The 72,089-nt window shown below is 41.7% G+C and overlaps 3 protein-coding genes and 1 long non-coding RNA gene across 4 annotated transcripts in view; 2 read left to right on the top strand and 2 right to left on the bottom strand.

Moving 5' to 3' along the window:
* Window positions 1-371, bottom strand: part of LOC110502898 (rho GTPase-activating protein 17) — a 52,261-nt gene extending 51,890 nt beyond the window's left edge. Inside the window, exon 1 of the mRNA XM_036960659.1 lies at window positions 202-371. The gene's annotated coding sequence lies outside the window, so the exon portion shown is untranslated. The remainder of the gene's footprint in view (window positions 1-201) is intronic.
* Window positions 372-2,688: 2,317 nt separating this feature from the next.
* Window positions 2,689-7,777, top strand: LOC110502900. Its single transcript, XR_005039226.1, has 4 exons — window positions 2,689-2,818; window positions 2,921-3,465; window positions 7,500-7,597; window positions 7,727-7,777. It is a non-coding gene; the product is annotated as an uncharacterized LOC110502900 (long non-coding RNA).
* Window positions 7,778-15,650: 7,873 nt separating this feature from the next.
* On the top strand, window positions 15,651-26,965 carry LOC110502897 (aquaporin-8-like). Its single transcript, XM_036960657.1, has 5 exons — window positions 15,651-16,061; window positions 16,646-16,772; window positions 25,889-26,103; window positions 26,374-26,508; window positions 26,731-26,965. Exons 1-5 carry the CDS (start codon window positions 15,784-15,786, stop codon window positions 26,771-26,773), a joined length of 798 nt encoding a protein of 265 aa, XP_036816552.1. The 5' UTR covers window positions 15,651-15,783; the 3' UTR covers window positions 26,774-26,965.
* Window positions 26,966-45,184: 18,219 nt separating this feature from the next.
* Window positions 45,185-45,964, bottom strand: LOC100135792 (embryonic beta-type globin2). Its single transcript, NM_001124188.1, is given in 3 exon segments — window positions 45,185-45,386; window positions 45,515-45,737; window positions 45,854-45,964. Coding segments are annotated over 3 exon segments (444 nt in total). The 5' UTR covers window positions 45,946-45,964; the 3' UTR covers window positions 45,185-45,257.
* Window positions 45,965-72,089: the final 26,125 nt, after the last annotated feature.

Below are 72,089 nucleotides of genomic sequence, written 5' to 3'. Positions count from 1 at the left end.
GAAGTAAAAGTAAAAGTTGTCAAAAATATAAATAGTAAAGTACAGATACCCTAAAAAACTACTTAAGTAGTACTTTAAAGTATTTTTACATAAGTACTTTACACTACTGCACTTAGTATTACTTTCTTAGCTACAGTATACATATCTTCCTGGCATATTACATAATTTATGCAGCAGCATTCAAGACATGTTTGGGCTCACCGTTGTGCTGTGCTCAGTTGAACAGGAAGGTGGCGCGGTGGACCTTAGTGGGCAAAAATCATCAAACTTTGTCATCAAAGTTTGGCATTCTCTAGACTTATTGTGCTTTCAAGACAACCGGGAACTGGGGAAAAAAAGATCAAATCATGATGACGTCAGTGATCTTCAGTTCGTAGCTCTAGAAAGAGGCCAGAGTTCTCGATTTACAATTCCGAGTTGGATGAAAGTTCAAAACGTATTTTCCCAGTCGTAGCTCGTTTTTCCAGTTGTCTTGAACTCACTTTGCAGTTCTGAGTTAACAGTTGTTATGAGCGCGGCACAAATCATGCTTCATTGACAGCATGGCCAATGTTAAATGTTTATAACTTGAAACTAGGAAAATATAACCTTAATCTTAGACTTGGGACCTCACAGCCACTCCACTGAATAGCAGACTAATGATTGATTTGCAATGCTTGCCGTTAGCCACTGATTCCTTCCAAACCACTCATTGTTGAATTTACGATTTCAAACTTGTTGTGTAATATTTAGGTCCAATGAGCATCCAACGCATGAGATACGTTTCATCTATAATTTCTCTTCGTTATTTCTCTTCATATGACAAGGATTAAAAAGGATTTTCCAGTAGATTGTCAACTTCATTCATGATGATGACTGCTAGCTAAGATTTTGAAAGTATGATGTTGATATTATCATTCCAATCAAAGCTACTGTAGATATAACGTGATTTGATGTAATTTTATCTAGAGCCAATGACCTTGAGCATACTTGGATGGGCACGTCTAATGTAACTCTATGGCAGCACTCAAGGAGCTTGAATTTTTTTCGAGCTCTACCCTTTGGCAGTGACGTAGTGTCCTTATGAGTGACAGAACACTGAGCCAATCATTGCGCAAAGCTCCGTATTTTCTGCTGGCTTGCCCAAACTATACCACAGAAAGCACTGTTCTAGGCTGAAACACCTGCATTTTGGAGCTCCCTTACTCAAGAAAACAAAAAAGAGACCATGTTTGCATGCGGCTTTATTAACTTAATGATATTTATTTATTTTTTTAAAAAAAATTGAAAACTGATGTGACATGCCAAAATAATATGTGATAAGTGATATACCAAAATAACATGCAAAACATACAAGCCTAAAAATAAATGAATGACGGGTCGCCGCTGGACATAGAATATGCTTGATAGTGTAGCGACCCGCACAGACAGCTGTGTGTTATGTGTTATGCTATTAGTTGGTTGTGTTGTACCTACCAGCACCCAGTGTTCGCGGGGTCGGACATGCCAATCAACCTGCTATCTGCCAATCATGAGAATGCCTGGAATGTTCTGAAGCCGGGCATCCTTGTGGTTGGTGGAGTGGCGTGGGGGCTTGGCAGGGGGATGGAGCATGTTAAGACCATGTTTAGCCATTGTTCTCTCTCTTACGTCTGGTCTTCGCAAGAGAAGGTCACGGTTGTTTTATAGGGTATCTTTAATTTATTTGGCGTGGGCTACGGCCAAACTGTAGCCTGTGTAGAATTTGGTTAATAAACCGTAAATTCGTAAACTAAATTTTATGTCTGGACAATTGTTCCTTTATGAGCTAGCCAGGTCATTACAATACATTATAACAATCCCAAGTACATTTGATACGTCTCTAATATTACACATTGTAACAATCCCAGATCTGTTGAGATGTAACCTAACGTAGCAGACGTAAAATACATATCTAATATCGTTCTAATGCATTTCGTGTATTGGTTGTGGCGGATAGAGACTAGGCCAATGAAAACGTAGGAAAATGAATTGAGCGTTAAATTATGGGTCAATATACTGTAGGTGCCGGAAGTTGAAAACAGGCTACTTCAGCTTAGCTCAGAATTTCTTGCATAAATTGTGACAGACAGTACATTATTTAACTGTTGCTAATTATATCAACCTCGTCCATCTACTTGAGTTTGACCACCTGCCCTGTAAAGATTTTTGCTCGGCTGCAAAGCCACATTGGAACAACTGATGCATGTGGTGTTGCAGAAGTTGTTTTTCAAATGTACAAGCTGCTGCTTAGCTAGGTGATCCGAATTGCAACATTGTATGCGAATGCAACAAGTCAATTGCCTCCCTCGGGAGAAGCAACCAGCCTGCCTTTAGTATTTATTCAGATTGTACACAGTAAATGACACGCCCATATTTAATCATTCAATATTACTTTTCTCTTATCCCGTCATAAATGGGAGCATATTATTTTTTATACTGCATTTGGGCATGTTATACTTACCATTTGTTTGATTTTCAGATATGCAACCAGTAAAGGCTACTGGACAGACCCCTATGTCCAGTATTTTGTGAGGCCAGTAGGAGAACGAAGGGCTCCAGAAATCAACTGAGGCAAGTCCATGTAAAAATCGGTCAGAACCAAAAACACATTTGTAATTTTTTTTTTTTAAACTAGCTTGAAGAAGGTCTGCTTCATACTATGTTACTAAATCTCTGTTGTCTTCTGTTAGGTTACTATGGTTACTATGCCTGTTTGCGGGGAATGAACCACCTGGATGCCTTCCTCAGGAAGACGGTGTGTAACTGTCAGATAGTGAACCTGGGGGCAGGGCTGGACACCACTTTCTGGAGGTTAAAGGTACTGGTCTAATAATCCCATTAAACAAATGCATTTATTTTACAGTACAATCCATGCTTGTCCTTGGTTTGTACTTTCATTGTCATTTGTTTGTGTTTTTAGGATGAACACCTCGAAACCAAGTCGACTTTCCGATGATGGCTGGCAGGAAAATACACAACAAAAAATAAGCCGTTTTATTTTTCCCTCTTTAGAAAACTTCATATAGATCACAGTTTTATTTGTTTTGACATAATTGTGGTCTCAGTAATGTCAGAAATTGACCCGTAGAGGGAGGCAGAGCCTGTCCAGCTAAACTTGTAGCGAGATCATCTCTTAATAAGAAACACACCTTAATGTGTAGTTATAATGTTGTGCACCACTTCAGGACAAAACCACTGCTGTCAAAACCTCTCATTGAGACCTATTCCACAGATTCATTATTACTAAGTAATGATGTTAAAGACATTGTCTGATACAAATCAACAGGATAACTGAATGGGATTGTCTCTTATGGTGACATTTGATTTTAACTTAGTCTTCATTTGTATTGTCTGTGTTTCATATGGCCACAGCCTAGACTCAGACGGGCACTGGATCATCGGTGCTGACCAGAGGGACATCCCAGGCCTAGATGACAAACTAAAGAAGTTCCACCTCAACCCAGAGTCAGTGAAAATAACATATTGAATATGTTTTAATATTTTGTTGGACAGCTTTGCAAGAGTCTAGCCAATTGAAGTAGCAGTATACGGCTGTATCAGTGGATCAGCAGTTGTACTGTAGCAATACAATACAATATGTTTGGTATGGGATTGATGTTTTGGGCTGGTAGTGTTCTTTCACTGTACCTAACTCGTATTTATGGTCTTGGCCAACAAGGCTGAGTGTTCCGCAGTCAGTTCCTGATCACCACAATCATATACAGTTCAGTCAGAAGTAGAGGTCGACCGATTATGATTTTTCAATGTCGATACCGATTATTGGAGAACCAAAAAAAAAGACGATACCGATTAATCGGCCAATTTATTTAATTGTAATGACAATTACAACAATACCGAATGAACACTTTTTTTTATTTTAACTTAATATAATACATAAATAAAAACAATTTAGCCTCAAATAAATAATGGAACATGTTCAATTTGTTTTAAATAATGCAAAAACAAAAGTGTTAGGAAAAAAAGTTAAAGTGCAATATGTGGCATGTAAGAAAGCTAACATTTAAGTTCCTTGCTCAGAACATGAGAACATATGAAAACTGGTGGTTCCTTTTAACATGAGTCTTCAATATTTCCATGTAAGAAGTTTCAGGTTGTAGTTATTATTGCAATATATCTCTATACTATTTGAATTTCATACACCTTTGACTATTGGATGTTCTTATAGGCACTATAGTATTGCCATTGTAAGCTTCCGTCCCTCTCCTCGCCCCTACCTAGGCTCGAACCAGGGACACATCGACAACAGCCACCCTCGAAGCATCGTTACCCATCGCTCCATAAAAGCCACGGCCCTTGCACAGCAAGGGGAACAACTACTTCAAGGTCTCAGAGCGAGTGACGTCACCGATTGAAACGCTACTAGCTAGCCATTTCATATCAGTTACACCAGCCTAATCTTGGGAGTTGATAGGCTTGAAGTCATAGACGGCTCAATGCTTGAAGCACACCGAAGAGCTGCTGGCAAATGCACAAAAGTCCTGTTTGAATGAATGCTTACGAGCCTGCTGCTGCCTACCACCGCTCAGTCAGACTGCTCTATCAAATATCAAATTATAGACTTAATTATAACATAATAACACAGAAATACGAGCCTTAGGTCATTAAACTCAGTTTTTCACAATTCCTGACATTTAATTAAAGTAAAAATTCCCTGTTTTAGGTCAGTTAGGATCACCACTTTATGTTAAGAATGTGAAATGTCAGAATAATAGTAGATAATTATTTATTTCAGCTTTTATTTCATTCAGTACATTCCCAGTGGGTCAGAAGTTTACATACACTCAATTGGTATTTGGTAGCATTGCCTTTTAAATTGTTTAACTTGGGTCAAACATTTTGGGTAGCCCTCCACAAGCTTCCCACAATAAGTTGGGTGAATTTTGGCCCATTCATCCTGACAGAGCTGGTGTAACTGAGTCAGGTTTGTAGGCCTCTTTGCTCACGCACACTTTTTAAGTTCTGCCCACAAATGTTCTATTGGATTGAGGTCAGGGCTTTGTGATGGCCACTCCAATACCTTGACTTTGTTGTCCTTAAGCCATTTTGCCACAACTGTGGAAGTATGCATGGTGTCATTGTCCATTTGGAAGGCCCATTTGTGACCAGGCTTTAACTGATGTCTTGAGATGTTGCTTCAATATATCCACATAATTTTCTTCCTTCATGATGTCATCTGTTTTGTGAAGTGCACCAGTCCTTCCTGCAGCAAAGCACCCCCACAACATGATGCTGCCACCCCCGTGCTTCACGGTTGGGATGTTGGTCTTTGGCTTGCAAGCCTACCCCTTTTTCCTCCAAACGTAACAAGGATCATTATGGCCAAACAGTTCTATTTTTGTTTCATCAGACTGGAGGACATTTCTCCAAAAAGTCCCCATGTGCAGTTGCAAGCCGTAGTCTGGCTTTTTTATGGCGGTTTTGGAGCAGTGGCTTCTTCCTTGCTGAGCTGCCTTTCAGGTTATGTCGATATAGGACTCGTTTTACTGTTGATATAGATACTTTTGTACCCGTTTACTCCAGCATCTTCACAAGGTCCTTTGCTGTTGTTCTGGGATTGTTTTGCACTATTCGCACCAAAGTGCGTTTATCTCTAGGAGACAGAACGCGCCTCCTTCCTGAGTGGTATGACGGCTGCGTGGTCCCATGGTGTTTATACTTGCGTACTATTGTTTGTACAGATGAGCGTGGTACCTTCAGGCGTTTGGAAATTGCTCCCAAGGATGAACCAGACTTGTGGAAGTCGACCATTCTTTTTCTGAGGTCTTTATTTAGATTTTCCCATGATGTCAAGCAAAGAGGCATTGAGTTTGAAGGTAGGCCTTGAAATACATCCACAGGTACACTTCCAATTGACTCAAATTATTCAATTAGCCTATCAGAATTTTCTAAAGCCATGACATTTTCTGGAATCTTCCAAGCTGTTTAAAGGCACAGTCAACTTAGTGTATGTAAACTTCTGACACACTGGAATTGTGATACAGTGAATTATATGTGAAATATGTCTGTAAACAATTGTTGGAAAAATTACTTGTGTCATGCGCAAAGTAGATGTCCTAACCGACTTGCCAAAACTATAGTTTGTTAACAAGAATTTTGTGGAGTGGTTGAAAAACAAGTTTTAATTGCTCCAACCTAAGTGTATGTAAACTTCCAACTTCAACTGTACTTGGGTGCTCTTTGATTTTCCATTGTTTTTCATCTATGTGTCAAAGAACCCCATCTCCTTTGATCTCAGCCTATGAGACTTGGAAAGCCCTGTTCCGTTTACAAGAATTGTATTCATACTGTTTAAGTGCATATATTCACGGCTTCCTGTGAGGTCTGGTCCACCACCCAAGCCTCGACTATGTTAGAATGAGTTCTCTGGATTCAAGTGTCTTCTGAAATGGCCTCCACTTGTGCCGAAGGCTCTATGGATGTGGTATTATGTCAGAGATTCTGACGAAATTAAGATGAAAATGAATGTCAGTCATTGGATGTCAGTCATCCCAAGTACAGTACCCTCAACCCTCTAGCAATTATACAACAACCTTACAACAACACATCAAAACACCTTTTTGATAGATCTGAAGGGACGTTACAGATAAATATAAAGGAAGCGCTGATAATGGGGCATGGTTAGATAAGGTACACATTGTGACGCAAATGCTCTCTATACGTGCTGAGTGGGTGCCTTCAAGGCCTGTCTAGAGGAACACTGTTGTGATTAGGAGATCCCAAATCTGTGTTTACAACAGCTGCGTCAGTCTCCTGATTTCTCACAGTCTGAAACCAAACCACGTTCCAGGGCCGAAGACTTATGAAGTCACTTAGTCAAGAGGTTTGCTTGCTTTAGAAAGTTTACATTGTAGTCATTTATCAGATGTTCTTATCCAGAACAACTTTAGGGTTAAGTGCCTTGTTCAAGGGCACATCAACAGATTTTTCACCTAGTCGGCTCAGCAATTCGAACCAGCGACCTTTCGTTTACTGGCCCAATGCTCTTAACCACTAGGCTACCTGCCTCTCTAGTTTTTCACTCATTATGATCCTTTGCTTAGAAATATTAAATATTGGAACTTGATCAAATGTCACCCCAAACACTGAACCAGAATCTGGGCCTTACCGGAGACGTTGATATGGCGACTCTCCTTTAAGCCCAGGAAGCAGCCATTGAACCTGCCATTCACCAGCTTTTCAAGCTAAATAATGTGAAAACATTTTCATTGACAATTAAACGACAAATCCCAAGTGTTGATTTTGTGCAAGACATTCCCTGAAGTGGAACATGTTTGCATTAGTAGAAAGTGCACTTCCTAAAGACGGGCTGGGAGAATAGATGCTCTGGATTTGATGACTGTGTACAGTGTTATACCTCAGGATGACGTGGCAAGATAAAACAAAGTCTGTTACATACAGTAGGCAAATGGTACATCTCATGTTATTCCTCTGTTTTCACGTTGTTTAGCTCTAATAAGTTTCTCCACCTTTGTTTATAGAGAATAGAGCATCTGGAGTTTCTGGATGAAAAGGAACTTCTGCAGCAGCTCCTCCAACACTCAGTATCTGCTGGGCCACCAAGGACAAGTTCAAGCAGGTACTTATGGGTTAGATTAGTCACATACACATTATTTGTAAGTCTGTACATTTGGATACAGAACATTGTTTTATTTCTATCGCTGTTCATGACAAGGTGACCAATGACACTATTGTCTGCTTGTTCCAGGAGTCTCACAAGTTGCTTTCTGAACCTGGACTGTCTTGTCTTAAGCCTCTTTCTCTGTGCCATGACCAACACTATCAAGAGAGGAGAGAAAAAACCCATCAACACCTTCACATCAGACTCAAGTCTTGTCTGCTCGGTGTCTGTCTGTCTGCTCTGTGGGAAATGCATGGCATCAACAGAATTTTACTGAATGTGTTTCCGTTGCATCCCATAAGAGCAACCACTGTCTCCCAACATGCTTTTGTGAAGAGAAGGGATGTTTCCGCTGGAAGTGTGATACAGTGCATTCGGAAAGTATTCAGACCCCTTGACATTTTCCACATTTTGTTATGTTACAGCCTTATTCTAAAATTGATTACATATTTTTTTTTCCTTATCAATCTACGCACAATACCCCATAATGACAAAGCAAAAACATGTTTTTAGAAATGTTTTCAAATGTATAAAAAACAGAAATACCTTATTGACATAAGTATTCAGACCCTTCGTTATGGACTTGAAATTGAGCTCAGGTGCATCCCATTGATCATCCTTGAGATGTTTTACAACTTGGGAGTCCACCTGTGGTATATTCAATTGATTGGACATTATTTGGAAAGGCACACACCTGTCTATATAAGGTCCCACAGTTGACACTGCATGTCAGAGCAAAAACCAAGTCATGAGGTCGAAGGAATTGTCTGTAGGACTCTGAGACAGGATTGTGTCGAGGCACAGATCTGGGGAAGGGTACCCAAAAAATTATTCCGCATTGAAAGTCCCCAAGAACAGTGACCTCCGTCATTCTTAAATGTAAGTTTGGAACCACCAAGACTCTTCCTAGAGCCAAACTGAGCAATCAGGAGAGAAGGTTAGGGAGGTGACCAAGAACATGATGGTCACTGACAGAGCTCCAGAGTTCATTTGTGGAGATGGGAGAACCTTCCAGAAGGACATCCATCTCTGCAGCACTCCACCAATCAGGCCTTTATGGTAGAGTGGCCAGACTGAAGCACATGACAGCCCTCTTGGAGTTTGTCAAAAGTTACCTAAGAGAAACAAGATTCTCTCATCTGATGAAACCAAGATTGAACTCTGGCCAGAATGCCAAGCGTCACGTCTGGAGGAAACCGGGCACCGTCCCTATGGTGAAGCATGGTGGAAGCGGCATCATGCTGTGGGGATGTTTTTCAACGGCAGGGACTGGGAGACTAGTCAGGATCGAGGGAAAGATAAACATAGCAAAGTACAGAGAGATCATTGATGAAAACCTGCTCAAGACCTCAGACTGGGGCGGAGGTTCATCTTCCAACAAGACAACACGCTAGTGGCTTCGGGACATGTCTTTGAATATCCTTGAGTGGCCCGGACTTGAACCCGATCGAACATCTCTGGAGAGACCTGAAAATAGCTGTGCCTAACCTAACAGGGCTTGAGAGGATCTGCAGAGAAGAATGGGAGAAACTCCCCAAATACAGGTGTGCCAAGCGTGTAGCGTCATACCCAAGAAGACTCAAGGCTGTAATCGCTGCCAAAGGTACTTCAACATAGTACTGAGTAAATGGTCTGGATACTTATGTAAATGTGATATTTCAGTTTTTGGGGGGGAATAAATTAGCATATTTCAAATAAAAACTGTTTTTGCTTTGTCATTATGCGGTATTGTGTGTAGATTGATGGGGGGGGGGGGGGGGGGGGGGATTATTTGATTTTAGAATAAGGGTGTAATGTAACAAAATGTGGAAAATGTCCAAGGGGTGTGAATACTTTCCGAATGCACTGTATGAATGACAAGACACTGGTAGCTTAAGGACATAAGCCCTAGCCTTCATTTAATTTTATCCATCTGTCTGCTCTGCACTGTGATTCTAATGTTCATTCAGACAACATAAAGCAGGTTTGCTGGTTTTTAGCGAAAAGTAAAAGGAAGATTTATTTTTATTTGTCAAGTATTCAATGTGCCATTGTGTTGTGAACTGAAATATTTTGTTTATTTAGAAATGTATTGCCAAGACAGATATTTTCTTATGTATAGAAATTAGGAGTTAATACTTTGGATGCACTTTAACAGATCTGTTTGATTCAATTGCTGGATTTACAGTAGCAATAGATACATTTGCATTTAACTAGGATTCTTGTCTGAAAGAAATAAACAGGGCATTTTCACTCAGCAGAGCAATTTCAAGTCCTTGCGAGTGATACCACAGTACTAATGAAATGACAATGCAGGTCTATGGTGGTTGAATAAAGGTGTTTCATATTTGTGTATGAAAACCTGACCACCATCATGTGGTCTACAAACAGTACATTTGATACCATGAAAGTCCCATGTCATTTCCACATGGATGACACATTATAGTTACAGGGTACAGAAAGGAAATGTTTGAGTTTCGTCTGTCGCCCTCTGTGAACTGTGTCCTGATGGTCAGACCTGTGTTTTTACAGAGAAACATTAACCCAATATGACCTTGTGTACACTGAGATAGAGATAGCAGCACTAGAGCACCGAAGACATGGTAGGGCTAACACTGAATTATAGTGCCTAGTAAAAATACACACCACTTGCACAGTCTTTGCATTATTTTGCTTATTTGAACTGTTCTTGCCATAATATGGACTTGGTCTTTTACCAAAAAAGGCTATCTTCTGTATACCACCCCTACCTTGTCACAACTGATTGGCTCAAACTCATTAAGAAGGAAAGAAATTCCACAAATTAACTTTTACCAAGGCACACCTGATAATAGAATTCCAGGTGACTTCATGAAGCTGATTGAGATAATGCCAAGAGTGCAAAGCTGTCATCAAGGCTACTTTGAATTATGTAAAAATAGATTTTGATTTCTTTAACACTTTTTTGGTTTCTACATGATTCCATGTGTTATTTCATAGTTGTGATGTCTTCACTTGTCACACCCTGGTCTTAGTATTTTGTGTTTTCTTTATTAATTTGGTCAGGCCAGGGTGTGACATGGGTTTATTATATGGTGTGTTTTGTCTTGGGGTTTTGGTAGGTATTGGGTTTGTATTATAGTAGGGGTTTCTAACATAGTCTATGGCTGTCTGGAGTGGTTCTCAATCAGAGGCAGGTGTTTATCGTTGTCTCTGATTGGGAACCATATTTAGGCAGCCATATTCTTTGAGTGTTTCGTGGGTGATTGTTCCTGTCTTTGTGTTTGTTGTCACCAGATAGGCTGTTTAGGGTTTCTCACGTTTATTGTTTTTATTAGTTTATTCATGTATAGTTTTCTTTATTAAAGAATCATGAATAACCACCACGCTGCATTTTGGTCCGCCTCTACTTCACTGAAAGAAAACCGTTACAGAATCACCCACCACAACAGGACCAAGCGGCGTGGTAACGGGCAACAGCAGCGAAAAGAGGAATGGACATGGGAGGACGTTATGGACAGCAAGAGTATGGACTATACTACTTGGGAGGAGATAGACAGGTGTCCGGTCGACCCAGGGAGAGTGCCGGAGCCCACCTGGGATTCAATGGAGCAGTGCGCGGAAGGTTATCGGAGAATGGAGTTGGAGAGACAAGCACGGCGGCGCGGTAGGAAGCCCGAGAGTCAGCCCCAAAAATGTATTGGGGGGGGGGCTCACAGGGAGTATGGCTACGCCAGGTAGGAGACCTACGCCAACGTCCTGTGCTTACCGGGGGGCTAGAGAGACCGGGCAGGCACTGTGCTATGCTGTGGAGTGCACGGTGTCCCCAGTGCGGGTGCATAGCCCGGTGCGGTACATTCCAGCTCCGCGTATCGGCCGGGCTAGAGTGAGCATCGAGCCAAGTGCCATGAAGCTGGCTCTACGCATCTGGTCTCCAGTGCGTCTCCTTGGGCCGGCTTACATGGCACCAGCCTTGCGCTCGGTGTCTCCGGTTCGCCTGCATAGCCCAGTGCGGGCTATTCCACCTCGCTGCACTGGCAGGGCGACCGGGAGCATTCAACCAGGTAAGGTTGGGCAGGCTCGGTGCTCAAGAGCTCCAGTCCGGTCTATCCAGTACCACCTCCACGCATCAGCCCTCCAGTGGCAGCTCCCCACACCAGGCTTCCTGTGCGTGTTCTTGGCCCAGTACCACCAGTGCCAGCACCACGCATCAGGCCTACTGTGCGCCTCGCCTATCCAGCGCTGCCAGAGCCTTCCTCCTCTCCAGCGCTGCCGGAGTCTCCCGCCTGTTTAGCGCTGCCAGAGCCTTCCGCCTCTACAGCGCTGCCGGAGTCTCCCGCCTGTTCAGCGCTGCCAGTCTGCATAGAGCTGCCAGTCTGCATAGAGCTGCCAGTCTGCAAGGAGCTGCCAGTCTGCAAGGAGCTGCCAGTCTGCAAGGAGCTGCCAGTCTGCAAGGAGCTGCCAGAGCTGCCAGTCTGCAGGATGCCGCCAGAGCTGCCAGTCTGCAAGGAGCCGCCAGAGCTGCCAGTCTGCAAGGAGCCGCCAGAGCTGCCAGTCAGCATGAAGCAGCCAGAGCCGCCAGTCAGCATGGAGCAGCCAGAGCCGCCAGTCAGCATGGAGCAGCCAGAGCCGCCAGTCAGCATGGAGCAGCCAGAGCCGCCAGTCAGCATGGAGCAGCCAGAGCCGCCAGTCAGCATGGAGCAGCCAGAGCCGCCAGTCAGCATGGAGCTGCCAGAGCCGCCAGTCAGCATGGAGCAGCCAGAGCCGCCAGTCAGCATGGAGCTGCCAGAGCCGCCAGTCACCATGGAGCAGCCAGAGCCGCCAGTCACCATGGAGCAGCCAGAGCCGCCAGTCAGCATGGAGCAGCCAGAGCCGCCAGTCAGCATGGAGCAGCCAGAGCCGCCAGTCAGCATGGAGCTGCCAGAGCCGCCAGTCAGCATGGAGCTGCCAGAGCCGCCAGTCAGCATGGAGCTGCCAGAGCCGCCAGTCAGCATGGAGCTGCCAGAGCCGCCAGTCTGCATGGAGCAGCCAGAGCCGCCAGTCAGCATGGAGCTGCCAGAGCCGCCAGTCAGCATGGAGCAGCCAGAGCCGCCAGTCAGCATGGAGCTGCCAGAGCCGCCAGTCACCATGGAGCAGCCAGAGCCGCCAGTCACCATGGAGCAGCCAGAGCCGCCAGTCAGCATGGAGCAGCCAGAGCCGCCAGTCAGCATGGAGCAGCCAGAGCCGCCAGTCAGCATGGAGCTGCCAGAGCCGCCAGTCTGCATGGAGCAGCCAGAGCCGCCAGTCAGCATGGAGCCGCCAGTCAGCATGGAGCTGCCAGTCAGCATGGAGCAGCCAGAGCTGCCAGTCAGCATGGATCTTCCAGATCCGCCAGTCAGCCAGGATCTGCCAGTCAGCCAGGATCCGCCAGTCAGCCAGGATCTGCCAGAAGCACCAGCCAGCCAGGATCTGCCAGAGCCAACTACCTGCCTGGGATTCCTCTCAGTCCCGAGCTACCTCAGTCCCGAGCTGCCCCTCAGTCCAGTGGGGTCCTTGGTGAGGACTACTAGGCCAAGGTCGGCGGGGAGGATCGCCTATCTAAGGACGCAAGGCAAAGGGACTAAGACTTTGTTGGAGTGGGGTCCACGTCCCGCGCCGGAGCCGCCACCATGGACAGACGCCCACCCGGACCCTCCCCTATGGGTTTAGTTGTGCGGTCGGGAGTCCGCACCTTGGGGGGGGGGGGGGGGGGGGGGGTTCTGTCACGCCCTGGTCTTAGTATTTTATGTTTTCTTTATTAATTTGGTCAGGCCAGGGTGTGACATGGGTTTTGTATGTGGTGTGTTTTGTCTTGGGTTTTTTGTTAGGTATTGGGTTTGTATTATAGTAGGTGTTTCTATCATTAGTCTATGGCTGTCTGGAGTGGTTCTCAATCAGAGGCAGGTGTTTATCGTTGTCTCTGATTGGGAACCATATTTAGGCAGCCATATTCTTTGACTGTTTTGTGGGTGATTGTGTTTGTTGTCACCAGATAGGCTGTTTAGGTTTTCACACGTTTATTGTTTTGTTAGTTTATTCATGTATAGTTTTTCTTCATTAAAAAACCATGAATAACAACCACGCTGCATTTTGGTCCGCCTCTACTTCACCCGAAGAGAACCGTTACATCACTATTATTCTACAATGTAGAAAATAGTAAAAATAAAGAAAAACCCTTGACTTGCTAGGTGTGTCCAAACTTTTGACTGGTACTGTATATAAATAAAAAAGATATTCCAAAAGATATTTACAAGATTTCCCAAAAGTAGTGCACTGGGCCTTTACTAGTCCTGTATTAGCGGACCAATATAGCCATCTGTAGCGCAGACAAACATTTTATGTCTAGGGGTCTTATGCTTAGTTAACTGCACATCAGGTGCAGGAAATTAGGTGATCATCAGTCAGCGTCGCAGACGTTTTGAGTCTTTAGTTTGGGCATGCCTGTTTGTAGTTTTATTTTTTGTATATTTATTTTAGTCACCATCTGAACAAATAATAATCCGCTTGGCTGACCGACCAAGAGGTCAAGAAGGAGCTGTGCCTGGACCCTGGTAAATTGGCCGTTTCCTGGGCACATGTACATTCAACACAGTCCTCATATGCTGATATTTCACATTGATGCACTCCTTAAATCAGGTTACAGACCAGTTAACTAAACATAAGACCCCTAGACATAAAGTGCATCAACATTAGGGGGATAAGTTTCGCAACATGTATAAACATCTGTTTTCCTCAAGGTTCTGTTTTAGGACCACTATTGTTTTCACTATACAGTGTATATTCTAACTCTTGGTGATGTCATTCGGAAACACAATGTCTACTTTCAATGCTATGTGGATAACACACATCTGTACATTTCGATGAAACATGGTGAAGGCCCAAAATTGCCAACCCTGGAAGCCTGTGTTTCAGACATAAGGAAGTGGATGGTGGCAAATGTTTATGTTTAAACCCCGACAAAACATAGTTGCTAGTTCTAGGTACCAAGAAACAAAGGGATCTGCTTTTTGATCTGGCAATTCATCTTGATGGTTGTACAGTCGTCTTAAAGTGTGTTCTGTGTGGTGCATATGTTGGATTTATAGAACGAATGGGTCAAACTGTATGTGTCAAACTATGCAAAGATGGCCTGACAGAAATGGCAGCAGGAGGTGAATGTTGAACTTTTGTTGCACACATATCCAGATGATGCAGCGTACTCTTTAGCACAATGACACTATTGGTGAAATCCTTTATCATTAAAATAATTTATACCATCCCACTGGTTTTCCTATTTACGATTAAACTTTTCCCATCACTGATAGCAAATCTATAATCCGGAATGGCCTTACCAGTAGGCTCGGGCAGTATACTGTATACAGGGGTATTTGGAAAAGTTTTCAATAAATATTAATATTTGTAGATACTTTTTAAGTAAATACCTGCAGTCAACTTGTGCAATACCTTAGGGGATAAAGCAGATTGTGTTCTTCATTTCACCTGTCACATTGTCACAGATGGATTGCCTGATCTTGCAATTTGTTTATTTTCATTTGCGCTCGTTAGCATATTTAGCTAGCAGCCTCTATGGCAATTCGCAATTACTTGTGCTAATTTTGTTAGTATACTGGTAATAGACACCCAATGGGCTTTTTGCGTTTTTAGCGCCCCCCTTGTGTACTAAAATGATAATACCATTAATCCCGGGATGAGTAAAGACGGTATGACGATATGAAAATATGGATACCATCCAACCCTACTTACCAGTTGGTACGGGCTATACAATGTGTGAAAATAAATATTTATTTCCAACTTTTCCTGAGTTCACACCATATCTCCCTAAAGGTGCCCTGACATCTGGGATCACAAGGCAATCTGGTGTGGCAACTACTATGGAGTATGGGGACAAGGGAGCGCGTACGACTGGTAAGGCATTCCATCATCAGTCTGTCATGCACTACAATAGCCACTTCCGCTACAGCTAAATACCATGGACATATGGGGATGTGTGCCAAAACATGCTATCATAGCAAAGGGAGGTGGCGTTGTGGTGATACTCCCACGCATATCCTGAGACCACCCTAATGTGACGGTCCTGTCTGCACTCTTATCAGTGCATGTGTCACACTCTGGCTGACCAGTTGACAGAGCAGGTGTAAGTGACACACTGAGCAGCAGTAGTCAGCAATATGTCTGTGATAGAGTCAAAGACGGAGCTCTTCACCGTGGCTGGGACTGACACTGGGGACTCAGGGCCAGGTTCAGGGGTAGTCAACTCCAGGAAAATAGTCACCACCTTTGAGAGATTTATCCAGCCGTGCTTGGCTGAGGTGTTAGGATGCACTCTCTTCATCTTCGTGGGATGCGGGTCTGTTATTGAGAATGCCGACGTTCCGGGGAGCATCCAGCCCGCTCTGGCTCATGGGCTGGCGCTGGCGATTGTTATCGCTGTACTGGGAGAGATCAGGTAAGGACATGCTGGCACCTGGTAAGATCTCACTCTGAGGTCAGAAAGTTTGACTATGTTTTTGTCATGTTCTCATGACTTGAGATTTACTATAACTAGAGTCTGACCAATATATCGGTGTTATCGGCTGATATTGGCCCTTTTACTGCTTTATCAGTATCAGCAATAACTCAACCAATAACCGATATTCAATAAATAGGATGAAAAGGGAATCTCATGCTGATCTGAACACTTGTGGCCATTCTTATGATGTGTCATTATTGTTACAATGTATGAAATCAACATTTGAAGCATATTTATTGGACAATTACTCTTTTGGATGCCAATTTATGATAATTCAGTGTGGAAAATTACACTTTTTAATTCCCCGCTGTAAAACAGTATATCGGCACATATATCGCATATTTATGTAAGTTTAGTAAGTTTTGTCCCCCCCAAAAAATCGGAATCAGTATCGGACCACAAAAAACATATCGGTAGGGCTCTAGTTATAACAAGTATATTAATCTCTTTTATCAGTGTGATTTTCCTAATGCATGAGTATCAGTAGCAAGTACTAAACATGTTATTCTGTCTGAATCCAGTGGTGGCCACTTCAACCCAGCTGTGTCTGTGAGTGTGTGCGTCAGTGGAGGACTGGACGTCATCCTACTGGGGCCATATATACTCTCACAGATAGTGGGGGGGATGACTGGGGCTGGATTGGCAAAGGTAAGGGGGCTTTTCACATCAAGTTTGTTTAGAGCGGGGGATTTTTTTTACTCTGGAGTGATTACCCCCTAAATTCGTTTTTTTGGACAGGAGTAAATATGAACCGCAGTGCACACCAAACAACCGCTGTGGTTCGCTCAAAAGTATGATCTGTCTGTCTGATTCCATTTGTATGTGGTGTGCTTCACTGCAGGTGAGAATGCAGTAAGGGCCAAACAGATAAAAATAACCAGAGGCCCGCAGTGTTGTTTGTTTGACGCAATGTCAAAACTTGATAGGTCTGAAATATTTTGTGAGTAGCAGTGCATTTATGAGCACATCCTGTGGAGCTGCAGGGGAGACTGGGACTGGTTGTCACACTTCTTACTGTGTATATTTCTCAACAACGGCATATCTATTTCATAAGAAACTATTTTAAACAAGAAAGCAGGGTCTTGGGTAGCTGACTAAACTCCACTCCATGATGAAGGAAGTTTATGATGAACTCCACCAATGGAATGGAGCAGAGACCAGGCTTTGTGGAATTCAGCTCCTACTACATCGTTTCGCCCAAGGTCAATACTTTAAAAAAAATGTACTTATGAAATGTTTACCTTGTACCTGTTTGTCCTCTGTAGTTGCGTTAATTTGTTTGCTGAAATGAATACTTTTTCTAAAAACAAGAATCAAATACAACCACCGACTGTTTGCTCATTGCTGTTGCTCTACAATGGCAACTCAGCGTAAATGAGCATGTGCCAATTGAATCTCAACAAGTCGGTGGTATTTCCTTAACATTTTTTGAAAAAGTATGGATTTCAGCAAACAAAGAAAGGTGGAGTTAATCAGAAACTTCCTTCACCATGGAGTGGAGATGAGTCAGATAGGTCTTGGGGAAGAAATGGGCCTCCTCCTTTTGGAGTTATTATCCATTAAACACACTGTCCGTTGGAAATGAAGACATTTAGCCTACATTCTTAGAAATAGTCATATTGATTTTGATAGAACAATATTCATAACACAATTCAACAGCTTAAACCTTGTAGGTAGAATTTGTTATATAATCACTCCCAATTTAGCATAAAGGCTACTTTCACTTTGGACAGGGGGGTGTTGTCCCCCCTACATTCTGAAATTGCACTTTTTCTCCCTATCATTGCAATGTGATACCAAATAATGCAATTCTTTAGGACCTTTGCGGATGCCTCAGAGTGGTCGGGTAGGCTTTTTGGAGATTTCAGTCAGTTGGATTTAGGATCATGCAGACACCACAAAGCGTGCAGACAGGATCTGTGAAAGGCAAAGATTCTGGAAGGCTGGCTGGACCAGCACAGGAGAGTTGAACAGAGGCAGCTGCTGTCAGTGTGTTGAGGTTTTTCTCAGAGTTGTTAAAGCAAGCAGAGCAAAACTGTCTACTCTTTAGTTGACTGATGTAACTGCTGTTTAACCTTATGGGAAAAAAAGTTAACTAGTGGTTGTTTCCAGTGCTGAGATATTAACTAGTGTAACTGACATGTAACGTTAGACAATGTTTAATCCCCTCTCGACTGAGGTGAATCAATTAGCTAGCTAGTAGTTAACTAACCACAACCAGGTCAGCTCTAGACTAGTTATCTGGCAGATAGCGATATGAGGTGGTTACTATTATTATCTAACAGCTGTTGTGTGTCTGGAAATATTTTGTAGCCTTAGTTTTGTCCTGTTTCAACAGAAGTAAATTAACTTGGCTAGCTTTCGGCAGTTGATGTATCGTTAGAGAGAGAGCTGGCCAAATGTTGGCTAATGTTAGCTATTCTTTTTGCCTCAATCAGACTAGACCTGAATCAAATGATGAAACTAGCAGCCAAACGATTGAAGACCGATATTCTGATGTTTTTTCAGTGCAATGTGAGTTTTTATTAGTCAGTATAGCAATGTAATTAGTTATTGATCTGTCAGTTTCCCTCGCTAATCCCCTACTTTTCACATAAACACAGTAATAAACTGCCCTACATTTTTTTTTTAACCTTTATTTAACTTAGCAAGTCAGTTAAGAACAACAGATTTGTACCTTGTCAGCTCGGGGATTTGAACTTGCAACCTTTCGGTTACTAGTCCAACACTCTAACCACTAGGCTACCCTGCCATGTACTAACTGGTGCACAGTCAGTACACAACACTATTCTCATATTGTCTTAGCATGATCAGATGGTGACAGCTGTCCGAGCAGGTGTCAGACAGCCAGGTAAGACAAGTCTACAGAGCTCAGGTGAATTTTGCAGTATATTCAGTGAATTATCAAAGTTCCATCTTGAATTGATGGGTATACCTACAGTAGCTACAGGACAGCAGTGTATCTTAGTGTCACGACTTCCGCCGAAGTCGGCCCCTCTCCTTGTTTGGGTGGTGTTCGGCGGTCGACGTCACCAACCTTCTAGCCATCATTGATCCATTTTTCATTTTCCATTGGTTTTGTCTTGTCTTCCTACACACCTGGTTCCAATACCATTCATTACATGTTGTGTATTTAACCCTCTGTTTCCCCTCATGTCCTTGTCAGAGATTGTTTTGTTGTATGTAGGTGTGTTATTTGTTCTGGTGTGCGATGGGTTTTGCACCCTATTATGTTATTTTTGTATACTTTGGTTTTCTGAGGTTTTTTGTATGTTTATTAAACAGCTCCGTTTTTACCAAGTTCATTCTCCTGCACCTGACTTCCCTGCCACCAGCACTCACCGCATTACAGAATCTCTGACCACACTATGAAGTCAGCAGGAGAGTATACCCCGGCCATTGAGATGGAGGAGCGCTTCCAGGAGCATGCAGCAATGCTTTGCCAACTTAGCACCGCCATGGATTGCGTTGTCAAAACTATGGACTGCTGGGAGAGACAGGGAGTTTTTCCAGCGCCTCCACCAGCCCAACCGGGGTCTCTCTTGAGCGCCCCTTTCCAGCCTGAACCACTCCTCTCCTTACCCCAGGAGTACGACGGGAGGGCAGTTGAACCTTTGCAGTTGAACCTTTATCTGGCCACCGTCCACCTGGCTCTATCGGACCGTGAGAGGGTGTCTGCCCTCATCTCGTGCCTCACTGGGAGAGCCCTGGAATGGGCCAACACTGTGTGGAGAGAGGGAGATGCGGCGTTGGACCAGTTTGAGGAGTTCACCCGCTGTTTCCGGGAAGTCTTCGACCACCCGCCTGAGGGGAGAGCGGCGGATGAGCGCCTCTACCATCTGAGGCAGGAGACGAGGAGCGCCCAGGAGTTTGCCCTGGAGTTTGCCCTGGAGTTTAGGACCCTGGCTGCCGATGCGGGATTGAACGACAGGGCCCTGATCGACCAGTATTGTTGCAGTCTGCGCAAGGACGTCTGTCGGGAGCTGGCCTACAGAGACACCACCCTCACTTTCGACCAGCTGGTGGATCTGTCCATCCGGCTGGACAACCTGCTGGCTACTCGCGGACGTCCAGATCGGGGTCTGGTAGGTCCATCCTCCCGCACCCCCTCTCCAATACCTCTGGAGCTGGGAGGGGCAGTGCGCAGGGAGACCGGAGGGGGTTCCCACTCGTGCACCATCTGTGGCTGCAGAGGTCACACTGCGGGTCAGTGCCAGGTTGGTTCCTCTGGGAATCGAGGATTCTGGGAATCCCAGGAGTCATGTGTATCCACTCTCACAGGCAGAGATGGAGGCTATGGAAACATATGTCTCCGAATCCCTGCGTCAGGGGTACATTCGCTCCTCCACTTCACCCGCCTCCTCAAGTTTATTTTTTGTGAAGAAGAAGGATGGGGGTCTGCGCCCGTGCATTGACTATCAGGGTCTGAATCAGATCACTGTGAGGTATAGTTACCCGCTACCGCTCATAGCTACAGAGATAGAGTCAATGCACAGGGCGCACTTCTTCAGCAAACTAGATCTCAGGAGCGCCTACAACCTGGTGCGTACCCGAGAGGGAGACGAGTGGAATACGGCTTTCAGTACCAGCTCTGGGCACTATGAGTATCTCGTCATGCCGTACGGGTTGATGAATGCGACATCAGTCTTCCAAGCGTTTGTAGACAAGATTTTCAGGGACCTGCACGGGCAGGGTGTAGTGGTGTATATTGATGACATCTTGATGTATTCCGCTACACGCACTGAGCATGTGTCCCTGGTGCGCAGAGTGCTTGGTCGCCTGTTGGAGCATGACCTGTACGTCAAGGCTGAGAAATGGGGTCAGGCAGCCAGGGAAGACCAATCTGTGATGGAGCTGAGGTGAATTTTTGCAGATGCAACACTTTCTTCTCTCTGTGCAGACAACGTGGACAAGTCAGATACTTCAAAGATTGAAACTATTTTAAGGCAGTCTGACAAACATCCAAAAGTTGATTTCCAAACTGTATGACACAAAACATGTCAAACAAAAAATGTGAGAAAGACCTGATATAATTGATGATGAATGGATACAGATATGTTTGAATGCCATGTCATGTTCATATAATCTCAGACATTAATTACCATCCATAGAACGTACTATATTCCAGTGAAACTGAACATCATGCACTCAGAAATGTCATTCCTCTGCTGCAGGGGTAAAACACAAAAGAGGACATGTTTCAATATGTTATGGTCTTGTGAAGGCTGGCTGAATTCTGGCAAAGTTTGTTATTTTATCTCAGCATGTCTACAGATTCTCCCTTCTCCCTGTTTATGTTTGCTTGGAAATGTTGATACTTGAGACTGTTATCAGAAGAAACTGTGTAATCAAGCATGTATAGCAGCTAAGAAATGCATTGCCATTATTTAGAAGGTTGGTTATCCTCCCACAATGTCACAATGGATGGCAGAAATGTCAAGTTATGTATCACTAGATTTGATGTATTACTAGATTAATGGTATACTGGGCAACTTTCACAAGGTCTGGATAGCTTATATGGAATTCAGTACGACAAAAGGAATCTGTTTTGAAAACATGCCCACGTCAGAGGAGATATCTATTAAGGCAATCCCTAGATGCTGGGCTACTCAGTCCTGGCACTTGCCGTCCTGTGGGTTGTCACTCTGGCCTTGGCCTAACACACCCGAAAACCAATAATGAATCTTTCACTAAGATCCTAAAGCTGAGTGGGCTGTGTTGGGTTGGGACGCTGCAGGGCGTTGGACCCTTAGGGACATATTGCGTGCAAGTCAGAAGAGCTCTACAGTACTATGAGGCCTATGACATGAATTATACTGAACAAAAAGATTTTGCTGAGTTACAGTTCATGAAGGGAAATAAGTTAATTGAAATAAATACATTAGGCCCTAATCTATGGATTTCACATGACTGGACAAGGGCGCAGCCATAGGTGGGTCTGGGAGGGCATAGGCCCACTCACTGGGGACGCAGGCCCACCCACTGGGGACGCTAGCCCAGCCAATCGGAATGAGGTTTTCCCCACAGTAGGGCTTTATTACAGACATACAGACTCCTCAGCAGAGGTTGTCTTAATATGGACAATCAATCACTCAAACGTGTTTAATAATGATCTCTAACCTAGCTTGATGACTGTGGGCATTGGTGCTTACTTTTTGTTCTAAATAGACACAACATATTGGATTGTGTAGAAATGCAGGAAATTAGCTTTAGATGGTCAAAAAAAAGTCCTACACAGACCCCCCCCCCCCCCCCCCCCCCGCCACCAAAGTTGTGCCCCTGCCTATGATCCTAATTGCCATGTCTTGTCCAAGCAACAATTTAGAAATCAGTTTGAAATAGGCTACAGCTCTCCCTTTCCCCTTTTCAACATATATCTTGTAAGACCATGAAACATGACATGTTTATAACCTAAACATCAGTGTTCAAAACTTAAACATTTAGATGTGCCAAGAAGTGTTCTCATCTGAAACACAGATGTTTATAATGCTAGAATATGTCAGCATTTCCCAGGCAGTTTCAAACCAGGAGAATGTACACAGTGCCTTCAGAAAGTATTCATACACCTTGACTGATTCCACATTTGGTTGTGTTACAGCCTGAATTCAAAATCAATTAAATATATATGTTTACTCACCCATCTCACACAATTTCCTATAATGACAAAGTGAAAACATGTTTTAGACATTTTGGCAAATTTATTGAAAATGAAATTCAGAAATAACCATTTACATAAGTAATCACACCCCTTTGCTATGACTCACCAAATTAAGCCAGGTCCTTCCAATTTCCTTTGATAACCCTTGAGACGTCATGACAACTTGATTGAAGTCCAACTGTGGCTAACATAAATTACAGAATGTACAGAATAAAATGATTCCCTTAAACGTGCACAAGGCATCATGAAATCAGCAGATTATCAAGGTTTTTTATAGCCCAATGTTCAACCCAGTGTCTCTATTGAAGGTGGTGGGTCTTCCAGCAGGACCCAAGATGAGAACCAGCCCCAGTCTACCGTATTGTGGTGGGTCTTCCAGCAGGACAAGGCCCCAAACACATATCATAAGTATTATTATAATATTTGATTTAACTAGGCAAGTCAGTTAAGAACAAATTATTATTTACAATGACAGCCAACACTGGGCCAATTGTGCACTGCCCTATGAGACTTCCAATTAAGGCCTGTGATTTGAACCAGGGTGTCTGTAGTGACACCTCTAGCACTGAGATGCAGTGCCTTAGACCGCTGCACCACGCAGGAGCCCCAAGGAATGGTTCAAGAAGAAATGCTGGACTGTTCTGGAGTGTCCAGTGAAGATTCCAGACGTTGGTGGAGGGCACCCATCAAACATTGAAGGATTAGAGCATTTTGCTTCTGAAGAGTGGGACAAATTTCCAGTAGAATGGTGCAGTAAGTTCAATGATGGCTACAAGAAGTGTTTGTCCGCAGTTATCTTGGACTACGGCTGTGCAACCAGGTACATTCGCCTTTATTTTGTCAATTAAAATTGTAAACTTCAGTTTTTTTTTTTAACTAGTTCTGCATTGTTGAAAATCCAATAACAGGGTGTTACAGGAAAGTGTTTAGTTATGTGTTCATATCCTAGTGGGTTTACAATATTAAAACACACAACCCCTGCTCGTCAATGTTTAGAGATGCTGCTAGAAATTGTCAAAATGGATGACCTCTTGCAAAGAAGTTGCACATATTAACCTTAAAATTACTAGGCTACACAGCACACTCCAGATTGGGAGAAATAGGCTAAATACTGTGACAACCAACCCATGATGAGAGAACCAGCCCCAGTATCCTAACTTCAACCAAACAGTGAAGAGAGAACCAGCCACAGTCTCCCATATTCAACCAACCCATGATGAGAGAACCAGCCCCATTCCCCCTGTTCAACCAACCCTTGATGAGAACCAGCCCTAGCCTCAACACTTCAACCAACCCATGATGAGAGAAACAGCACCAGTCTCCCATATTCAACCAACCCATGATGAGAGAACCAGGCCCAGTCTCACATATTCAACCAAACCATAATGAGAGAACTAGCCCAAATCTCCCCTATTCAACCAACCCATGATGAGAGAACCATCCCCAGTTTCCCGTATTCAACCAACCCAAGATGAGAACCAGCCCCAGTCTACCGTATTCAACCAACCAATGATGAGAGAACCAGACCCAGTCTGCTGTTTTCAACCAACCCATGATGAGAGAACCAGCCCCAGTCTCCCCATTTCAACCAACCCATGATGAGAGAACCAGGCCCAGTCTCACATATTCAACCAAACCATAATGAGAGAACTAGCCCAAATCTCCCCTATTCAACCAACCCATGATGAGAGAACCATCCCCAGTTTCCCGTATTCAACCAACCCAAGATGAGAACCAGCCCCAGTCTACCGTATTCAACCAACCAATGATGAGAGAACCAGACCCAGTCTGCTGTTTTCAACCAACCCATGATGAGAGAACCAGCCCCAGTCTCCCCATTTCAACCAACCCATGATGAGAGAACCAGCCCCAGTCCCCCTGTTCAACCAACCCATGATGAGAGAACCAGCCCCAGTCTCCCCATTTCAACCAACCCATGATGAGAACTAGCCCCAGCCTCCCCACTTCAACAAACCCATGATGAAAACCAGTCCATCATCCCATTTCAACCAACCCATGTTGAGAGAACCAGCTCCAGTCTCCCATATTCAACCAACCCATGATGAGAGAACCAGGCCCAGTCTCACATATTCAACCAAACCATAATGAGAGAACTAGCCCAAATCTCCCCTATTCAACCAACCCACGATGAGAGAACCATCCCCAGTTTCCCGTATTCAACCAACCCATGATGAGAACCAGCCCCAGTCTACCGTATTCAACCAACCCATGATTAGAGAACCAGCCCCAGTCTCCCGTATTCAACCAACCCATGATGAGAGAACCAGCCCCAGTCTCCCGTATTCAACAAACCCATGATGAGAGAACCGCCCCCAGTCTCCCCTTTTAACAGCACCTTGCAGTTATTACAGAGCGACTATTGTGTTATTTCCTACCGCATGTTGCAAAGCAAGTGCAATATGACGATAGGTACACACAAGTGATGCTCCATATGATCCTAGATGTATTTAACGTGCGAATGTCTGTTCATTAAACAAATTACTTGCATCACACATAGTTTTGCGTAGTCTACACATTTGAGTTAATTTGACGTTTGGCAATATGTAACCAACTAGACCAAGTTACCATAACGCAATGTAACAAACTATCAAACTGATTCGAATGATAGCAAACAAATTTATGTGAGAACCAGTCTCCATATGCTGTTTTCATGGTATCAAAATGTCAATAGCTTGGATATTAAAATAGGTCTAAAAAAAAATCACAAGCATTTGGATCCAAACAAAAAACATTAATAAATGGCAATATAATCCCAATGTAATCCCAATATAATCCCAATAAAACCCCAATAAAACTCCAATATAATCCCAATAAAACCCCAATATAATCTCAATAAAACTCCAGTCGAATCCCAATAGATTCCCAATTTAATCCCAATAAAATACCAATAAAACCCCAATAGAATCCCAATAAAAACCTAATTGAATCCCAATATAATCTCAATTAACCCCCAGTCTAATCCCAATAGAATCTCAATCTAATCCCAATCTAATCCCAATAAAACCACAATCTAATCCTAATAAAAAAACAATAAAAACTCAATCTAATCGCAATCTAATCGTACAGATGTTGTGATATTCCACAGGCAGTTTACTCCATCATCAGCTATGACAGTGCAGCAGGGGGAGCATTCAACGTGGTTAAAACCAGTGGCAACATCGGCAGTGCCGCTGTAGCAGAGATGGTCATGACCCTCTTCCTGTCCCTTGTGGTCTGTATGGGGGCCGTCAACGGCAGGACCCGTACCCCACTGGCCCCACTTTGCATTGGGCTCACTGTGACTGCTAATATACTGGCTGGGTAAGGGCTGAGCAAATCTATGGAGACCTGTCATGGTAGACGGTGTATTGAAATGACAAGGGTTCACGGCAGAACAGGTTCAATACTATTCCTGCTTTGCCATTATCGAAAATAACAAGAAATGACACGGCAGGAATGAAGAGAACATTGGCATTGACATCACTGCCTGCCTGATAACGATTAATTCTACTAACTACGTGTATTGATCTGATGTAATGCATTGTTCGATCAATATAGAAACCAGATGTGTTTGTCCCATTGGTCTTTTAGTGGGTCAGTGTCTGGAGGGTGTATGAACCCAGCGCGGGCGTTTGGCCCTGCAGTGATGGCTAACTACTGGGAGTACCACTGGATCTACTGGGTGGGACCGGTTGCAGGGGCCCTTATCACTGGCAGCTTGGTCAGGTAGGATACAGCACACCTAGCCTTCATTACTCACCTATTTATAGATAGTATTACCCTTCTACCATAGATTGTGACCTTAGAGGCAATAAAATGGCACAGCATTTCCATACTGTTTCAGCCTGTCATACATCATACTCTATACAGTCAGTAGGAGAGTATTGCGTCATCGCATTGTAATTCATGTATTGTTTACTATCATTGAATTCCTATTTTTGTACACAGGTTGTTGTTTGGAGACCAGAAGACACGTCTTGTTCTGAAGTAAAAGTGTTATCTTGGAGACATAGGGCATTGTCTTCCAAAATATTGTATTTCCCTTTATAGCTTTCAGAACTTTTGTATTTCACATCTTGTCGTACACGTCATATTGTTTTGAACTGTACTGTATAACAAAAACAATTTGCATAAGTACAATACATTCAAACCTATGGTCACGTCTGGCCATTCAATCCGTCAATCATTGTTTATGTTTGGTTCAAAGTTCTTTAATGGCAACATGAATCGTTTTTACTATTTTATTACACTATTACACTACACTACACGCATTGAACTCACTGACTGATAAAATACATTCTAAATCATGCTTCAACTGGCATGCATAAATTTATTTATTTTTATTTTATTTCACCTTTATTTAACCAGGTAGGCAAGTTGAGAACAAGTTCTCATTTACAACTGCGACCTGGCCAAGATAAAGCAAACAGGTGCGACACAAACAACAACACAGAGTTACACATGGAATAAACAAGCGTACAGTCAATAATATAATAGAAAAATAATCAAGTCTATATACAGTGTGTGCAAATGGCGTCAGGAGGTAAGGCCATCAATAGGCCACAGTAGCAAAGTTATTACAATTTAGCAGATTAACACAGGAGTGATAGATGAGCAGATGATGATGTGCAAGTAGTGATACTGGTGTGCAAAAGAGCATAAATTGACAAGATTGATTGACATTTGCCATGCATCCCTGACATTAACATTGTCTCAAACATAAAATACACAGGACCAGTCAAAAGTTTGCACACATCTATTCATTCAAGGGTTTTTCTTTGTTTTGACTATTTTATACATTGTAGAAGAACAGTGAAGACATAAACTATAAAATAACACATATGGAATCATGTAGTAACCAAAAAAGTGTTAAACAAATCAAAATATATTTTATATTTGAGATTCTTGAAAGTATCCACCCTTTGCCTTGATGGAAGGTTTGCACACTCTTGGCATTCTCTCAACCAGCTTCATGAGGTAGTCACCTGAAATGCTTTTCCAACAGTCTTGAAGGAGTTCCTACATATGCTGAGTACTAGTTGGTTGCTTTTCCTTCACTCTGCTGTCCAACTAATCCCATACCATCTCAATTGGGTTGAGGTTGGGTGATTGTGGAGGTCAGGTCATCTGATGCAGCATTCCATCACTCTTCTTTCTGGTCAAATAGCCCTTACACAGCCTGGAGATGTGTTGGGTCATTGTCCTGTTGATAAACAAATTATGGTCCCCACTAAGGGCAAACCAGATGGGATGGCGTATCGCTGCAGAATGCTGTGATAGCCATGCTGGTTAAATGTGTCTTGAATTCTAAATAAATCACTGACAGTGTCACCAGCAAGCCACCCCGAAACCATCACACCACCTCCTCCATGCTTCATGGTGGGAATCACACATGTAGAGATCATCTGTTTACCTAGTCCTCGTCTCACAAAGACACTGCGGTTGGAACTAAAAATCTCAAATTTGGACTAATCAGAGTAAAGAACAGATTTACACCGGTCTAATGTCCATTGCTCATGTTTCTTGGCCCAAGCAAGTATCTTCCTCTTATTGGTGTCCTTTAGTAGTGGTTTCTTTGCAGCAATTCGACTATGAAGACCTGATTCAAGCAGTCTCCTCTGAACAGTTGATGTTGAGATGTGTTTGTTACTTGAACTCTGTGAAGCATTTATTTGGGCTGCAATCTCAGGTGCAGGTAATTGCCCATTTCTGAGGCTGGTAACTCTAATGAACTTATCCTCTTCAGCAGAGGTAACTCTGTGGCAGTCCTCATGAGAGCCAGTTTCATCACATTGCTTGATGGTTCTTGACATTTTCCAGATTGACTGACCTTCATGTCTTCAAGTAATGATGGACTGTTGTTTCTCTTTGCTTATTTGAGTTGTTCTTGACATAATATGGACTTGGTCTTTTACCAAATAGGGCTATCTTCTGTATACCAACCCTACCTTATCACAACTCAACTGACTGGCTCAAACGCATTAAGAAGGAAAGAAATTCCATCAATGAACTTTTAACAAGGCACAACTGTTAATTGAAATGCATTCCAGGTGAATCCCTCATGAAGCTGGTTGAGAGAATGCCAAGAGTGTGCAAAGCTGTCATCAAGGCGAAGGGTGGCTACTTTGAAGAATCTCAAATATAAAATTTGTTTAACACTTTTTTGGTTACTACATGATTCCATGTGTGTTATTTCGTAGTGTTGATGTCTTCACTAGTATTATACAATGTAGAAAATAGTTTAAAAAAATAGGAAAACCCCTTGAATGAGTTGGTGTCCAAATTTTGACTGGTACTGTATATGTGGACACCCTTTTGAATGAGTGGATTCAGCTATTTCAGTCACACCCGTTACTGACAGGTGAAAATCGAGCACACAGCCATGCAATGTCCATAGATTAACCTTGGCAGTAGAATGGCCTTTCTGAAGAGGTCACTGACTTTCAACGTGGCACTTTCATTGGATGCCACCTTTCCAACAAGTCAGTTTGTCAAATTTCTGCCCTGCTAGAGCTGCTCTGCTCAACTGTAAGTGCTGTTATTGTGAAGTGGAAATGTCTAGGAGCAGCATTGGCTCAGCCGCGAAGTGGTAGGTCACAAAAGCTCACAGAACTGGACCACTGAGTGCTGAAGCGCGTAGTGTGTAAAAATAGTCTGTTCTTGGTTGCAGCACTTACTACCAAGTTCCAAACTGCATCTGAATAAGTATTGTGCATGCCTCAAGAACTGTTTGTCGGGAGCTTCATTAAAATGTGTTTCCATGGCCGAGCAGCCGCACACAAGCCTAGATCCCCATGTGCAATGCCAAGCGTTGGCTGAAGTGGTGTAAAGCTCATCACCATTGGACTCTGGAGCAGTGGAAACGCATTCTCTGGAGTGATGAATCATGCTTCACCATCTGGGTTTGATGGATGCCAGGAGAATGCTACCTGAGCGAATGAATAGTGACAACTGTAAAGTTTGGTGGAGGAATAATGGTCTAAGGGTGTTTTTCATGGTTTGGGCTAGGCCCCATAGTTCCAATGAAGGGAAATGTTAACGCTACAGCATACAATGACATTCTAGACGATTCTGTACGTCTAACTTTGTGGCAACAGTTTGGGGAAGGCTCTTTCCTGTTTCAGCATGGCAATGCCAACGTGCACAAAGCGAGGTCCGTACAGAAATGGTTTGTCGAGAATGGTGTGGAAGAACTTCATAGAGCCCTGACGTCAACCCCATCGAACACCTCGGGATTAATTGGAATGCCGACTGCGAGCCAGGCCTAATCGCCCAACATCTGTGCCCAACCTCACTGATGCTTTTGTGGCTTAATGGAAGCAAGTCCCCGCAGCAAATGTTTAAAGATCTAGTGGAAAGCCTAGCAGCAAATGGGGGACGAACTCCACATTGTTCGATGATCAGGTGTCCAAATACTTTTGGTCATGTAGTTTACCATCCTCCAATCAGAGGACCAGCTGGCGGGGGCAAATCTTTGGAGAGATTGCCATTATGTGCCTGGTTTCCATGGTAGTGTTGCTAGTGGCAGTTAACTCAAAGAGCAAAAGTCCCATGGTGCCTTTCCTGGTAGGCTGTACGGTCATCATCAACATTCTAGCAGGGTGAGCTGAAAGAACATATTAATTTAATGTTACAATATTTAAGAATATAACATTACATTTCTAAATCTGCCCTATTAAATATAGGGCTGGTTTCACAGACAATGCTTAAGCCTAGACCCAGACTAAAATGCCTGTTTGAACTGTCTTAACTCAAAGCGACTTGCACAGTCTTATCTTAAAATAGTCGTAGATTTAGCCTGTTCTGGATTAAACAAAGTCGATTGCAAGAGGGAGGATTAGAGTTACTCCAGGACTAAATTGAAGCGGAAATGAATCCTTCAAAGAGGCAGGTTTTACTTCTGCTTAGTACTGTTTGTGAGGGAGCATGGATGATTTGGAATATCTAAATGAAGACCAACATGCACTACAGAGGCCAGCCAGACGAGTTCTTGTGGATAGGAGTAATCCATTAAATGACTGATGAAATAGCTTTTCGAGACCGCTTTCGTATGTACAAAGAAAATGCATTGGAGATAATATAGCTGAAGTTATAAGTCTACATACACTTAGGTGGGAGTCATTAAAACTCATTTTTTAACCACTCCACAAATTTCTTGTCAACAAACTATAGTTTTGGCAAGTCGGTTAGGACTTCCACTTTGTGCATGACACAAGTAATTTTTCCAACAATTGTTTACAGACAGATTATTTCACTTATAATTCACTGTATCACAATTCAAGTGGGTCAGACGTTTACACTAAGTTGACTGTGCCTTTAAACAGCTTGGAAAATTCTAGAAAATTATGTCATGGCTTTAGAAGCTTCCGATGGGCTAATTGACATAATTTGAGTCAATTGGACGTGTATCTGTGGATGTATTTCAAAGCCTACCTTCAAACTCAGTGCCTCTTTGCTTGACATCATGGGAAAATCAAAAGAAATCAGCCAGGACCTCAGAAAAAAACTGTAGACCTCCACAAGTCTGATTCATCCTTGGGAGCAATTTCCAAACGCCTGAAGGTACCATGTTCATCTGTACAAACAATAGTACGCAAGTATAAACACCATGGACAAACGCAGCCGTCAGACCGCTCAGGAAGGAGACGTGTTCTGTCTCCTAGAGATGAACATACTTTGGTGAAAAAAGTGCAAATCAATCCCAGAACAACAGCAAAGGACCTTGGGAAGATGCTGAAGGAAACAGGTACAAAAGTATCTATATCCACAGTAAAAACGAGTCCTATATCGACATAACCTGAAAGGCCACTCAGCAAGGAAGAAACCACTGCTCCAAAACCGCCATAAAAGAAACAGACTACAGTTTGCAACTGCACATGGGGACAAAGATCAGACTTTTTGGAGAAATGTCATCTGGTCTGATGAAACAAAAATAAAACTGTTTGGCCATAATGACCATCGTTATGTTTGAAGGAAAAGGGGGATGCTTGCAAGGCGAAGAACACCATCGCAACCTTGAAGCATGGGGGTGGCAGCATTCTGTTGTGGGGGTGCTTTGCTGCAGGATGGACTTGGTGCACTTCACAAAATAGATAGCATCATGAGGTAGCAAATTGATGTGGATATATTGAAGAAACATTTCAAGGCATCAGTCAGAAAGTTAAAGCTTGGTCGTAAATGGGTCTTCCAAATGGACATTGACCTCAAGCATACTTCCAAAGTTGTCAGGAATTGTGAAAAACTGAGTTTAAATGTATTTGGCTGAGGTGTATGTAAGCTTCCGACTTCAACTGTATCTTTGCTTGAACCTAGACTTTCCTCTCTGTCTCAAAGAGGAAGGTCTTCACCCAAGTTCTGATTGCTTTGAGGTTTTTGGCATCTGGAATCTTTCATTGTGAAGCTGGTGATTTGTGTGCTGCCAGTGAAGCAACTGTGTGTAGAATGGTAAAGACTCCTGAACTGAGGAGTCTTTACGTCAAGTTTCCTGATGCTGCCAACTATAAAGTGCAATTCTATGAATATGGTCACTTCCCAGGAGTGATTAGCTGTATAGATGGATGTCATGTTCCCATCAAGTGTCCATCAACTCCTGATGCTGAAGAGTACAGGAACCGTAAGAACTGGTTTTCCATCAATGTTCAGGGTGAATGTATTCCTAATTTAGAGTTTTCAAACATTGTTTCCCAGTTTCAGAGAGGACAAAGTAGTGGACCACTACTTGGTGACAGTGGATATGGTCAGAGTAACTTTTTATTCACTTCACACGTATATCCCACAACAGCTGAGCAGCAAAGATACAACAGAGCTCATATCTGCACGAGAGCGATGGTCAAGCATATGTTTTGGAGTATGGAAAAATCGATTCCAGTGTTTGTTTCAATACACTTTGTTTCAATACACTTTGTTTCAATACACTTTGTTTCAATACACTTTGTTTCAATACACTTTGTTTCAAGCCAAGAAGATGCTGCAAGGTGATCATTGCTACAGCTGTGCGGCACAACTACCTGAAGTAGCATTGCTATTCCTCCAATGGAAGATCAGGATCAAGCAGATGTGCCAATAGCTGAGGCAGGCAATGACCAATGAGGACTTGCACACAGAGTTGCTTTCACATTGCAGCACTTCAACTAGATGAGATGCATTTGAATATGGAATGTATTCATTATGGCTTATTTTTGCTTTGATAATGTTTGTTCTGTTCAAAATTAAAATAGTGTGCAGCAAAATTAAATGAGTGACTAAACCAAGGCTGGTTTAAAATGTAGTTTGTGGTGATTAAAATACTCGCACTCATGAATATCCAAATGACAAAACATTTGTTACATATCATATTGTTCACCATGGCTGGTAATCACAACTGTCTCATTACTGTATCTTTTTGGATCATACCTCTCTCTTCCAACTTCATATCCAATTCAACCTGTAGATTCCTCATTTTCCTTTTATGTTTTTCCTTCAGATATTTCATTTTATGCTCATGAAATTCTCTGGCTAACTTTTCATGCATGGTCATCTTTTTTGTTCTCTGCTGAAAGGTGGTGGCAGCGTCTTCTCTCCGGGATGCTATAGCAGATGTGGAGAGTACACGCTCACTGTGCACTGGCTCTTCCAACCTGTTCACATTCCTTTCCTCTGGAAAAAGAACACTGTTAGAAGCACAAATAAACGCATATGGTCCTTAGAATAAAATAAAAATAAAGATTGACACAGACATTGGAATATATTTACCAAAGGAAGTAACCAATTTTATTTCTTTGGTACAGTGCCTTGCGAAAGTATTCGGCCCCCTTGAACTTTGCGACCTTTTGCCACATTTCAGGCTTCAAACATAAAGATATAAAACTGTATTTTTTGTGAAGAATCAACAACAAGTGGGACACAATCATGAAGTGGAACGACATTTATTGGATATTTCAAACTTTTTTAACAAATCAAAAACTGAAAAATTGGGCGTGCAAAATTATTCAGGCCCTTTACTTTCAGTGCAGCAAACTCTCTCCAGAAGTTCAGTGAGGATCTCTGAATGATCCAATGTTGACCTAAATGACTAATGATGATAAATACAATCCACCTGTGTGTAATCAAGTCTCCGTATAAATGCACCTGCACTGTGATAGTCTCAGAGGTCCGTTAAAAGCGCAGAGAGCATCATGAAGAACAAGGAACACACCAGGCAGGTCCGAGATACTGTTGTGAAGAAGTTTAAAGCCGGATTTGGATACAAAAAGATTTCCCAAGCTTTAAACATCCCAAGGAGCACTGTGCAAGCGATAATATTGAAATGGAAGGAGTATCAGACCACTGCAAATCTACCAAGACCTGGCCGTCCCTCTAAACTTTCAGCTCATACAAGGAGAAGACTGATCAGAGATGCAGCCAAGAGGCCCATGATCACTCTGGATGAACTGCAGAGATCTACAGCTGAGGTGGGAGACTCTGTCCATAGGACAACAATCAGTCGTATATTGCACAAATCTGGCCTTTATGGAAGAGTGGCAAGAAGAAAGCCATTTCTTAAAGATATCCATAAAAAGTGTCGTTTAAAGTTTGCCACAAGCCACCTGGGAGACACACCAAACATGTGGAAGAAGGTGCTCTGGTCAGATGAAACCAAAATTGAACTTTTTGGCAACAATGCAAAACGTTATGTTTGGCGTAAAAGCAACACAGCTGAACACACCATCCCCACTGTCAAATATGGTGGTGGCAGCATCATGGTTTGGGCCTGCTTTTCTTCAGCAGGGACAGGGAAGATGGTTAAAATTGATGGGAAGATGGATGGAGCCAAATATAGGACCATTCTGGAAGAAAACCTGATGGAGTCTGCAAAAGACCTGAGACTGGGACGGAGATTTGTCTTCCAACAAGACAATGATCCAAAACATAAAGCAAAATCTACACTGGAATGGTTCAAAAATAAACATATCCAGGTGTTAGAATGACCAAGTCAAAATCCAGACCTGAATCCAATCGAGAATCTGTGGAAAGAACTGAAAACTGCTGTTCACAAATGCTCTCCATCCAACCTCACTGAGCTCGAGCTGTTTTGCAAGGAGGAATGGGAAAATATTTCAGTCTCTCGATGTGCAAAACTGATAGAGACATACCCCAAGCGACTTACAGCTGTAATCGCAGCAGAAGGTGGCGCTACAAAGTATTAACTTAAGGGGGCTGAATAATTTTGCACGCCCAATTTTTCAGTTTTTGATTTGTTAAAAAAGTTTGAAATATCAAATAAATGTCGTTCCACTACAGTTTTATATCTTTATGTTTGAAGCCTGAAATGTGGCAAAAGGTCGCAAAGTTCAAGGGGGCCGAATACTTTCGCAAGGCACTGTATATGTACCATTTTTGCTGAGTTCTTCATCTGATCTGTCCAAATGGTCATCGTCTGGTATACCATTCAGAGGTTGGTCATCGTCTGGTATACCATCCAGAGGTTGGTCATCGTCTGGTATACCATCCAGAGGTTGGTCATCGTCTGGTATACCATCCAGAGGTTGGTCATCGTCTGGTATACCATCCAGAGGTTGGTCATCGTCTGGTATACCATCCAGAGGTTGGTCATCGTCTGGTATACCATCCAGAGGTTGGTTATCGTCTGGTATACCATCCAGAGGTTGCTGGTGCTCTATTCTTCTAGACAGCAAGTCACTCAATTCATCAGTCTTGTCTTTTTTTGGTGGTCCACCAGCAGTAGTAAATCACTCTCTTCTGATCTCTGCATTCTCTCTTTCTAAAGCCAGTTTAATGTCATTCCACAGAGTATTTGAAGGCAGATATCATTCAATATAAGTGAGGTCACAAAAATATGAATATGAGAAATGTGAAATTCTGATAATAAGGAAGATATCTCAACTGACGTTGTTGTACTCTTCTGGTGGTTACATTTACATTTACATTGAATTCACTGCAAATTGCAGCCCAACCACTGTTTCTTCTGCTCAATAGCAGCAGTATTATTTTTACCTTCAATAACTGGATGGATCCACAAAAGTAGTTTTAGTATCTTTTTCATACTCACTATAGTTTTTTGAACAAATTATTTTTTCCTCTGCCATTGTTTTGTCTCAAGATTCACACCAGTCACTGTGTTTTCTATTCCATTCCGGGTTTTTATGAGCACCATTAGACCAACAGCATGTGCTCATACTTAACCTAATCATGCTTAGCCTAGGTGCTCTCATTTAGGCTTACTTACCTTATTACTCCATGACTCCATAGTCTCCAACTAACTAAGCCAAATTTAATGAAAGATACTTAAATGTCCTAGTTTAACTAGTACACATTAAGGACTACTCTTGGCTTAATCTAAGCCCTGTCTCTGGAACTGGCCCTAGCTAGACTATTACAATAACCACATGCTCAAAAATCACCAATAGTCCGTTTCATTAACATTGTCAAGTTTGTATCATGTGCCTGATAATGTCCCCTTTACCAAACAGCATCTCTGTGTAGACTGTAATCCTAGATATTAGTGTGTGCAGCAGTTAACCAGTCTGTGTGCTGGTGCCGAAGGGATGTGTCTGGGACCTGTCTGAAGCCAGCCGGGGCTCTGGTGCCAGCAGTGATGGCCAACTACTGGACCTACCATTGGGTTTACTGGGCTGGTCCTATCGCAGGAGGTCTACTGGCGTATGTTTTTTTCTTTATTCAAATTCCATTTTGAAGGTAACAAGTTCAAATATATTACAAACATCTATAGATCCTTCTACAGTGTGGTTGGTATACTGTATACTGAAGACCGAATTAGCAAGTTGACTGTGTAAAGGTAAATGAGGAGACGTAAAAGGTTTAATACAGAGCTTTCTGGATACAGGTGGGCATGTACAAATGCAGCGGCTAATAGCACCAAAGGCCAAGGCCAATAGCCTGGTTGCTAAAGAGCATTGCTAATAGGAAAACGTCCAAAAAGTGCAATTATGCTGTGCCTTAAACACCATATGCGAATTGTTTGCCCCCCTTCTATCTTCAGAGCTCGTGCTGTTAGGTGACCTAAACTGGGACACGCTTTTAACACCCCGGCCATCCTACAATCTAACCTTGATGCTCTCAATCTCACACAAATTATCAATCAACCCACCATGTACAACCCCAAATCCGTTAACACGGGCACCCTCATAGATATCATCCTAACCAACCTGCCCTCCAAATACACCTCTGCTGTCTTCAACCAGGATCTCAGCGATCACTGCCTCATTGCCTGCATCCGTAATGGGTCTGTGGTCAAGCGACCACCCCCCATCAATGTCAAACGCTCCCTAAAACACTTCAGCGGGCAGGCCTTTCTAATTGACCTGGCCTGGGTATCTTGGAATGATAATGACCTCATTCTGTCAGTAGATGATACCTGGTTATTCTTTAAAAGTGCTTTCCTCACCATCTTAAATAAGCATGCCCCATTCAAAAAAAATTGAACCAGTAACAGATATAGCCCGTGTCACGTTCTGACCCTCGTTCTTGTGTGTTTGTCTTGTTTTAGTGTTGGTCAGGACGTGAGCTGGGTGGGCATTCTATGTTGTGTGTCTGGTTTGTCTATTTCTTATGTTTGGCCTGAAATGGTTCTCAATCAGAGGCAGGTGTTAGTCATTGTCTCTGATTGGGAACCATATTTAGGTAGCCTGTTTTGTGTTGGGTTTTGTGGGTGATTGTTTCTGTCTTTGTCGCACCAGATAGTGCGATAGTTTCGTTTTTGCCACGGTTCTTGTTTTGTAGATTGTTGTATTTTCATCTTTATTAGAGATGTACAAAACTAACCACGCTGCATTTTGGTCCGCCTCTCTTTCACCAGAAGAAAACCGTTACAGCCCGTGGTTCACTCCAGACCTGACTGCCCTTGACCAGCACAAAAACATCCTGTGGCGTACTGCATTAGCATCGAATAGCCCCCGCAATATGCAACTTTTCTGGGAATTTAGGAACCAATATACACAGGCAGTTAGGAAAGCAAAGGCTGGCTTTTTCAAACAGAAATTTGCATCCTGCAGCACTAACTCCAAAACGTTCTGGGACAATGTAAAGTCCATGGAGAATAAGAGCACCTCCACCCAGCTTCCCACTGCACTGAGGCTAGGTAACACTGTCACCACCGATAAATCTGTGATAATTGAGAATTTCAATAAGCATTTTTCTACGGCTGGCCATGCTTTCCACCTGGCTACCCCTACCCCAGTCAACAGCCCTGCACCCCTCACTGCAACTTGCCCAAGCCTCCCCATTTCTCCTTCACCCAAATCCAGATAGCTGATGTTCTGAAAGAGCTGCAAAATCTGGAACCCTACAAATCAGCAGGGCTAGACAATCTGGACCCTCTCTTCCTAGAATTATCTGCCGAAATTGTTGCAACCCCTATTACTAGCTTGTTCAACCTCTCTTTCGTAATGTCTGAGATCCCCAAAGATTGGAAAGCTGCCACGGTCATCCTCCTCTTCAAAGGGCCCCAAACTGCTACAGATCTATATCTATCCTACCCTGCCTTTCTAAGGTCTTCGAAAGCCAAGTTAACAAACAGATCACCGACCATTTCCGATCCCACCGTACCTTCTCCGCTATGTAATCTGGTTTCCGAGCTAGTCATGGGTGCACTTCAGCCACGCTCAAGATCCTAAACGACATCATAACCACCATTGATAAAAGACAATACTGTGCAGCTGTATTAATCGACCTGGCCAAGGCTTTCGACTGTCAATCTCCACATTCTTATCGGCAGACTCAACAGCCTTGGTTTCTCTAATGACTGCCTTGCCTGGTTAACCAACTACTTCTCTGACAGAGTTTAGTGTGTCAAATGGACTGCCAGTTGTCCGGACCTCTGGCAGTCTCTATGGGGGTGCCACGGTTCAATTCTCGGGCCAACTCTTTTCTCAGTATACATCAATGATGTCGCTTTTGCTGCTGGTGATTCTCTGATCCACCTCTACGCAGACATTCTGGATACATCTGGCCCTTCTTTGGACACTGTGTTAACTAACCTCCAGATGAGCTTCAATGCCATACAACTCTCCTTCCGTGGCCTCCAACTGCTCTTAAATGCAAGCAAAACTAAATGCATGCTCTTCAACCGATCGCTGCCCACCCTACCCACCCGTCCAGCATCACTACTCTGGACAGTTCTGACTTAGAATATGTGGACAACTACAAATACCTATGTGTCTGGTTAGACTATAAACTCTCCTTCCAGACTAACATTAAGCATCTCCAGTTCAAAATTAAATCTAGAATCGGCTTCATATTTCGCAACAAAGCCTCCTTCACTCATGCTGGCAAACATAGCCTTGTAAAACTGACTATCCTACCGATCCTTGACTTTGGCGATGTAATTTACAAAATAGCCTCCAACACTCTACTCAGCAAATTGGATGCAGTCTCACAGTGCCATCCGTTTTGTCACCAAAGCCCCATATACTACCCACCACTGTGACCTGTATGCTCTCGTTGACTGGCCCTCGCTTCATATCCGTCGCCAAACCCACTGGCTCCAGGTCATCTATAACTCATTGATAGGTAAAGGTCCACCTTATCTCAGCTCACTGGTCACTATAGCAGCACCCACCAGCAGCACGTGCTCCAGCAGGTATATTTCACTGGTCACCCCCAAAGCCAATTCCTCCTTTCCTTCCAGTTTTCTGCTGCCAATGACTGGAACGAACTGCAAAAATCACTGAAGCTGGAGACTCATATCTCCCTCACTAGCTTTAAGCACCAGCTGTCAGAGCAGCTCACAGATCACTGCACCAGTACATAGCCCATCTATAAATAGCCCATCCAACTACCTCATCACCATATTGTTACTTATTTTGCTCCTTTGCACCCCAGTATCGCTACTTTCATACTCATCTTTTGCACATCTATCACCCCAGTGTTTAATTTGCCATACTGTAATAATTTCACCACTGTGGCCTATTTATTACCTCACCCCCTTATCCTACCTCATTTGCACACACTGTATATAGACTATCTCTATTGTATTATTGACTATGTTTGTTTATTCCATGTGGAACTCTGTTGTTAGTGTTCCACTGCTTTGCTTTATCTTGGCCAGGTCGCAGTTGTAAATGAGAACTTGTTCTCAACTAGCTTACCTGGTTAAATAAAGGTGAAATAAAATTACAAAAATGCTTCTGGGCCTCAAGACTATATAGTCATTCTGATTTATGTAAACATTGTTACAGACGTTGGTAGATATGAAACTGATAGAACTGGCAGATGAACAATGACAACAGTTAAGTTTCTGCTACTTTGTCATGTTATGTGGAACAGAGTGGCATTCAGCGTTTTAGCAAGTTCAAGGTTGTGTTAGTTCCTGAGGCCTAGAATTATGTCCTAGTCGTCACTAGTTACCACAGCCACAAAGTCATAATTATGGCTAAACCCCGCCTATTTCTGCAAGTTTCTTAAAATCAGATTTTAACCCTAACTTTAACCCTAACCACACAGCACATTTTTGTTTTCTTGAATTTTTACTACGCAGCCAATTTTGAGATGTTTAGAAAACCACTTTTATACATTAGGCCATTTGAAGTTAAGTTTAGTCAATTAGTCAGGCAGTCAGGCTAATTAGGCAGGCGAGTTATATTAGGCAGGCTAACCATATTAGGCAGGCAGGCAGGCAGGCTAATTACACTGAACATACGCTACATGTTAACGTTTTTGTTCCTTGTTTCACGAGTTGAAATAAAAGATCTCCAGAAATGTTCCATACCGCATGAAGCTTATTTCTCTCACATTCTGTGCACAAATGTGTTTATATCTCTGTGAGCATTTCTCCTTTGCCAAGATATCCATCAACCTGACAGGTGTGGCATATCAAGAAGCTGATTGAACAGCACGATCATTACACAGACCGATTAACGTGTACCAAGAACATGCGCGGACCCACTGGCAAGTGTCTTCATTGACATTTTCAAACTTTCCCTGCCTGGGTCTGTAATACCTAAATGTTTCAAGCAGACCACCATAATCCCTGTGCCCAAGAAAGCGAAGGTAACCTGCCTAAATGACCACTGCCCCGTAGCACTCACATCGGTAGCCATGAAGTGCTTTAAAAGGCTGGTCATGGCTCACATCCACACCATCATCCCGGAAACCCTAGGCCCACTCCAATTCACATTACCGCCTAACAGATCCACAGATAACACAATCTCAAACGCACTCCTATGAGAATGCTCATTGACTACAACGGGTGTGGTTGAAATAGACAAATCGACATATTTGAATGGGAGTCCACATACTTTTGTATATATAGTGTAGTTCCTACATGATAGAACGTTTGCTTTGTTATCTAACTGATCTTGTGTCCTTTCTGTCATCCTGTGAACCCATTCTCGACACTATTTTTTAAGTGTTTTACATTGGTGCCAATGTCCAGGGACAGCATGACCACCACCGTTCAAGAATTACCCACGTGAGCAAAATGACACAGTAAACAAGAATCCCCTGCCTCCAACCAAATTCTGAATAATTTCTGAATAATTTGGTTCAGGATAAAAAATGTTTACCTCGTTGTGAAAGATCTAAATTATTATTATTACTGTTTTGGACAGGCATGTAATACTGTCTACAAAAGTATAAATAACCCTAATATCCTTTCGTGTCACCGTGTTTTATTTCATGTTTTATTCACCGCTGATTTAAATGTTGATTCTTGCCACTTTCAATGAATTAATGTCTTATCATTTTTTTTAAATGAACACGCAGGCATGTTTATCACCGCACGAATGACGAAGCTTCCAGATATAAAGGAGCTTAATTTGGAGTCAGTAATGGGTGGAGGGTCTTGTAGGAGATTACACAGAAGCGTGTTTGTAGCAGATACCACGTCAGAGGGTGGGAAAACATGGTCCCGATGTTTTGATTGTAACTAAAAGTTTATGTCTCACGCTTTTAATTAGGCCTAAGAAAATCTCAAACGATGGCGTCAAATTGATCTGAAATTACAGCCCATCAACTACGGTACAATGTGACAACAAAGGTGTTGGATACATTTGCAGTTTGTTTTTGGTTGTGTTTTGGATTATGTGTTGCCAATACAATCTCACATTCAATTCGCGCAGTATGTACATAATGCATTTCAGCAAGTTTTGTGCGGCTTAATTCGTGAGAAAAGACACGAATTTATGTGCTCCATAATTCGTGCGAAAAGACACCAATTTAACCAGTAGGCTACACACAAGCCTTTGCAACAACCAAAGACACAATATCCTATATTTCATTTTTGTTCTTCTTTATGGCTAATTCAACGTTGTGAATATACAGAAATGGTGTCTTTATTTAACCCTGTTTTAAAATGTGTAGTTGTATGCTTATATATAGTGTTTTAAACTTGCTGAACAGAATTTGTGAGAAAAGAAACACATTTACGTGCGACTTAATTCGTGGGAAAAATTGTTTTATTGTCAATGCTGTTTTCCATGCTTAATACTTTGGGATACTGGTGCACTTGTAATCAGAAAGGCTATTTTTTCGTGTAGGCAACAGTACACCATTTTCTTCATAACGAATGTAATTACGTTAAACAGGTTATTGTAAAATAATGAATTATGTTGGCTTACACTTATGGCACTTCCAAGGCCTTTCCGTGATGATTATTACGGTCATGTCAATCATGTTATATACTTAGTCTACTTTAACGCGTTCAATCAGTTAGCAAGTCAGAAATGTAATTTTCCTAGTACCGACTAGGATTTGAATGATGTCTTATGCTGGCTTCACATTCTGGTGAGAAATAAGAAAATGGGCAGTTGAGACTCCGACATGATTGTATTCAAGTGCTTTTGAAGTCGGAACAATTCTTAAACCAATAAAATTGGCAACATCCTTTTCTAATTTCCCACTTGTAATTCCTATTTAGAGGGTCATTCAAGTGAAACTTCCCAGTCGGAACTAGGAATTTCCGAAAACTCCGATAGCACCTGAACGAAGCATTAGTATGTGTAATAGACAACAGTAGGGTCTGGGTGGCGGCGTGTCCAGCCCTCATGCCCATTCACGACCACCGCGGAGTGAGTGTCAGTAGCCTACTATGTGTCGGTGCAGTCAACTAGTAGAATTATTGTTTGTGAAGTAAGTAGGGTGATTATTATTACGGTTATGGTCGTCTGAGATACAGGCTATTACAACAAACAATATAACTATAGAATTAAGAAACTAAAGTAAATACAATTAATGAAATAAATGCAAAAAATAAAATAACATTAACAAATGTTTGGTTGCTTTACGACTAATAAGTCATGTCTACACAATAATATTTTTCAAGGAGCGGTTCCAATGTTTAGCCAACATACATACATCTGTCTTCAGATTTATTTTATCGGTGATTTTTCCATTAAATACATTTCTTTCAATCCACCACGCCACACTTCCGTAGTATGAATGTCCTCATTTAACCAATGCTTTTTGATACATTAATTTGCTGCAGACAATAGGATATTCAACATGTAGGCATTTTGAAACCGTTCAGAGAACACTCCTAGTAATAACACTCATTGGGTTCTTTGCCAGGGAACATTTAAATACATTATCATTGGCAAATGCTGTTTTCTATGCTTGATTTCACTTAATATTTGTGTGTGTTGTTGCGCTCATTGCAGTCAGAAAACATATTTTGGCCGATCGAAACCCTTGCAGGTTATGTTGCTTTCTCTCCCCAAGTCGTACGAGAAAATAATGGAAAACTGACCCAAGATCAGTACTGTACATTGGCAACTTCAAGCCAATCTAGTGCAGAGCGCGTTCCAGTTCGCCAGCAGCACAATCGGCTGCAGGGGCGGTACTTTCTGCGTTCGGTTTATAGAATAATATTAAATACATCTAAGAAACGCATTTCCAGGCAGTTTGAATGTATATTCTTATTCTGTGCAGAATCTGTGTATGTTGACCTACAAGACAAACGCGCATTATGACTTCAACCAAGGCAACTTGGAACGTCCCCGATCCTCCCATGCGATCATCTTCTTTCCCGGTAAGTGAAGTATGCAATGAAACAATGTGGTTGTAATCGCTAGTATGTAATGGAGATTGATTTATAGCTTTTTACGAAATTTCTTAACCCACTATGCATTTTTCACTGATCTGTCAATGTTTTCAATGAAAATCTTAGCTATAGGCCTACTTAGTTTCAACTAGCTAGCGAGCTAGGCGACCGTCTATGGAGTTTCACGTGGGCGCAGGGTTTTGTTCTGGGCAACATCTACACACCTGATTAGACTAGCTTGAGTGGTTAATTACTTTAATCCACGTGTCAAACTCCTACCATGGGAGGTCCGAGTGTCTGCAGGTTTTTGTTCCACCCGTGATTGATAAATTAAGTTCACAAATTACTAAGGAACTCCCTTCACCTGGTTAAGTTGTCTAGATGTTAATTGAAATGAAAAACCAAAAACCCGCAGACACTCGGCCTTCTGTGGAATGAGTTTGACACCCCTGCCTAATAGAGCTGGGTTCAGTTTGTCCTGCCCTGTTCAACTTGTCTTTGCAAAGCCTTTCAGTTTTAGATCTTGTGGAGCAAACAATTCCAAACAATGGATGAATTGGGACAACAAGACAGCACTGCTCCCATCCACAGTGAATGTGTATCTATCCAATGATCATACTGTAATTTTTGTGATGTAATCCACTAACAAATTAAGTACATTGTCATGTAGTCAGTAGTGTAAGTGAGTGGTTGCGTGCATACGTTTGATAATGAGGGGTGCCGAAAGCAAACAAACAAAATGGCCACAACCAAAATCTAACAGTGTGGGTGGAGAGTCTCCTCAATGAATGGGGAAGAGGTGTATTTATCCCGGGACACACCCGAGCCCAGGTGTGTCCCATTTCCCATTTCGCTGACGACCCTCCCGGCGCCGCCCACCGATATCCTATTAAGGAAAACAAGAGCAAAGAGAAAGAATTCCAGACAGAGTGGGAGGGTCGTCACCCCCTCTCCCATAAAACTGGGAACCAACAAGGACCCCGGAACACCATACCAATCACACAAACAAAATAGCGTCCTGCATCCTAATAGAAGCATTCCATCCATGATGCGTTGATGTTCGTTTTATGGTCCATGTTATTATTAGTTAAAAGAAAATACATTGGTCACTTCATAGTTGTTTTTGTACCTTTTATGTGTTAAAACACATTGTGTCACGTTTTACAGCCAGCAACATTATACAATTCAGCCGGGCCAAATCTGTAAACTTGTAGGCAATGTGCATGCATTCGCGAAATTGTTCATCTTGACAAATGTATTATTTATAATGTGTAGATCTAACATCTAGAAATATAATAAAGATTGAAAACATTAACTTTTAAAGTTGTCTTATTCTATTATCCATGCTTAAAGTGCAATTTGTCTAGCCCCATATGCATACAATTACGCAAGAGTAAAATAAACATTTTAAAAAATCAACAAACAGATGCTTCTATGCTTCTTTTATTTTTCATTGAGGGGTGAAACACATGTCTCCTCTGTCAGGTATAGAGGACTGACTCTAGTGGTACTGCCTGCCCAGAGCGGACACCACCACTGACAAGAACTTCTGGAAGGATGCCTGATACTCGGGGGTGAAGGCGGTGCCCATCTTCGCAGCGATGACGATGGTCAGACAGTCAGACAACAGCTGTAAAATAGATCAAACCAAAGCAGAAGAGAGATGTTTAGAATGTATTTGGGGGTAGCTTGATCGAGTGGTGTAATAACATAATATGCTTTACTTTGCACGCGCAAAAAAAAACTTTTGTATCTTACCTTGAAGTTGTCTGGATCCACGCGCAGTTTCTCGGAGTGCAGAATGCTCAGCTCCGCGTATGTGTTCTTTATGTCGTCCATGTTCTTCAGAGCTCTTTCCAGACCGCGCAGCACCGTGATGCCGTGCTTAGCGATCAGAGGGTTGTTCATGATGGCCTCTGCGTTGTACAGGTTGCCGAAGGCCCCGAAGTACCTCTGGGTCCAGGGGTAAACGATTAGACACCTGAGGGGAGCGGAGAGAACAGTGTGAGGCGGAACAACAACATAACATGACGAAGAAGATGGAGATTTGGGGGACTAACACTCCAAATTAAAGTCAAGTTAAGTTTATTGTCTTACCTTGACAGGCACTTTGGTCCAACGTCGTCATAGTCTAGCTTGGAGAAGATGTCGGAGATGGCTGCGCGCTCTTCATCTGTCCACACAACCATGTTTGCTCGTGATGATTTAGCTTAGGTTCTGGTGAGAATCAGAATTATGAACAAATTCGGAAAAAATCTTTATTTTCATGGTATTTTTGCACACCGCCCCCAAGACGAAAACGTGAATGTGATTGGTTGGAGATAAGACATTGTTGAACATTGGGCCCTCCTTTATGACTATAGGCCTACTATCAAGCGGTTTTCCGTGAAACTGCAAATAAAAAACATTTCTGGAACAAAAAAATAGATCATGAGGGTAACCTGCAAAATATTGGAGGTTTACATATGCAGTAGCCTATTTAGTAATACAGGCCTACTCTCCATTAGTCCATTTCGCCATAATTTGGAGATTTTTAATAATTGTCATTGCATTTGAATGAGTTCGCATTGATAATCATTAATAAGTCACGATGTCTCTCATGATTGCAAAAAAAGAATGGCATGGCATTGGTTTCATTGCAACCCTGCTTCCTGATTTGCAACTTGTTTCATAGTTGAAATAACAAGGGTATGGGCTATAATTAAGTCGCTCTGGATAAAAGCGTCTGCTAAATGACTAAAATGTACACATTTTAATGGAATGAAAAGCGTTACAAATAAAATGTTTGTTACAATCCAAAAATCGGGACCAAGTTTTCCCATCTTCTGACGTGTTATCTGCAACAAACACACATCTGTGTAATCTCCTACAGCAAGACCCTCCACCCATTAGTGACTCCACATTAAGCTCGTATAGGGTGGAGTGGGGTAAATTGAGCCATTTTTCATAATCAGCGTCACTCCATCAAGGGAAATATAGTTTAATTTCTAACAAAGATATCTACGTATTTTTCAGCATGTTGTGTATCCCTAGAAATAATCAGCATTCATGTAAACATTACAGTTTTTAAAACATAGCTTGTTTAAAAAAAGTGGTTTATTGGCATAATTTACCCCGGGTATGGGACAGGATTAATAAAGCAACCTTCACATTTCTGTACTGAATGAAATGTTACCAATACCTTTAAAAAAATCTTTATTTCCCAAAGACAATCAAAATATTTTCTTGTTGTTTTTGTCTTTGAATCATTTTAAGCATATTATAACACAGGCTTAACACCTAACAAACACCTTGTACTTAAAAAAAACAACACATTTAATATGTATTGCATTATGCCTGGGAAGAAAACACTACTATTTCACTATAGCCTATAATCACTAGTTATTACTTCTAAACAAAATACCTTTTTGGGTGGATTCTTGGGTTTTGTTGTTGCCTTCTCATTTGTTGAGAAAGCAAAAAAAGAGTATTGTCTTGCTAGCTAGTTGGCTAAACACTGCAAGCTAGCCTTTAAGCTTCTGACATTTTCACATTAAATAATCAGATTTATTATTAAATAATATGCCCTGGCAAATATTCTTATATTTGCCAGTGTAACCTACAACATCATCCTCGCTTGGTTTATTGTTAGAACAGTCCCTGAGATTATATTTGGTGATCAATGCAAAATAGGCTGCTTGTTTAATGCCAAGCTAAACCAAGACAGCAATTTGGAAGTTGAATTTATTTTGTGAAGTTGATTAGCTTCCCACATACCATGTGAAATAATCAGATGTATAATTAAATAATATGCCCTGGCAAATATTGTTATACTTACGGGTGTAACCTACAAAAACCTATCCCCGTTTGTTATGCTGCGTCAATGTATTGCTCCTCCCATATTCGCTAAAAATAGAATGTCATCAAGTTTTGGTCTTGGAGAGAAAGCAGTAAATTGCAAAAGTATTCAGACCACTTACATTTCTTCACATTTTATTGTGTTACAAAGTCGTTGCGTAAGTATTCAGCTCCTTTGTTTAGGCAAGCCTAAATTAGTTCAGGAGTATTTGGCTTAACAAATCACATAATAAATTGCATGGACTCACTCAGTGTGAAATATAGGGGTTGACATGATTTTTGAATGACTAACCCTTCCTCTGTCACCCATACATAACATTTGTAAGGTCCCCCAGTCAAGTATTGAATTTCAAGCGCAGATTCAACTACAAAGACCAGGGATTCAGAGACCAGCTTCAGGTAGCCTAGTGGGATGGCAGGTTGATGGATCGAATCCCCGAGCTGACAAGGTAAAAATCTGTCGTTCTGCCCCTGAACAAGGCAGTTAACCCACTGTTCCCCGGCAGTCCGTCACTGCAAATAAGAATTAGTTCCTAATTGACTTGTCTAGTTACATTTTTTATTTTAAAAAATAAGGGCAGTGATGGGTAACAATAACAAATCAGACATTGAATATCTCATTTAGCATGGTCAAGTTAATAATTATGCTGTTGATTATATATTAAACCACCCAGTCACATCAAAGATACAGTTGACCTTCTGAACTGAGCTGCAGGACAGGAATATAACTTCTCAGGGATGTTACCATGAGGTCATTGGTGATTTTAAAACAGCTACAGAGTTCAATGTCTGTGATGGTAGAACACTAGGGATGGAACAACAACATTGTAGTGACTCCACAATAATGACCTAAATGACAGAGTGAAAAGAAGAATACACATTTACAGAATACAAATATTCCACAACGTGCATCTTGTATGCAACAAGACAGTAAAGTAATAAGCAAAGCAAAGGAATACACGTTTTGGCCTTAATGCAAAGCCTTATGTTTGGGGCAAATCCAACAAAACACATCACTGATTTACTGCCTCCTTATTTTCAAACATGGTGGTGGCTGCATCATGGTATGTATGGTATGCTTGACATCGGCAAATACTGGGGAATTTATCAGTATAAAAATATATGGGATTTGCACAGGCAAAAGCCCAGAGGAAAACCTGTTTCAGTCTGCTTTCCACCAGAGACTGGGAAAGGAATTTACCTTTCAGCAGGACAATAACCTAAAACACAAGGCCAAATTGGAGTTGTTAACTAAGACAGTGAATTTTCCCGAGTGGCCAAGTTACAGTTTTGATTTAAATCTGCTTGAAAATATATGGATTTGATTTAAATCTGCTTGAAAATCTATGGCAAGACTTGAAAATCGCTGTCTAGTCATGATCCTCAACATATTGACAGAGCTTGAATAATTTTGAAAAGAATAATGGGTAAATATTGCACAATCCAGGTATGGAAAGCTCTTATAGACTTACCCAAGATAACTCACTGCTGTAATCGATGCCAAAAGTGTTTTTAACATGTATTGACTCAGGGAGCTGAATACTTATTCTATGACTACATTTTCGTTATGTCATTTTAATAATTTTTTATGTCGTTTTTTTTATTCCACTTCGACATTATTTTGTGTAGATTGTTGACAAAAAATATATAAATGAAATCAAGTTTAACCCCACTTTGTAACACAATAAAATGTGAAAAAAATCCAAGGGGTCTGAATACCTCTGCAAGGCACTGTATTTCGCAACTGTTTTTACCAGTAACCTGGAATCACTAATTACTACTTCTAAACAAAATACATTTTGGAAGGGATTCTAATAAGGCTACAATGTTGTTTGGTTTATTGTTTGAACATTCGCTGAGATTATATTTGCTTATCAATGCAAAATAGGCTACTTTGATGCATAGCGTGTAGATCAGATCAAGGAACAAAGCAAGCTTCATTGTCTGCACAGCACTGTCCCCACCGCTACGGAAGGTAAGATACTGTGCGTTACAATTTTCATGTGACACGGGAAAAGTCGAATTTAGGACCGCACTACAAGGAGCAGAACATTTTGTAACGAAAAACGGCATTGCGACACTGCGCTATACGCTCTGTCGCTCCGTTTGCGTATTCTTTGTAGATGCCTGTATCTGCAACAAAAAAACACGCATCTGTGTTATCTCCAACAGTAAGACCTCCACCCATTATTGACTCCAAATGAAGCTCAAAAAGGAGAACTCTCGAACTTCTTTCTTGCCATGATAAACATGCCTACGTGTTAATTTTTTAAACTGATAGAACATTAATTTAATTAATGTGGCAATAATCTAAATTTAAATCAGTGATGAATAAAACATTTTCCAAAAGGAGACACAAATGATAACATTGTTATTTATAGCTTCAGATGATATATGTTTACATACGTGATGGGCCTCACATAGGCCCGATGTGCCTCACGTAGGCCTAGTTGCGCTATAATATATTGGCACCCTTGCACGATTCACTATTTATTTTCAAGTAAGTTGACGTTGAAAAAACTTTTGGTGTTCACGCATGTATTTGTTTGATTTACAACAGCACAGGACAACAACAAAAAAATATTGAGATTGAGATTTTCACTTCAAGTTGTACCTGGGGCATTGAGTTGCGCCACAATGATGTCAATAATGTAATAATTAAAATACATTTTTTTACAACACATTATACTTAATTTAGCCTTCAACAAATTATATCCATCTGTTGTTTTATTACAAAATAAAACCACACGAATAAAATATGTATACTAAGTTAATGAAACAGCAACATTTGGTTTATATTAATCTCCTTATCTGTATTTCTCTGCCAGGAGGGCTGCAAAGACCGAGAGGTACTTGTCCATGGCTGCGGGCGAGACAGGATTGAACTCATCACCCATGCGAGCCGCCAAAGTCACGAAAATACAGTGACAAAGAAGCTGTGCGAAAAATAAACAAAACACAAAGGAACAAATAACAAACGGCATGATGTAGGCCTGTGATTGAGCTATAAGGAGGAGGAGCTATGGGCTGCATATTAACATTTTGGCTCAACATGTGAAAACAGTTATCTTCACTTTTTTTGTAAGGGAAGTACTGAAATTGTATGTATGTTGGTTTTAAGGTAAGTGGTATGCTGGTCAGCTAAAATAGTGTGCAAATGTTGAATCAATAACAATATGATTACATTTGACATGATCAATTAGTCCTGAAGTTTTCAATATGACCCGTACCAGAATGTGAACTCACAACCTCTGGATTTGGGTTACCTGAACTTTCTACTGCATCAATAAGTTTGAAGCATTCTCAGAAGTCGCCTAACCATTCATGACCTATAATAGATCTCTCCACTGAGCAACAGAGTGCCATCTGACTGCTATTTTAGTTATCAGTTAATCTGACTATTCTCTCATCAATGCTTTAATTAACTTATTTAATCAATTTGAGGATTTTCCGTATAGTTGTCTAATGTTGGTGGGGCATTTTATTCTGTTTTAATGATACTCCTGAATCACTACTATACAAAGCTGAGATGTACTTTTAAGTCCAAAGTGTAGGAATACAGGTGAATTTATGGTGGAGTAGCAGGAAAATCGGAATGCTGTGAACCAAGAGTTTGAGAGTTCAAATCCCAGATGAGGACATGTTGAATAATAATTACTGTAGAAATGAACATACACAAAGTAATCATGGGTGTCAAACATGTTAATTGACTATCTAATATCTGTTGGAATAGTACATCAAAAGAAATAGGGGAGCCACCTTGAAGTTGCAGGGGTCTATTCTCAGTTGGTAGGCTTGTGGTGCCAGGGTGACCATCATGGAGCTGATGTCTTTGGAACACTCTGCTATTGCAAGAACGATCATCTTCCCGCGGGACCGGGGTCTGATGTCCAGATGGATGAAGTATTTATTTATTTCACCTTTATTTAACCAGGTAGTCCAGTTGAGAACAAGTTCTCATTTACAATTGCGACCTGGCCAAGATAAAGCAAAGCAGTTTGACACATACAACAACAAAGAGTTACACATGGAGTAAACAAAACATACAGTCAATAATACAGTAGAAAAACAAGTCTATATGTGTGCAAATGAGGTGAGATAAGGGAGGTAAGGCAATAAATAGGCCATGGTGGCAAAGTAAATACAATATAGCAATTAAACACTGGAATGGTAGATGTGCAGTAGATGAATGTGCAAAGTAGAATGTACAGCTATGTACAGGTGCAGTGATCTGTGAGCTGCTCTGACAGCTGATGCTTAAAGCTAGTGAGGGAGATAAGTGTCTCCAGTTTCAGTGATTTTTGTAGTTCGTTCCAGTCATTTGCAGCAGAGAACTGGAAGGAGAGGCGGCCAAAGGAGGAATTGGCTTTGGGGGTGACCAGTGAGATACACCTGTTGTAAGTATGTCTTTGTCCCGGGAAAAGTCGTCATCATCCTGTGATACAGTGATAAAGGAAAGGTCTGGATTTGGGCGTCATATCATACTAGGGTTGCAAGATATGGGCAAATAATTCTGATTTTAAAAGAAATTGCTATTACGATTTTACTATTTAGATCAAAACGCTTGGGTGATCTGTTGGAATAATAGAAAATAACATCAGTATTCTGATTCTATGGTTGGCGTTGTTTGGCATAAGAACTAATAAAAGGTACAGTAGAAGTTGTTGTTGCAGTGTTGATCAGAGTTTTCACGAGGGACCCTTATTACATTTGAACATTACGTAACTGCCTTTATAATTGCCATAATGTCATAATTGCAATTTAGATAAATCAATGAATTGTACAGCCCTACTGACAACAGGTCCAAGAGAGACCTCTGATGTCAGCTTCATTCCCACCAAGTTTGGGTAAATAGACCATGAAAACATTGGAATTGCAAAATTATTGGAATAGGTTAACCATACAGTTGAAGTCAGAAGGTTACATACACTTAGGTTGGAGTCATTAAAACTAGTTTTTCAACCACTCCACTAATTTCTTTTTAACAAACTATAGTTTTGGCAAGTCAGTTAGGACATCTACTTTGTGCATGACCCAAGAAATTTTTCCAAGAATTGTTTACAGACAGATTATTTCACTTATAAAACACTGTATCACAATTCCAGTGGGTCAGAAGTTTACATACACTAGGTTGACTGTGCCTTTAAACAGCTTGGAAAATTCCAGAAAAAGTTGTGATGGCTTTATAAGCTTCTGATAGGCCAATTGACATCATTTGAGTCAATTGGAGGTGTACATGTGGATGTACAGTGCTTTGCGAAAGTATTCCGCCCCCTTGAACTTTGCGACCTTTTGCCACATTTCAGGCTTCCAACATGAAGATATAAAACTGTATTTTTTTGTGAAGAATCAACAACAAGTGGGACACAATCATGAAGTGGAACGACATTTATTGGATATTTCAAACTTTTTTAACATATCAAAAACTGAAAAATTGGGCGTGCAAAATTATTCAGCCCCTTTACTTTCAGTGCAGCAAACTCTCTCCAGAAGTTCAGTGAGGATCTCTGAATGATCCAATGTTGACCTAAATGACTAATGATGATAAATACAATCCACCTGTGTGTAATCAAGTCTCCGTATAAATGCACCTGCACTGTGATAGTCTCAGAGGTCCGTTAAAAGCGCAGAGAGCATCATGAAGAACAAGGAACACACCAGGCAGGTCCGAGATACTGTTGTGAAGAAGTTTAAAGCCGGATTTGGATACAAAAATATTTCCCTAGCTTTATTAAACATCCCAAGGAGCACTGTGCAAGCGATAATATTGAAATGGAAGGAGTATCAGACCACTGCAAATCTACCAAGACCTGGCCGTCCCTCTAAACTTTCAGCTCAAACAAGGAGAAGACTGATCAGAGATGCAGCCAAGAGGCCCATGATCACTCTGGATGAACTACAGAGATCTACAGCTGAGGTGGGAGACTCTGTCCATAGGACAACAATCAGTCGTATATTGCACAAATCTGGCCTTTATGGAAGAGTGGCAAGAAGAAAGCCATTTCTTAAAGATATCCATAAAAAGTGTTGTTTAAAGTTTGCCACAAGCCACCTGGGAGACACACCAAACATGTGGAAGAAGGTGCTCTGGTCAGATGAAACCAAAATTGAACTTTTTGGCAACAATGCAAAACGTTATGTTTGGCGTAAAAGCAACACAGCTGAACACACCATCCCCACTGTCAAACATGGTGGTGGCAGCATCATGGTTTGGGCCTACTTTTCTTCAGCAGGGACAGGGAAGATGGTTAAAATTGATGGGAAGATGGATGGAGCCAAATACAGGACCATTCTGGAAGAAAACCTGATGGAGTCTGCAAAAGACCTGAGACTCGGACGGAGATTTGTCTTCCAACAAGACAATGATCCAAAACATAAAGCAAAATCTACAATGGAATTGTTCAAAAATAAACATATCCAGGTGTTAGAATGGCCAAGTCAAAGTCCAGACCTGAATCCAATCGAGAATCTGTGGAAAGAACTGAAAACTGCTGTTCACAAATGCTCTCCATCCAACCTCACTGAGCTCGAGCTGTTTTGCAAGGAGGAATGGGAAAAAAATTCTGTCTCTCGATGTGCAAAACTGATAGAGACATACCCCAAGCGACTTACAGCTGTAATCGCAGCAAAAGGTGGCGCTACAAAGTATTAACTTAAGGGGGCTGAATAATTTTGCACGGCCAATTTTTCAGTTTTTGATTTGTTAAAAAAGTTTGAAATATCCAATAAATGTCGTTCCACATCATGATTGTGTCCCACTTGTTGTTGATTCTTCACAAAAAAATACAGTTTTATATCTTTATGTTTGAAGCCTGAAATGTGGCAAAAGGTCGCAAAGTTCAAGGGGGCCGAATACTTTCGCAAGGCACTGTATTTCAAGGCATACCTTCAAACCCAGTGCCTCTTTGCTTGACATCATGGGAAAATCAAAAGAAATCAGCCAAGACCTCAGAAAAAAATTGTAGACCTCCACAAGTCTGGTTCATCTGTGGGAGCAATTACCAAATGCCTGAAGGTACCATGTTTATCTGTACAAACAATAGTACGCAAGTATAACGCCATGGGACCACACAGCCGCGCCATGGGACCACGCGTTCTGTCTCCTGGAGATTAACACACTTTGGTGCGAAAAGTGCAAATCAACCCCAGAACAACAGCAAAGGACTTTGTGAAGATGCTGGAGGAAACTGGTACAAAAGTATCTATATTCACAGTAAAAATAGTCCTATAATAAAAAAGCCAGGCTACTGTTTGCAACTGCACATGGGGACAAAGATCAGACTTTTTGGAGAAATGCCCTCTGGTCTAATGAAACAAAAATAGGCCATAATGACCATCAATATGTTTGGAGGAAAAAGGGGGAGGCTTGCAAGCCGAAAAAAACACCATCCTAACCGTGAAGCACGTGTTGTGGGGGTGCTTTGCTGCAGGAGGGACTGGTGCCCTTCACAAAATAGATTGCATCATGAGGAGGAAAAATATGTGGATATATTGAAGAAACATCTCAAGACATCAGTCAGGAAGTTAAAGCTTGGTCGCAAATGGGTCTTCCAAATGGACAATGACCCCAAGCATACCTCCAAAGTTGTGGCAAAATGGCTTAAGGACAACAAAGTCAAGGTATTGGAGTGTCCATCACAAAGCCCTGACCTCAATCCTGTAGAACATTTGTGGGCAGAACTGAAAAAGCGTGTGTGAGCAAAGAGGCCTACAAACCTGACTCAGTTACTCCAGCTCTGTCAGGAGGAATGGGCCAAAATTCACCCAACTTATTGTGGGAAGCTTGTGGAAGGCTACCCAAAACATTTTTCCCAAGTTAAACAATTGAAAGGCAATGCTACCAAATACTAATTGAGTGTATGTCAACTTCTGACCCACTGGGAATGTGATGAAAGAAATAAAAGCTGAAATAAATCATTCTCTCAACTATTATTCTGACATTTCACATTCTTAAAATTAAGTGTGGATCCTAACTGACCTAAAACAGGGATTTTTTTTACTAGGATTAAATGTCAGGAATTGTGAAAAACTGAGTTTAAATGTATTTGGCTAAGGTCAAATCAAATGTGTTTGTCACATACACATAGTTAGCAGATGTTAATGCCAGTGTAGCGAAATGCTTGTGCTTCTAGTTCCGACAATGCAGTAATATCCAATGAGTAATCTAACCTAACAATTTCACAACAACTAACTTATACACACAAGTGTAAAGGAATGAATACGAATATGTACATTAAAAAATATATGAATGAGTGATGGTATAAATCGGCATAGGCAAGATGCGGTAGATGGTATAGAGGACAGTATATACATATGAGATGAGTAATGTTGGTATGTAAACATATGAAAGTGGCATTGTTTAAAGTGGCTAGTGATACATTCATTACATCAAGATGGCAAGATGCAGTAGATGGTATAGAATACAGTGTCATGACTGTCCTGATCAGGTCAGGTCACAGGAGACCACAACCCTACAGATTATCTCTCAACCCCAACAGAGGAGGAGAGATCTAGGGGTCTGAAGATGTGGGGGTTTTATGACCCCTCACGCCCCTGGTAAATCTTAGGCCACAGACAACAACTCTTTGTCCTGTTACTATGGAGAACCAACCTCAGAACATTAAACATGAAATAAAGGGACTTTGGAACAATGGTTTCCATCAGCCACAATGGTGGTCATGACGATAGATGGAATATGAAAATGTATTTCATTTTTGTTTTGTTATTAAAGGTTAATAGATGACGTTATTAGGAAAACATTGTAACTGTAAAAGTTTTCCTAGGATATTCTTGGTGTTTATACATTGTAGGTTTTGTGGAAAATGTCTAAATCAAAGAAAATGTTTTGGTAAAGATGAAATGTGAAGTTAGTTGTCTAAAATTGGATTTGAGTAAAATCTAGACCTTGCCTCTTAACTTAGTACGCCCAGAGAATTGCCCTAAAGGCAGTTACGCCCACTTCTGACCCGAGGGTATAAGACATGTGAGTGAAGAATTAACATATCAGACTAAGTGACCCAAGCTGCAGCCGAGGTCTAAAAAGTAAAAAAAAAAAAAAAAAATACTCAACCCAAGGTTGAAGACAAAGAAATCTTGGTGTGGTACGAACTCATTGGTGAGACCCGGGTCCGTGCAGATTCCCAGATTATGCGATGTTCAGAATGAGACTGTAGAGGAAACGGATTAATTAGCTACGGTTGTAAAATCGATATTCTGATATTCTTTGAGTTAATTTGGGAAATAGAAACTCAATAAAACTAATTTTCCCATGGTGCCCCAGGATAATGAGTTAATAATTGCTTGATTCAGTTAATCACGCAATTAGAAACTTTTAATCATTCGATGAGCAACAGTCGTCACATTAACTAATACAACGTCACGACAACAGTATATACATATGAGATGAGTAATTTAGGGTATAGACATTATATGAAGTGGCATTGTTTAAAGTGGCTAGTGATACATTTATTGCATCAATTGTTCCATTATTAAAGTGGCTGGAGTTGTGTCAGTATGTTGGGGCCCCAGTTGTGGGGCCCCAGTGTTGAGGATCAGCGGGGTGGAGATGTTGTTACCTACCCTCACCACCTGGGGGCGGCCCGTTAGGAAGTCCAGGACCCAGTTGCACAGGGCGGAGTCGAGACCCAGGGTCTCGAGCTTGATGACAAGTTTGGAGGGTACTATGGTGTTAAATGCTGAGCTGTAGTCAATGAACAGCATTCTCACATAGGTATTCATCTTGTCCAGATGGGTTTGGGCAGTGTGATTGCGATTGCGACGTCTGTGGACCTATTTGGGCGTCAGGTAGGGTGGAGGTGATATGATCCTTGACTAGTCTCTCAAAGCACTTCATGATGACGGAAGTGAGTGCTACGGGGCGGTAGTCATTTAGCACAGTTACCTTAACTTTCTTGGGAACAGGAACAATGGTGGCCCTCTTGAAGCATGTGGGAACAGCAGACTGGGATAAGGTGTAAGTAAACTTCTGACTTCAACTGTAGATAAATGTATGGAAAGATGCACGGTACAGGTCTGCGTAAAATGCACAGAATACAGTGGTTTGGGTGAATGTGTGAAATTGTAGTCGGTGTGTCACAAAGTAGCCCTTGATAATGACTCTCAGTTCCATCACATAAAAGTTATTGATGAAGGCGTCTTCTTTAGGTAGGCTACGTAGGAGTTTTGAACATTGGTCTGAACATTAACATGCATCACTTGCAGTACGATTTTGGAAGCATAAGGACCTTATCTTTCTTATTCGTAAACACATTGTTACGGTTTTCTATATGAGATGGAGAGTCGGACCAAAATGCAGCGTGTAGATTTCGATCCATGTTTTAATAAACAAACGTAAAACACGAATCAATACAAACACTACAAAATAAAGAACGTGATGAACGTAACGAAAACCTAAACAGCCCTATCTGGTGAAAACACATAGACAGGAACAATCACCCACGAAATACAAAGTGAAACTCAGGCTACCTAAATACGGTTCCCAATCCGAGACAACGAGAATCACCTGACTCAGATTGAGAACCGCCTCAGGCAGCCAAGCCTATACTAGACACACCCCTAATCAACCACAATCCCAATGCCTACAAAAACCCCAATAAGACAATACAATAACCCCATGTCACACCCTGGCCTGAACAAATAATTAAAGAAAACACAAAATACTAAGACCAAGGCGTGACACACATTTAGGCATGGTGTTCTTTACTGTAGGCATGGTGTTCTTTACTGTAGGCATGGTGTTCTTTACTGTAGACATGGTGTTCTTTACTGTAGGCATGGTGTTCTTGTTATATCTGGAGTACTTCTCCTGTCCTATTCGGTGTCCTGTGTGAATCTAAGTGTGCGTTCTCTAATTCTCTCCTTCTCTCTTTCTCTCTCTCGGAGGACCTGAGCCCTAGGACCATGCCCCAGGACTACCTGACATGATGACTCCTTGCTGTCCCCAGTCCACCTGACTGTGCTGCTGCTCCAGTTTCAACTATTCTGCCTTATTATTATTCGACCATGCTGGTCATTTATGAACATTTGAACATCTTGACCATGTTTTGTTATAATCTCCACCCGGCACAGCCAGAAGAGGACTGGCCATCCCACATATGCTCTCTCTAATTCTCTCTTTCTTTCTCTCTCTCGGAGGACCTGAGCCCTAGGACCATGCCCCAGGAATACCTGACATGATGACTCCTTGCTGTCCCCAGTCCACCTGACTGTGCTGCTGCTCCAGTTTCAACTATTCTGCCTTATTATTATTCGACCATGCTGGTCATTTATGAACATTTGAACATCTTGACCATGTTTTGTTATAATCTCCACCCGGCACAGCCAGAAGAGGACTGGCCACCCCACATAGCCTGGTTCCTCTCTAGGTTTCTTCCTAGGTTTTGGCCTTTCTAGGGAGTTTTTCCTAGCCACCGTGCTTCTTCACCTGCATTGCTTGCTGTTTGGGGTTTTAGGCTGGGTTTCTGTACAGCACTTTGAAATATCAGCTGATGTACGAAGGGCTATATAAAATAAATTTGATTGATTGATTGATTCTTTACTGTAGGCATGGTGTTCTTTACTGTAGACATGGTGTTCTTTACTGTAGTTATGGTGTTCTTTACTGTAGGCATGGTGTTCTTTACTGTAGGCATGGTGTTCTTTACTGTAGTTATGGTGTTCTTTACTGTAGGCATGGTGTTCTTTACTGTAGTTATGGTGTTCTTTACTGTAGGCATGGTGTTCTTTACTGTAGGCATGGTGTTCTTTACTGTAGGCATGGTGTTCTTTACTGTAGGCATGGTGTTCTTTACTGTAGACATGGTGTTCTTTACTGTAGGCATGGTGTTCTTTACTGTAGGCATGGTGTTCTTTACTGTAGACATGGTGTTCTTTACTGTAGACATGGTGTTCTTTACTGTAGACATGGTGTTCTTTACTGTAGACATGGTGTTCTTTACTATAGACATGGTGTTCTTTACTGTAGACATGGTGTTCTTTACTGTAGGCATGGTGTTCTTTACTGTAGACATGGTGTTCTTTACTGTAGGCATGGTGTTCTTTACTGTAGTATGGTGTTCTTTACTGTAGGCATGGTGTTCTTTACTGTAGGCATGGTGTTCTTTACTGTAGGCATGGTGTTCTTTACTGTAGACATGGTGTTCTTTACTGTAGGCATGGTGTTCTTTACTGTAGGCATGGTGTTCTTTACTGTAGGCATGGTGTTCTTTACTGTAGACATGGTGTTCTTTACTGTAGACATGGTGTTCTTTACTGTAGACATGGTGTTCTTTACTGTAGGCATGATGTTCTTTACTGTAGGCATGGTGTTCTTTTGGGTGGAAAGATGTATTGGGTTTTTGCCAGACATATCGTTTTGCACTCAGGCCAAAAAGTTATATTTTGGTCTCATCTGACCAAAAAGAAAAATAGAGATTATATTTGAAAATGTTGCATATTGTTTTGTAAAATGTATCTGTAATAGAAGGTTAATCAAAATTAGCATTACTGTGCCTGGTTCTCCCTTTACTGCAACTTTCCCACTATATTTCAGTAGTAGTTTAGTGGGGTGGTCAGGAATTCAGGACAATATTTCAAATATGCAATATAAACAAAGTGTGTGAGTAGTAGTTATGTCTGTCTGACATATGTTGGAAGACGTGTGAGTAGTAGTTATGTCTGTCTGACATATGTTGGAAGACGTGTGAGTAGTAGTTATGTCTGTCTGACATATGTTGGAAGACGTGTGAGTAGTAGTTATGTCTGTCTGACATATGTTGGAAGACGTGTGAGTAGTAGTTATGTCTGTCTGACATATGTTGGAAGACGTGTGAGTAGTAGTTATGTCTGTCTGACATATGTTGGAAGACGTGTGAGTAGTAGTTATGTCTGTCTGACATATGTTGGAAGACGTGTGAGTAGTAGTTATGTCTGTCTGACATATGTTGGAGGACATGTGTGAGTAGTAGTTATGTCTATCTGACATGTTGGGAGACGTGTGAGTAGTAGTTATGTCTGTCTGACATATGTTGGAGGACATGTGTGAGTAGTAGTTATGTCTGTCTGACATATGTTGGAAGACGTGTGAGTAGTAGTTATGTCTGTCTGACATATGTTGGAAGACGTGTGAGTAGTAGTTATGTCTGTCTGACATATGTTGGAGGACATGTGTGAGTAGTAGTTATGTCTATCTGACATGTTGGGAGACGTGTGAGTAGTAGTTATGTCTATCTGACATATGTTGGAAGACGTGTGAGTAGTAGTTATGTCTATCTGACAAATGTTGGAAGACATGTGAGTAGTAGTTATGTCTATCTGACATATGTTGGAAGACGTGTAAGTAGTAGTTATGTCTGTCTGACATATGTTGGAGGACATGTGTGAGTAGTAGTTATGTCTATCTGACATGTTGGGAGACGTGTGAGTAGTAGTTATGTCTATCTGACATATGTTGGAAGACGTGTGAGTAGTAGTTATGTCTATCTGACATATGTTGGAAGACGTGTGAGTAGTAGTTATGTCTATCTGACATGTTGGGAGACGTGTGAGTAGTAGTTATGTCTGTCTGACATATGTTGGAGGACATGTGTGAGTAGTAGTTATGTCTATCTTACATATGTTGGAAGACGTGTGAGTAGTAGTTATGTCTATCTGACATGTTGGGAGACGTGTGAGTAGTAGTTATGTCTGTCTGACATATGTTGGAAGACGTGTGAGTAGTAGTTATGTCTATCTTACATATGTTGGAAGACGTGTGAGTAGTAGTTATGTCTATCTGACATGTTTGGAGACGTGTGAGTAGTAGTTATGTCTATCTGACATATGTTGGAGGACATGTGTGAGTAGTAGTTATGTCTATCTGACATATGTTGGAAGACGTGTGAGTAGTAGTTATGTCTATCTGACATGTTGGGAGACGTGTGAGTAGTAGTTATGTCTATCTGACATATGTTGGAAGACGTGTGAGTAGTGGTTATGTCTGTCTGACATATGTTGGAAGACGTGTGAGTAGTAGTTATGTCTATCTGACATATGTTGGAAGACATGTGAGTAGTAGTTATGTCTATCTGACATATGTGACATATGTTGGAAGACGTGTGAGTAGTGGTTATGTCTATCTGACATATGTTGGAGGACGTGTGTGATAAAGATTTGGGAGAAATAGGATACTAATTTGAATTGTTTTCCAACCCCCTATTGTCACGGCTGTGTGGAGAGATGGACCAAGGCGCAGCGTGCTCTGAGTTCCACATCTTAATTTTTTGTGAAACTTACAAAACAAAAAGGAAACAAACAACGAACCGTAACATAAGAGGTGCAACAGGCACTAACTCAAAACAAGATCCCACAAAAACCAGTGGGGAAATGGCTGCCTAAATATGATCCCCAATCGGAGACAACGATAAACAGCTGCCTCTGATTGGGAACCATACCAGGCCAACATAGATGTAAACACATTAGATCACCCACCCTAGTCACACCCGACCTAACCAAAATAGAGAATAAAAGGCTCTCTATGGTCAGGGCGTGACACCTATTTGCACCACTTCTCTACAATGACCCATTTATGAGCCATACTAGATGCCTCTATATAGGTCTTCAACCCAAGCCAGGTTGCAGTGAAGGTTTGCTCATCACTTGGAACAGTGCACTCACTAGTGGTTGCCCTGCCCATTTTTCTAGTTTCCACAAAATCTTTGAAATATAGCATCTGCATACAAGTCCAATTCAAGGGTCCCAACAAACATATTACAATAAAACCAGAATCCAACATCTTGCAACATTTTGTAGGATCATTGTCTTTATCCTACAGTAGTGTACAGTAGGCAAAACATAGGTTATACATATTCATACATATGCGTACAACAGTAGGGTTAGATCTGACATAAATGGAAAAAACAACAACAGAGATACATCTGTGGGTATTTATTGCTTTATATTTACTGTAGAACCACACAATTTTTGTTAAAACCAGATGTGCCTAATTTCCATTTGTCTGTATATGTATGGTTGGAACTCCAGTGGTCATGGCCCAGGTCTGGAAGAGGAGAGGTCAGCCCAGGTTTCTCAGAAAGGGAGGGAGGGGGCTGATAAAGGTCTCCAGCTGCCCCTATCAGCGGCACCAGAATGGGACTCGGTTCAGGGCGGGGCGGGGCCGCGGGGGCAAGGCATAGAAGTAGAAGGTGTAAGTCCCTAACCACAGATCCAGGATAAGATTACCCCTAACTCCAAGTTTAACACTACCCATTAGGGAGTTTAAAACATAGCTGACTCTGGACTCATGGTTAGGGCAGTTTCTACATACTGTGTTTTAGAGGCAGAAGAATGATTCACCAGAAAGATGGATCTCTCTGCTAACCTAATTACAGAGCATAGGATGAGCCTGATGAATCAATGATATTATGTTATGTTTCATTTACTCAATATTTACTCAAAATTAAAAGGTCATTACAAAATAATGACATAATCATGACCAGAAAACAAAATAATAACAAAATATCCAATGCTGTCAGACAGAATATGTAGATGATTTGTCATCTGTTTAAATGTTTCCTCAGACTGGAACCACAGTATCTATATCCCTGAACATAGTGACCAAATCGCTTGACAAAAATCCTGCTTTTTCTGTAACATTGAGCAAAGAAATCCTTTACAAGTCACATGAGCAGCTGTTCCTGGTCAAAAGGAGAATTCCATTCTAAGCTAGTTTTTTCTTTAGCGTTGTATTCAGGTCTCCAATGAGTCTTCCATGAAACTACTGCACACTACTGCTCTAACTCCTCCGCACTGGCTGGCTGTCATCATGCCAATCAATGCCCAGCTGAGCCTGGCCCTGTCTGAATTGAATCAGACCCAAAAGCCCACCCACTAACAAACACTCCACTCTCCAGAGTACTTTCCATGCACTGAAAGTCAACCCCAGACTTCATGTCAAACATAAATTCACAGTGTCTTTTTTATTTCTTTATTTTGGGCCTGGTCGTTTATTGTGTTCTGTGAAGTGGATTATGGTGAAATTTATGATATTATGGCACAGCGCCATCTACTGTAAAGAGAGAGGGAGAGAGTAAAGAGGGAGAGAGTAAAAAGAGAGAGAGAGAGAGAGAGTACTAGAGAAAGTGTGAAGAGTGTGTTAGAGAGTGTGTGAGAGTGTGTGTGTGAGAGAAAGAGAGAGACAGAGTGAGACAGAGAGAGACAGAGACAGGGAGAGAGTGAGAGTGAGAGAGAGAGAGAGAGCGAGAGAGAGAGAGAGAGAGAGAGAGAGAGAAAGAAAGCGAGAGCATGTGAGAGAGCTTGCGAGAGAGAGAGAGAGAGAGAGAGTGAGAGAGAGTGAGAGAGAGTAAGACTATTATCTACTTCACTTGCTTTGGCAATGCTTAAATTGAGAAATTGAGAGTTGAGAGAGTGAGAGACAGAGAGTGAGAGAGATACAAAGAGAGAGAGTGAGAGAGAGTGTGAGAGCGTGTGAGAGCGTGTGAGAGCGAGAGAGTGAGAGAGAGTGATAGAGAGTATTATCTACTTAACTTGCTTTGGCAATGCTAACATATGTTTCTCATGCCAATAAAGCCCTTAAATTGAGAAATTGAGAATTGAGAGAGTGAGAGAGAGTGAGAGACAGCAACAGAGAGAGATACATTTGGCTAGAAATTCAAAAGGAAATTATCCTAACAGAGAAAAATGTCCTCCTGTGTGCTACCTATATCCCCCCACTAGAATCCCCATATTTTAATGAAGACAGCTTCTCCATCCTGGAGGGGGAAATCAATCATTTCCAGGCCCAGGGACATGTACTAGTCTGTGGCGACCTAAATGCCAGAACCGGACAAGAACCTGACACCCTCAGCACACAGGGGGACAAACACCTGCCTGGAGGTGACAGCATTCCCTCCCACATATGCCCCCCTAGGCACAACTATGACAACATAACCAACAAAAACGGGTCACAACTCCTGCAGCTCTGTCGCACGCTGGGTATGTACATAGTCAACGGTAGGCTTCGAGGGGACTCCTATGGTAGGTACACCTATAGCTCATCTCTTGGCAGTAGTACTGTAGACTACTTTATCACTGACCTCAACCCAGAGTCTCTCAGAGCGTTCACAGTCAGCCCACTGACACCCCTATCAGACCACAGCAAAATCACAGTCTACTTAAACAGAGCAATAATCATTCATGAGGCATCAAAGCCAAAGGAACTGAGTAACATTAAGAAATGCTATAGATGGAAGGAATGCAGTTTGGAAACCTACCAAAAAACAATTAGGCAACAACAAATTCAATCCCTTTTAGACAATTTCCTGGGTAAAACGTTCCGCTGTAATAGTGAAGGTGTAAACTTGGCAGTAGAAAATCTTAACAGTATATTTGACCTCTCAGCTTCCCTATCAAATCTAAAAATCTCAAATAGAAAACCGAAAAAAATTAACAATAATGACAAATGGTTTGATGAAGAATGCAAAAATCTAAGAAAGAAATTGAGAAACCTGTCCAACCAAAAACATAGAGACCCGGAAAACCTGAGTCTACGCCTTCACTATGGTGAATCACTAAAACAATACAGAAATACACTTCGGAAAAAGAAGGAACAGCATGTCAGAAATCAGCTCAATGCAATTGAAGAATCCATAGACTCTAACCACTTCTGGGAAAATTGGAAAACACTAAACAAACAACAACAAGAAGAATTATCTATCCAAAATGGAGATGTATGGGTAAACCACTTCTCCAATCTTTTTGGCTCTATAACAAAGAATAAAGAGCAAAAACATTTACATGATCAATTACAGATCTTAGAATCATCTATTAAAGACTACCAGAACCCACTGGATTCTCCAATTACATTGAATGAGTTACAGGACAAAATAAAAACCCTCCAACCCAAAAAGGCCTGTGGTGTTGATGGTATCCTCAATGAAATTATCAAATATACAGACAACAAATTCCAATTGGCTATACTAAAACTCTTTAACATCATACTTAGCTCTGGCATCTTCCCCAATATTTGGAACCAAGGACTGATCACCCCAATCCACAAAAGTGGAGACAAATTTGACCCCAATAACTACCGTGGAATATGTGTCAACAGTAACCTTAGGAAAATCCTCTGTATTATTATTAACAGCAGACTTGTACATTTCCTCAATGAAAACAATGTACTGAGCAAATGTCAAATTGGCTTTTTACCAAATTACCGTACAACAGACCATGTATTCACCCTGCACACCCTAATTGACAACCAAACAAACCAAAACAAAGGCAAAGTCTTCTCATGCTTTGTTGATTTCAAAAAAGCCTTCGACTCAATCTGGCATGAGGGTCTGCTATACAAGTTAATGGAAAGTGGTGTTGGGGTAAAACATACAACATTATAAAATCCATGTACACAAACAACAAGTGTGAGGTTAAAATTGGCAAAAAACACACACATTTCTTCACACAGGGTCGTGGGGTTAGACAGGGATGCAGCTTAAGCCCCACCCTCTTCAACATATATATCAACGAATTGGCGCGGGCACTAGAAAAGTCTGCAGCACCCGGCCTCCCCCTGCTAGAATCCGAAGTCAAATGTCTGCTGTTTGCCGATGATCTGGTGCTTCTGTCACCAACCAAGGAGGGACTACAGCAGCACCTAGATTTTATGCACAGATTCTGTCAGACCTGGGCCCTGACAGTAAATCTCAGTAAGACCAAAATAATGGTGTTCCAAAAAAGGTCCAGTCACCAGGACCACAAATACAAATTCCATCTAGACACTGTTGCCCTAGAGCACACAAAAAACTATACATACCTTGGCCTAAACATCAGCGCCACAGGTAACTTCCACAAAGCTGTGAACGATCTGAGAGACAAGGCAAGAAGGGCATTCTATGCCATCAAAAGAAACATAAATTTCAACATACCAATTAGGATTTGGCTAAAAATACTTGAATCAGTCATAGAGCCCATTGCCCTTTATGGTTGTGAGGTCTGGGGTCCGCTCACCAACCAAGACTTCACAAAATGGGACAAACACCAAATTGAGACTCTGCACGCAGAATTCTGCAAAAATATCCCCCGTGTACAACGTAGAACACCAAATAATGCATGCAGAGCAGAATTAGGCCGATACCCACTAATTATCAAAATCCAGAAAAGAGCCGTCAAATTCTACAACCACCTAAAAGGAAGTGATTCACAAACCTTCCATAACAAAGCCATCACCTACAGAGAGATGAACCTGGAGAAGAGTCCCCTAAGCAAGCTGGTCCTGGGGCTCTGTTCACAAACACAAACACACCCTACAGAGCCCCAGGACAACAGCACAATTAGACCCAACCAAATCATGAGAAAACAAAAAGATAATTACTTGACACATTGGAAAGAATTAACAAAAAAACAGAGCAAACTAGAATGCTATTTGGCCCTAAACAGAGAGTACACAGCGGCAGAATACCTGACCACTGTGACTGACCCAAAATTAAGGAAAGCTTTGACTATGTACAGACTCAGTGAGCATAGCCTTGCTATTGAGAAAGGCCGCCGTAGGCAGACATGGCTCTCAAGAGAAGACAGGCTATGTGCTCACTGCCCACAAAATGAGGTGGAAACTGAGCTGCACTTCCTAACCTCCTGCCCAATGTATGACCATATTAGAGAGACATATTTCCCTCAGATTACACAGATCCACAAAGAATTCGAAAACAAATCCAAATTTGAAAAACTCCCATATCTACTGGGTGAAATTCCACAGTGTGCCATCACAGCAGCAAGATTTGTGACCTGTTGCCACGAGAAAAGGGCAACCAGTGAAGAACACACACCATTGTAAATACAACCCATATTTATGCGTATTTATTTTATCTTGTGTCCTTTAACCATTTGTACATTGTTAAAACACTGTGTATATATATATATATATATATATATATATATATAATATGACATTTGTAATGTCTTTACTGTTTTGAAACCTCTGTATGTGTAATGTTTACTGTTAATTTTTGTTGTTTTTCACTTTATATATTCACTTTGTATGTTGTCTACCTCACTTGCTTTGGCAATGTTAACACATGTTTCCCATGCCAATAAAGCCCTTGAATTGAATTGAATTGAATTGAGATAAGGTGGAAACTGTGCTGCACTTCCTAACCTTCTGCCAAATGTATGTGTCGCGCCCTGATCTCTTTCACCTGTCGCCCATCTCCCCCATTATCCCCTGTGTATTTATACCTGTGTTTTCTATTTGTCTGTTGCCAGTTCATTTTTTCTTCAAATCTACAAGTGTTTTTCCCCTTGCTCTTGTCTTGTCTTTTTACCTTTTTACCTTTTTACCTTTCTGCCTGCCCTGACCCTGAGCCTGCCTGCCGTCCTGTACCTTTGCTTGCCCTTGTTCGATCAAATAAACTTTTGTTACTTCGATACTGTCTGCACCTGGGTCTTACCTTCAAACGTGATAGTATGACTATATTAGAGACACATATTTCCCTCAGATTACACAGACCTACAAAGAATTCGAAAACAAATCCAATTTGGAACAACTCCCATGTATTTTGCGTGAAATACCACAGTGTGCAATCACAGCAGCAAGATTTGTGACTTGTTGCCACAAGAAAAGGGCAACCAGTGAAGAACCATTCCCATTAGAAATACAACCTATATTTATTTTCCCTTTTGTACTTTAACTATTTGCACATCATTACAACACTGTATATATATTCAGTACATAATATGACATTTTAAATGTCTTTATTATTTTGGAACTTTATTAAGTGTAATGTTTACTGTAGATTTATTTTTGTTTATGCCACTTTTGTTTATTATCTATTTCACTTGCTTTGGCAATGTAAACATATGTTTCCCATGCCAATAAAGCCCCTTAATTGAATTGAGAGATAGTGTGAGAGAGAGCATTGCAGTTTACTAGACCAAAATCAATATCTGTAATTCTCTCACACACACATACACACCCCTCCACCCACCAAGTAGTCAGCGGCACTCAGCATTCTTTGTCCTCCAAACACGACCAGTTGAGTTTTTACCAAAAAGTTATATTTTGGTTTCATCTGACCATATGACATTCTCCCAATCTTCTTCTGGATCATCCAAATGCTCTCTAGCAAACTTCAGACGGGCCTGGACATGTACTGGCTTAAGCAGGGGGACACGTCTGGCACTGCAGGATTTGAGTCCCTGGCGGCGTAGTGTGTTACTGATGGTAGGCTTTGGTACTTTGGTCCCAGCTCTCTGCAGGTCATTCACTAGGTCCCCCCGTGTGGTTCTGGGATTTTTGCTCACCGTTCTTGTGATCATTTTGACCCCACGGGGTGAGATCTTGCGTGGAGCCCCAGATCGAGGGAGATTATCAGTGGTCTTGTATGTCTTCCATTTCCTAATAATTGCTCCCACAGTTGATTTCTTCAAACCATGCTGCTTACCTATTGCAGATTCAGTCTTCCCAGCCTGGTGCAGGTCTACAATTTTGTTTCTGGTGTCCTTTGACAGCTCTTTGGTCTTGGCCATAGTGGAGTTTGGAGTGTGACTGTTTGAGGTTGTGGACATGTGTCTTTTATACTGATAACAAGTTCAAACAGGTGCCATTAATACAGGTAACGAGTGGAGGACAGAGGAGCCTCTTAAAAAAGAAGTTACAGGTCTGTGAGAGCCAGAAATCTTGGTTGTTTGTAGGTGACCAAATACTTATTTTCCACCATAATTTGCAAATAAATTCATTAAAAATCCTACAATGTGATTTTCTGGATTGTTTTCCCTCATTTTGTCTGTCATGGTTGAAGTGTACCTATGATGACAATTACAGGCCTCTCTCATCTTTTTAAGTGGGAGAACTTGCACAATTGGTGGCTGACTAAATACTTTTTTGCCCCACTGTATAAGACTCCAGTTAGCTGAGATAAGGCGGGGCTTTACCTAGCATGAACTTATAGATGACCTGCATCCAGTGGGTTTGGCGACGAATATGTAGTGAAGGCCAGCCAACGAGAGCATACAGGTCGCAGTGGTGGGTAGTATATGGGGCTTTGGTGACAAAACGGATGGCACTGTGATAGACTACATCCAGTTTGCTGAGTAGAGTGTTGGAGGCTATTTTGTAAATTACATCGCCAAAGTCGAGGATCGGTAGGATAGTCAGTTTTATGAGGGTATGTTTGCCAGCATGAGTGAAGGAGGCTTTGTTGCGAAATATGAAGCCGATTCTAGATTTAATTTTGGATTGGAGATGCTTAATGTGAGTCTGGAAGGAGAGTTTACAGTCTAACCAGACATCTAGGTATTTGTTGTTGTCCACATATTCTAAGTCAGAACCGTCCTGAGAAGTGATGCTAGACGGGCAGGAGGGTGCGGGCAGCAATCGGTTGAAGAGCATGCATTTAGTTTGACTAGCATTTATAAGCAGTTGGAGGCCTCAGAAGGGCATTGAAACTCGTTTGGAGGTTTGTTAGCACAGTGTCCAAAGAAGGGCCAGATGTGTACTGAATGGGGTCATCTGCGTAGAGTTGGATCAGAGAATCACCAGCAGCAAGAGCGACATCATTGATATATATACAGAGAAAATAGTCAGACCGAGAATTTAACCCTGTGGCACCCCCATAGAGACTGCCAGAGGTCCGGACAACAGACCCTCCGATTTGACATACTGAACTCTATCTGAGAAGTAATTGGGTAACCAGGCAAGGCAGTCATTTGAGAAGCCAAGGCTGTTGAGTCTGCCGATGAGAATGCGGTGATTGACAGTGTCGAAGCCTTGGCCAGGTTGATGAAGACGGCTGCACAGTACTGTCTTTTATCGATGGCGGTTATGATATTGTTTAGGACCTTGAGTCTGGCTGAGGTGCGCCCATGGCCAGCTCGGAAACCAGATTGCATAGAAGAGAAGGTATGGTGGGATTCAAAATAGTCAGTGATCTGTTTGTTTGTCAACTTGGCTTTCAAAGATTTTAGAAAGGCAGGGCAGGATGAATATAGGTCTATAACATTTTGGGTCTAGAGTGTCTACCCCTTTGAAGAGGGGGATGACCGCGGCAGCTTTCCAATCTTTGGAGATCTCAGACGATACGAAAGAGAGGTTGAGTAGGCTATTAAAAGGGGTTGCAACAATTTCGGGAGATAATTTTAGAAAGAGAGGGTCCAGATTGTCTAGCCCAGCTGATATGTAGGGATCCAATCTTTGGAGATCTCAGACGATACGAAAGAGAGGTTGAGTAGGTTATTAAAAGGGGTTGCAACAATTTCGGGAGATAATTTTAGAAAGAGAGGGTCCAGATTGTCTAGCCCAGCTGATATGTAGGGATCCAGATTTCGCAGCTCTCTCAGAACATCTTGAGTAAACTGCTGCAGGGATTGCTGAGTTGTTGGCTGGGGTAGGTGTAGCAAGGTGGAAAGCATGGCCAGCCGTAGAAAAATACTTATTGAAGCTAAGAAACAGACTCCTCAACCGAAGACATTTTCAGGGATCACAGGTGGTGGAAGGTAATTCAGACAGATCCCTCATGAAGTTGTCCATCACACAGACACAGATTATCACATCTCAAGGTACTGAACAGAGACTGTCAAAACTAACTCTGGGAAACACATAAAGACTGATGCCTAGCTTCTAGATGTTTCAAAACGAATGCTTCAAAATGCATGCTTCAATTATTCTAATTCCTCCACGGTTTTAGACCTCAAAGAAATTATTTAGTTATAACCAATGATTTATATATACACTAGATGACTTACAGGGGGCGCTGTTTTGAAGTCATCCCTCCATTTTAGTACCCACTATTGTAAAAAATATTGTGGAAGTTGTAAGAATGCATTTAATTAATTTACACATCTGTTTTTGCCACATGCATTGTATTACAGACACCTTGATGCATACTTTTAAATTGTTTTATGTGAACTGAATTTCCAATACATCATTTTTATAAAATATATACATCATTTTGTCCTTGAAACATTTAATTGAAATACTGTAGAATTCCATTAATTCATTCCTATGGAGGACTGCCAAAATGGCCGACCGGTGGTTTCAAAACCTCTCATTGGTCTCATTGTTTTCTTTAAAAACTGCTGGGTTATTGATGCTGGGTACTGGGTTATTGTAGATGGTTTATTAAGATATAACTCAGTGGGACAGATCAGAAGACTGGAGGCATGGCTTAGCCTATGCATATCCAAATGTAACTCAATCTCTGGATACAAATTTTATATCAGAATATTAAATGTGTGAAAACATTAGAGGAAAATTGAACTTTGCCATGTACAAACTTAAGTTTGTCAACATCATCAACAGGAATTACATTTACTCTTACATGTGGCCAAAAATAATTATCTGAAAGCCATGGCCCTAATAGGCCACGCCTCCTCAAAATAACCTATGGATTTCATAAAAAGGATCCACATGCTGGGTCAACCCCATGTCTGGGTAATCCCAACAACACAATATGTTGGGTTATTCACGCAGTCCAACTGGCTGGGTCAAAATAACCCTGCGTGTTTTCTGTCCAATATTTACCCAGAGCTG

This window comes from Oncorhynchus mykiss, chromosome 23 (assembly GCF_013265735.2).
Source record: "Oncorhynchus mykiss isolate Arlee chromosome 23, USDA_OmykA_1.1, whole genome shotgun sequence".
Taxonomy (NCBI): domain Eukaryota; kingdom Metazoa; phylum Chordata; class Actinopteri; order Salmoniformes; family Salmonidae; genus Oncorhynchus; species Oncorhynchus mykiss.
The sequence above is the reverse complement of the archived record's forward strand: the minus strand, read 5'-3'. Positions and strand labels throughout refer to the sequence as shown.

Bases quoted from the DNA above. Each gene is read 5' to 3' on its own strand.
- LOC110502897 (XM_036960657.1), top strand. From the start codon at position 15,784: ATGTCTGTGATAGAGTCAAAGACGGAGCTCTTCACCGTGGCTGGGACT. The intron at 26,104-26,373 runs GTAAGGGCTGAG...TTGGTCTTTTAG, and splicing joins ACTGCTAATATACTGGCTGG to TGGGTCAGTGTCTGGAGGGT. The intron at 26,509-26,730 runs GTAGGATACAGC...TTTTGTACACAG, and splicing joins ATCACTGGCAGCTTGGTCAG to GTTGTTGTTTGGAGACCAGA.